The sequence below is a fragment of the Lycium barbarum genome, chromosome 9 (genome assembly GCF_019175385.1).
Source record: "Lycium barbarum isolate Lr01 chromosome 9, ASM1917538v2, whole genome shotgun sequence".
Classification (NCBI taxonomy): Eukaryota; Viridiplantae; Streptophyta; class Magnoliopsida; order Solanales; family Solanaceae; genus Lycium; species Lycium barbarum.
In genome coordinates, this window is record NC_083345.1 from 3431861 (window position 1) to 3503236 (window position 71376).

General features: G+C 34.3%; 8 protein-coding genes across 9 annotated transcripts; 3 read left to right on the plus strand and 5 right to left on the minus strand.

Annotated features, from left to right (window-relative positions):
* Positions 1 to 4822: 4822 nt before the first annotated feature.
* Positions 4823 to 6244, plus strand: LOC132610446 (uncharacterized). Its single transcript, XM_060324739.1, has one exon. It carries the CDS (start codon positions 4823 to 4825, stop codon positions 6242 to 6244), a length of 1422 nt encoding a protein of 473 aa, XP_060180722.1.
* Positions 6245 to 6268: 24 nt separating this feature from the next.
* LOC132610448 (uncharacterized) lies at positions 6269 to 7207 on the plus strand. The gene is made up of 2 exons (XM_060324740.1): positions 6269 to 6548; positions 6603 to 7207. Exons 1-2 carry the CDS (start codon positions 6269 to 6271, stop codon positions 7205 to 7207), a joined length of 885 nt encoding a protein of 294 aa, XP_060180723.1.
* A 4681-nt stretch (positions 7208 to 11888) lies between these two features.
* On the minus strand, positions 11889 to 15315 carry LOC132610205 (disease resistance protein RUN1-like). The gene is made up of 3 exons (XM_060324490.1): positions 14004 to 15315; positions 12861 to 13136; positions 11889 to 12768 (listed from the first exon to the last, which is right to left on the minus strand). Exons 2-3 carry the CDS (start codon positions 13110 to 13112, stop codon positions 12415 to 12417), a joined length of 606 nt encoding a protein of 201 aa, XP_060180473.1. The 5' UTR covers positions 13113 to 13136; positions 14004 to 15315; the 3' UTR covers positions 11889 to 12414.
* On the minus strand, positions 14070 to 14952 carry LOC132610449 (disease resistance protein L6-like). The gene is made up of 2 exons (XM_060324741.1): positions 14643 to 14952; positions 14070 to 14437 (listed from the first exon to the last, which is right to left on the minus strand). The coding sequence occupies exons 1-2, from the start codon at positions 14950 to 14952 to the stop codon at positions 14070 to 14072; spliced, it is 678 nt and encodes a 225-aa protein (XP_060180724.1).
* A 1839-nt stretch (positions 15316 to 17154) lies between the features above and the next one.
* On the minus strand, positions 17155 to 18307 carry LOC132610451 (uncharacterized). Its single transcript, XM_060324742.1, has 3 exons — positions 18111 to 18307; positions 17469 to 17704; positions 17155 to 17312 (listed from the first exon to the last, which is right to left on the minus strand). The coding sequence occupies exons 1-3, from the start codon at positions 18305 to 18307 to the stop codon at positions 17155 to 17157; spliced, it is 591 nt and encodes a 196-aa protein (XP_060180725.1).
* A 1397-nt stretch (positions 18308 to 19704) lies between these two features.
* Positions 19705 to 24174, minus strand: LOC132610522 (adenosylhomocysteinase-like). Of its 2 annotated transcripts, none has more exons than XM_060324844.1 (3): positions 23723 to 24174; positions 21526 to 21891; positions 19705 to 20759 (listed from the first exon to the last, which is right to left on the minus strand). In XM_060324844.1, the coding sequence occupies exons 1-3, from the start codon at positions 24065 to 24067 to the stop codon at positions 20013 to 20015; spliced, it is 1458 nt and encodes a 485-aa protein (XP_060180827.1). In that variant the 5' UTR covers positions 24068 to 24174; the 3' UTR covers positions 19705 to 20012. The 2 variants fall into 2 exon arrangements, with proteins under 2 accessions (XP_060180827.1, XP_060180828.1); XM_060324845.1 differs by lacking the exon at positions 23723 to 24174 and adding an exon at positions 23477 to 23530.
* Positions 24175 to 29050: 4876 nt separating this feature from the next.
* Positions 29051 to 32163, minus strand: LOC132610524 (adenosylhomocysteinase-like). Its single transcript, XM_060324846.1, has 3 exons — positions 31727 to 32163; positions 30827 to 31192; positions 29051 to 30025 (listed from the first exon to the last, which is right to left on the minus strand). The coding sequence occupies exons 1-3, from the start codon at positions 32069 to 32071 to the stop codon at positions 29279 to 29281; spliced, it is 1458 nt and encodes a 485-aa protein (XP_060180829.1). The 5' UTR covers positions 32072 to 32163; the 3' UTR covers positions 29051 to 29278.
* A 29829-nt stretch (positions 32164 to 61992) lies between these two features.
* Positions 61993 to 66456, plus strand: LOC132610496 (protein THYLAKOID ASSEMBLY 8-like, chloroplastic). Its single transcript, XM_060324809.1, has 3 exons — positions 61993 to 62389; positions 64517 to 64907; positions 65835 to 66456. Exons 1-2 carry the CDS (start codon positions 62027 to 62029, stop codon positions 64904 to 64906), a joined length of 753 nt encoding a protein of 250 aa, XP_060180792.1. The 5' UTR covers positions 61993 to 62026; the 3' UTR covers position 64907; positions 65835 to 66456.
* The last annotated feature ends 4920 nt before the right edge of the window (positions 66457 to 71376 follow it).

A 71376-nucleotide genomic window follows, 5' to 3' on the forward strand; every position in this document is an offset into this window, starting at 1 on the left:
AGCCTGTTGAATAGGTCGGGATATGAAGCCTTGATTTCAAAACAAGTTGTGAGAGCACAATAGGAGTTAAAGAATAGATTGGTTGAACAGATTAAGCCGCTCAATCCAAAATGCATGTCATGACCATTGAAGCCAGCGACCACATTCAGATAAGTGTCTTCTTTCCTTTTCTCCTAATAAGGGACATTTCCATTTCTACATCTTTTTACTTCTTTTGTTTTGTTTCATTGAGTTGTCCATGTAGAACGGGTGGAGAGAGGATTTCAAAACTTGCTGCCAACTTTTCCAATTGCGAAGCAAAACATCTAGCTAGCACACGAAGATAGCATGATTCAAAGTGGGTAGAGTACCCAAAGAGTTATCGTTCATTGATAGATTATGGATTCATGAAAATATATGGGATCAGTAGAGTTTGAATTAATAGGCATCATGAAACAGAGGTATTGGTATTGGTTTTGGTTTTTATTTAAAGTCACTGAAAGTCATTCCGGTAGCCAGAATTTGGATCAGTGGTCCAACGAGCCGACAATGAGCACAGACTATTTGAAATCACAGTTAAGTAAAACAAGTGCATGAGCAAGAACCTTCAGAACCAAGGCCACAAAACAACCACCACATTTTAAAACTCACAATTTTTCTTTGTTTGAAACAGGAATGGATATTATCCTCGAATCAAAGGGTCAAAGCTTCAAAAGGTACAATGTCTTATTTTTGCCGATGCAAAAGGCAATGTCACAACATATGTTTGCAAGCAACAAAAATTGATCGACTTTTCAATTATGAATACTGTCGCCCCTAGGAGATGCACTTCCTAGTCTGGGTTGTAGGAGACGCACTTCCTAACCCAAAGCTCTACTCCTAGGAAACACACTTCCTAGTCAAGTCTTTCTGTTTAACCCCTAAGAGACGCACTTCTTAGTCTGGGTCTTCCTGGTTTTTGACTTTAGGAGACTCACTTCCTAATGCAAACCTTTACTCCTAGGAGACGCACTTCCTAGTTAGAATTTTCAGTTTTACCTCTAGGAGATGCACTTCCTAGTTAGAGTGTTTGATTTACTTACATCATTGAATTATCTTACAAAGAGTTTATGATTTTGCTAACACACAAAAAATTTCCTAGTACAAACTGGGGCAGAAAATTTTGTTCGTGTTGTTTGTCTTTGATGTGCAGGAACCGCCTGAAGAATGGGAAGCAAGTCAGGACCCGCCTAAAAATGGGAGCAAGTCAGGACCCGCCTGAAGAATGGGAAGAAAGTCAGGACCCGCCTGAAGAATGGGAAGCAAGTCAGGACCCGCCTGAAGAATGGGAAGCAAGTCAGGACCCGCCTGAAGAATGGGAAGCAAGTCAGGACCCGCCTGAAGAATGGGAGCAAGTCAGATCCCGCCTGAAGAATGGGAAGAAAGTCAGGACCCGCCTGAAGAATGGGAAGAAAGTCAGGACCCGCCTGAAGAATGGGAAGCAAGTCAGGACCCGCCTGAAGAATGGGAAGCAAGTCAGGACCCGCCTGAAGAATGGGAAGAAGTCAGGACCCGCTTGAAGAATGGGAAGCAAGTCAAGACCCGCCTGAAGAATGGGGATCAAGTCAGGACCTGCCTGAAGAATGGGAAGCGAGTCAGGACCCGCCTGAAGAATAGGAAGAAGTCAGGACCCGCCTGAAGAATGGGAAGCAAGTCAGGACCCGCCTGAAAAATGCGAGCAAGTCAGGACCCGCCTGAAGAATGGGAAGCAAGTCAGGACCCGCCTGAAGAATGGGAAGCAAGTCAGGATCCGCATGAAGAATGGGAAGCAAGTCAGGACCCTCCTGGAAAATGGGAAGCAAGTCAGGACCCGTCTGAAGAATGGGAACAAGTCAGGACCCGCCCGAAGAATGGGAAGCAAGTCAGGACCCTCCTGAAGAATGGGAACAAGTCCGGACCCGCCTGAAAAATGGGAGCAAGTCAGGACCCGCCTGAAGAATGGGATGATCAGGAACCAGCCTGGAGAATAGGGCCACCTTTCAATTTCAAGTTCAAGAACCCGCCTGGATAATAGGGACATCTTTCAATTTCAAGTTCAGGAGCCCGCCTGAAGAATAGGGTGTACTTTCAGTTAGAAGTAGCAGGAGCCCGCCTGAATAATAGGGTCAACATTCAACTGCTTTTCAATTTCAAGATCAGGACCCCGCCTGAAGCATGGAGTTTACTTTTAAGTTCAATTCGAGATCGAAGTCTTTATCTCACACTTGGGAAAACATGAAGATTTGGGTCAAGATTCAAGAGAAGCTCCATAGCTAGGATCCTATGCTTGTATTTTCTTTTTCACTTTTGTCTTTCATTTGATGTAATAATAGGACCGAGGAACGGAGCCTCGACATGACCTTGCTCAACTATTCACCTAAATATGTTTCATGTCCCTTCTTACTCTTGAACTACACGTGACCTGATTCCCTTATAACCCAGGATATGTAGGATGCCCAAAACCAGGGTTCGGTTGCATCTTATTTCTTTCCCTTCCTTTTAGAACAACGGTAGGGTCAAACTAGTCTCTTTGTCTACTTGTTTGTTTAAAAACTCTTCGTGTTTCCAATCAAACACGGGCAGCTGTAGACACGTGATTTTTGACCCTCCCCGGGGTGTTTCACCTTGAAGTATCTAAATTTTCCTTTAAATATGGTTTGGACATTTTGTTCGGTTTTATTTTTGTTTAGTAGGTCTTATTTGAATATTCGAAAATCACAAAAATAGAGTCACGGTTTAGGATATATGTTTAGTTGCATTTTTTTTTATTAGTACAAAAAGGAAAAAAATACATTTTTTTAATCTATTTTTAGTTATTTTCCAAGTTAAAGATTGTAATAAAAGAGTATCGAGTAATTGAGTATTTTTAATCTTGCTTTTAAATTAGGAGTAGTATTTTTTAAATTAAACAATAGAACTAATAGTATATTGCCACTTGGCAAAATTTCACTCTTCTACACAAAAAGCACAATCCATTTTGGGAAGGAATATTTCATTCTTCCTTCCCAAGATATTTTTTTACACATGGGCATTTTGGGGAAAAGGAAAAGAATGAGCACACTCAAAACCCTATACCTACACACACTATAAATAGCTAAAGATAGAGACTAAGACCCTAGACTACACCCAGCCGCCACTTCCAATTCCCTAACACCCGCACACACAAATCAGCCGCATGAGCCTTCTCCCTCCTTGGATCAGACTAATTAGCAACATCTCCTTCTTGGTATGAAGCCACACCACAGCTTTATCACCATAGCACCATTCCGAAACCCCCTCTGTTCCGTCGTTTTTCAACGTGAAACCCACCAAACAGCATCAAGGTCCATTGGCTTATCAGCCATGTAAACCCATTTTGTCGTTATCACTACCCTTCAATTCTAAATCACCACCGTCGAAGTTCTTATTCAAGGTCGCAAAGTCGAGGTTCTTGGTCCAAAGCTGTCGGGGAATTTTAATTCCCTTTAGTCGAACATCTCTATTCCTGCTATTCAATATTGGCTTGAAAGCTCGATACATTTTCGGATAAATAAAGGTCCAATTTTAACTTTGTTTGCTCTTCAATTTTTACGATTCTGTTTTCTTGATTACGAATGGAATATTTGTTTGGATTTTCTTTTGATCTTCATTCTTAAATAATAATAATCCGAGAGTAATTTGAGGCTTAGGCCAATTTTAAAGCTCGGTTAATTAATTAATTGTGAGATGAGCGAGATGGGACGCGAATTATTTCAAACCCCGTTGTCAAGATAAAAAGAAAAGAGCCGAAAAACCAATTGTAAGGGAGCGAGATGGGTTGCGAATTTATTCAAAACCCGTTGTCAAAGAGTGAAAAAGGACTAAAACAATATAACCAAATAATAATATTAAGTCTCGAATTTCAAAGACAAATAATTGCATTTAACGCTAGATGAGCTTTAGGCGCGTTTTAAGATGTTTGTTTCGACTAAGAATGCGGCTACGCATCTTATTCCGAGACACCCTAATAACTCAAGGATGCGGTTACGTACCTTGGCCGAACTATTTTTAATAATTAATTTTATTTCGAGTAAGAATGCAGTTATGCAACTTATTTTGAGACGCTTAAAAGATCTGGAATGCGGTTACACATCCGAGTTAAGAAAAAAAAAGTAAAAAGTTCAATAAATAAAGGCTCAGATACATAATATATCCAAAGATTAGTTTAAGCTAAGTATAAGTCGATAAAACGACCGTGCTAGAACCACGGGACTCGGGGAATGCCTAACACCTTCTCCCCGGTCAACAGAATTCCTTACCCGGTCTTTTGTTTTCCCGGACCATAATAAAAGAGTCATTTCCTTTTGATTAGGGATTCATAAGGTGGCTTGGAACACCAAAACTCAATTCCTAGTGGCGACTCTGTAAATAAAATAATCCCTTTTCAAAACCGTCACTTCAAATGGAAAAACCCTTTAATAATAAAAACTTGCGCGTTTATAGCGCGGGGGCGCAAAAAGAGATGTGACAGTCCACAGATAAGGTTTAAACTTTTGATAGTATGATAAGATTATTCTGTAAATCAAATTTAAAAGTGGCATTAAGAGTTTATTAAGATATGTCAGACATGGTCAGTTGAAAAAAGACATCCTTATGCTTAAATTAGGTATGATCCTTTGAATTAATGGGCAAATCAGGCTCATTATTAGTTATTCATCATTATGTCCAAGATCTCATAATAATGCAATGAATTCATGGTGAGATTATTCTTTAGACTCACAGTTGTTAAATGTTAAGTGTCTAATGTTGGATTTGCATTAAGATATTTATGTAATGAATCAACTATCTTATACATATTCAAGAGTCAATGAAGAAGTATTTCACCAAGGTATCAAATTCAAGTTCGGGCTATCATAGTCAACCAAATCGGGAAGAAAACGTGAATCATTTAGTAGCACCATTACAATTTTCTCAGGAGTTCGATTTAAGTTCTTTAGAGGCTGATCTGGGTGAAAGAACTCAGATCTTGGAATTTCATCCAAATCATCGTGATGCTATTAGAAGAGATTATCTTCAAAAACGTCCTTGTCAGCCTCAATTGAAAGTTTTTCCCCAAACGTTGATTTCTGGAGATATGCGTCGTTTCAATCGTGATTGGTATGTTGAATTTCCTGATTGGTTAGAATATAGTCTAAGTAAAGATGCGGCCTATTGTTTGTATTGTTATTTATTTAAGGCCAATAGCAATCGTCAAGGTGGAGGTAATGTATGGTCTGGTTTGGGGTTTAGGAATTGGAACAAAAAGGATAGTTTACCAAAACATATTGGTGGGCCGAATAGCATCCATAGTCAATCAAAAAGAAAATGTGAAGATCTAATGCGGCAACAACAATCTATTCATGCTGCATTTGATAAGCAATTTAATCAAGATAAGCATGGATATGAGATTCGCTTAGCAGCTTCAATTCGTGTAGTGAGACTTCTTGTGAAACAAGGATTGGCATTTCGGGGTCATAATGAATCTAAAGCATCGCTTAACAGAGGTAGTTTTCTTGAAATTCTTTCATTTTATGCTCAAGAGTGTGATAAAATTCGTAGCTTTGTATTGGAAAAGGCTCCTCAAAATGATCAAATGACTTGTCCAATGATTCAAAAAGAAATTGTGCTTGCTTGCAAGATTGAAACAATTAAGGGTATCATAAAGGAATTAAATGGTGACTATTTTTCCTTATTGGTTGATGAATCTTTTGATGTATCACGCAAGGAGCAAACGGCGGCTGTTTTACGATATGTTGATAGAAGGGGATTTGTGATGGAGCGACTTCTTGACATTGTTCATGTTAAAAATACTAGTGCCTTAGCTTTAAAAGGTGCAATTGTCAATTTACTTTCTCAACATTCCTTGAGTCTATCTTGTGTGCGTGGACAATGCTATGATGGAGCAAGTAATATGCAAGGTGATATCAATGGCCTTAAAATGTTGATTAAGAAAGAAAGTAGATCGGCTCATTCCATTCATTGTTTTGCTCATCAACTTCAAGTAACTCTTGTTGGTGTTTCAAAAAAATGTCTTCAAGTGGGAGAACTTGTACATTTGGTTTCGGATATTTTGAATGTGTTGGCGGCTTCTTATAAACGTATGGATGAATATCGAGAATCTCAAAGGAAAAGAATTCAAGAGGCTTTAGAAAAGGGCAAGCTTAAAACTGGTAGGGGCTTGCATCAAGAACTTGGTATTTCTAGAGCTTGTGATACTCGTTGGGGGTCTCACTTCAAATCTTTTAATTGATTTATTCTTCAATTTGGTACAATAATGGATGTACTTGATACTATTGTTGAAACTGCACATAGTTTGGATGAAAGTGCCAGGGCGACAGGATATATCAGAGCTGCTCAAACGTACGAGGTTGCATTCATGTTACATTTGATGAAAGAAATTTTAGGAATTACAAATGACCTTAGTACATGCTTACAAAAAAAAGAGCAAGATATTGCGAATGCCATGCGACTTGTTAATGTGGAAAGGATAAGGTTGCAAGAGCTAAGGGAAGATAAAAGATGGGATTTGTTTGTTGCTGAGGTATCTACGTTTTGTGTCAAGTATAATATTGTGGTACCTAATTTTGATGAGTCGTAAGATAACTCAGGGAGATTTCGGCGTAAACCTGCTGATTATACTTTCTTGCATCATTATCATGTTGATGTATTTTGTAAAATAATTGATTGGCAACTGCAAGAACTTAATGATCGTTTTGATGAGGAGACAACTGAGTTGCTTTATGGAGTTGCTTGTTTGAATCCGATAGACTCATTTTCAAGTTCTGACATTCAAAAAATAATGAGAATGGCTAAATTATATCCTGATGACTTTGATGAATTTAGTATGTGTTCTCTTGAGAATCACCTTGCGAATTACATTATTGATGTTCGTGATATTGATAAAAGGTTCTCCGATTTAAATGGGCTTTGTGATCTTTCAAAAAGACTGGTTCGAACAAAAAAGCATTCATGTTATCCTCTTGTATTTCGTTTAGTGAAATTTGCTTTGCTTCTCCCAGTTGCCACTGCATCCGTTGAAAGAGCTTTTTCGGCAATGAAGTTTATTAAGAATGAGTTGCGGAGTCGAATGAATGATGAATTCTTGAGCGGTTGCATGGTTCCTTTTGTGGAAAAAGATATGTTTAATGATGTTTCAACTGATGATATTATTTTGACTTTTCAAGCAATGAAACCTCGTCGAGTAGTGCTATAAATGTATTCAAGAAGTATTAGTAGAGATCCTTTTTTGTAGTTTGTACTTAGCACCCTTATTCTAGATTGATACATTGTAAAGGGCTAACTTTTTGTGTTATTGTAGTCACTACATTTCTATTCCTGTTACTTTGAGATCCTTTGTAATGGAACTAACTCTTTGTACCTATGTATTATTACATTCTCTGGAATTGTGTCTTTTTGGGCTTGTTCGCACGTTTACATTTTATTTTCCGAACCCCCTAAAAGAAAATCCTGGATCCGCCACTGACTAAAAGTAAACAGAATATGGTTTCAAACAAGATTTTCTTTCACTTGGTTGCAGCAACAGTATGCATGAAAGTGTACTATTGAGTAACAAATTCAAACTAAATTCTTGGATATCATTCTCCTGCATATCTAGAATTACAAGTTTCAGAAGTACGAAGTTTTCTAACTTTGATACTGATGGCGCAGTGTTTGAAGATTCTCAGAGTCATTCAGTTCAAGATCCACAATGATTGTAAATTAGAAAAATCAAAGGTAGACAGCGGAAACTTTTGCCGTTCAAATCTAAATTATAAAATCCCAATATCCCTAGGAATGTCACAATATCTATAAGGTCTATAGATGAAAGAAAAGTCGACAAGGTTTGTTACTTAATTTATAATTTCTTTTGTACTGTTATAGCAACTGAGAGAAAGATAATCTAAACTTGTAAATGTATTTGGTTTACTTTTAGTGTTGTAAAAGTTTGTAGAAGTTGGATCTCTCTGATAGCAAGCCCCTCTGGAGAACTCCAAACTTGTTCACGAAGTCTTGACACTTTGTGGCTTCGTGGTTGCTCAAGTCTGAAGTAGATCCATGAATCAATTGGAAATTTGGACTGACTAATTGATCTAGATTTTTCTGGTTGCAAGAAGCTTACGGGTCTTCCAAGAAGCATATGCAATGTAAAATCCCTTCGATCGTTGGACATTAGTAGATGCTCATATATACAACCGCTGCCGGTTAACCTTGGAAGTATGCAAAGTCTAACAGCTTTTTTGACACTTGATATGGGTAACGGGAATTAAACAATTGCCTGGGTCTCTTTAAATTCTAAGAGATCCTCTTATTTTGGAAGTGGTAGGTCGAAATTTAGAGGGCAAAAAGAGTTTTTTCCTGGAAGAAGAGTCCATCGCATACAATCCCCACCCTGAACTTCTTCAGCTAGCACTATGATTCTCAAAGTGTGACGACGCTCCCTATAAACATTAGATTAAACATAGGGCCAATCCCCCTTTACCCCCCCTAAGGGTCGGAAAGGATACCCTTCAAATATTGAATGAGAATGATAACTTCCTTATACAATATTTTTTGATAAAAAATTTCTTTTTTTGAATTAAGATTTTTTTTCCTTTTCTAGAATTAAAACATGAAAATATATAACTCTTATTATTATCACATTCACCTATTCCGTTGAAAATAATGTACTCCATTTAGGATATAACAATTAACTACTTGGAATAATCTGTTAATAATTTCAAGCTCTGTGACATTCATTTTATCTGCATGAGCATTAAATTTTTGAGTTCTAATTGTACATCTATAGTCTACTTAATTTCCCACTCTAACATTACCTTTGGGTAATCTGTGAATTCTTTCATTCATCCCTTCCATTATTCTATTGAACACAAAAAGCCAAAAAAAAAAAACTTTTCAAGTACTTTTCTTGATTAGCTTAAGCTTGTATTTTCCTCCTTTTTGACGAGTCTAAGCTAAAGTCAATTTTACTTTTCCCCTTAATATTTAAGCATTGGAAAAAATAATATGGCCTCCACATGTTGAATGAGAATAGTAATCCGGCCCCTTATACAATATTTTCTGGCGAGAATTTTCATTTTTAAATAAAAATATTTTTTCAAGAAAAATACAAAGATATATAGTAACTCTTATTTATTAGATTTAAGCTGCACATACATTTGCATAAACATAAGCACTCAAATAAGGTGCCGATTGATTTCATGTAACAAAGGCATTTCGTCCATAACCCTCAAATTAGACTTGCTTGTATAAATATAATTAGAAAAATATCATACAGGATAAAAATTAGATTGATTTTTCAGAGAGGAAAATAAAAAGAAGAAATTATTCGCTTAGCTCATGTGAGTGGTTTTGAAAATTTAAAAAATATGCTTGAATATTCGATTTATGTGGAAATTGTTGTGAAATATATCTTACCGGATAAAATTAATTACTAGTATACAAAATATTCATAGATGACCCAAAGTAATTAGAGGGTGAAATTAGATAGACTGTTGATGTGCCATTAGAACCCAAAAGTTTAATGCGCATGCATGTAAAACGAATGTCACGTAGCTTGAAATTTATTAACAGACTATTCGAAGTAGTTATTATCTTAAAAGAAGTACATTATTTTCAACGGAATAAGTGAATGAGACAATATATTTTTGCATTTTAGTTCTGGAATGAAAAAGAAAAAAGATCTTTATTCGAGAAAAAGAAAAAATTTACTGAAAAATGTTGCATAATGGAGTTATCATTCCCTTTCAATATTTGGAAGGGGTATCGTTTCTCAACTCTTAAATGTTAGGGGGGTAAAGTGGGATTGAATCTTAAACATAGCGTAGAAAAATAATTTAAAAAATCATGAAACAGACAGAATTCAAAGGTTCTTAACAATAATAAATCCTAATCTTATCTAAAAGGATAAAATAAAAGGATCTTGGTAAATATTATATTTGACTCATATAATTTTAGCAGGTCGGATCAAGTGGATCAATAAAGTGGTTAAAATTGGTTCCTTTTTATTTTTTATAACATTAGCTTAAAATAAAAATTTCATGTCAGCAAAATTTAATAAAAAAATAATTTAAAGTGATTGGGCGACTTCTAGGTGAATTACCAATAGTTGAGTGACTTTTTAAGAGAATTATCAATAGTTGAGTGACTTTCTAAAAAAATTACCTATAGTTGAGTGACCATATTAGATATTAACTCTAAAAGGGAACTTTCCAACAAAAGTATACAATAATTTTACAGTGTCCCAAGAGCTTGAGCCATTACAAAATTCTCCAATTTAATCGGAAAAAAAATAACAAGAGCTTTCTGAAAATCAACAGTATATAATGATAATACAGTTCATGGTTCATGATTCCTTCTAAAATGGCTTAAAGCATATGCAGCCCCTAAACTTGTTTTTTTTTTTCATTTTGACACCTCAACCAAGTGTTGTTCTTATTGAACTCCTGAACCCATCCTCAAGTGTGTCTATCAAATCCTCTAAATCTGATTTTTATTAGAAGCAAAAATTAAATTATGGTAATGAAGGTGAAGTAATATTTTAGACGTATGGTAAGCTATTCTTTAGGTCATGGATGTGTCCGTTTTTGTTAGTTCTGCTCTTCCACTGCCAGCTTAATTAAGAGCTTACTATTTTTTCCCTCTCAATTGCTACTAATCTTAGCTAAAAGATGACATAATTAAATTAGAATATATATATATATATATATTAGTATGTTGCTACATTAAAAATAAAATACTATGTAAGTCAGATTGTGTTTGATAGACACATTACGAAAAAAGACAAGTTCAGGGCTCCATGCGCATTAAGCCTTCTAAAATTGATTGTTTTCTTTAACTTTCTATGATTGCCCCCTTATTCCGCCTTTTTCGTTTAGCTAAATGACAACTTAAAGCAATGTATATTGTAACCAAGTGAACTAATACGATTGGTCATAGTTCACTAGTAAATACGGAGTATGTTGCTTTACATTCCATCCGTAAAGTGTCCCAGCAAGATTATTTGCAACTGTTGGATCTTACTACCACTAATTCAAAAATTACTATCAACAAAATGTCAGTAACTAAAAATATATAACAAATATTTGAAAAACCATAGTCAATTAATTATTTGACAAACTAAAAAGGACTAATGTTGTCATATAAAATATAAGACAGTTCTATTAAGAAAACTATCTTGACTATAGCATTCAGAACTTTGCTTTTTCATCAAGGATCGAGTAGAATATGACCTTAAAAAACAAAACAAAACAAAACAAAACAAAACAAAAAAAAGGAAAGAAAAGAAAGAAAAAAAAAAGAAAAAGTAGAATATGCCCTATTGAAACTCTTTTTGGGTTCTCTTCCACTGAGACTTCATTAATTTATCACCCGGCTTCTCTTCGTCTGAGAATGATCTACGAGTGCTGGCAATGATGTAACTTTACCTTGTTTGCCTAAATACAACAGATGGATCCCTATCTTTTTTGTGAACTCTTCTGTATCAAACTCGACGACTTCAATCTTTTCTCCCCCTTTCATCTTGCCATTAATAGGTGGCTGTAAGTAAGATATATAAGCTACAGTGGGATAGGAACAGCAGCAGAAACTATAAGACCTTTTTCTGGCAATACGAAATACCAAGCCTTGCATAAGTCTAGTATAGGGTACGTTGTTACGAAATATCAAGCTTTTCCTAGAATAGGGTATGTTGACAGACTTGTGAACACAACAGACAATCATTCCTAAAAACTGATATACCTTATTATGTGTGGGCGTAGTGACGAAGATAGACGAAGCTGTTACTTTATTGCTGCACCAGTCTGGAATCTCATTATTTGGGAGAATGACCATTAACTTCTGCGTCATTGGAAGAAGATTATCAATATGATAGGAAGGAGAAGGACGAGGGGGTGGGTTTGTTTTGGGGGCGGGGGGGAGGGAGGGAGGGAGTAACCGGAAATGAATTTTCTCTGGATTGCAATGCTAGAGCAGGTGCGCTAAAGAAGCCTTCATCCAATGGATTCTGCAGTGAAGTGCAATTAAGCATGTCGACCCGCTCAATAGAAGGGAGGTTATCCAACTCTGCAATCTTGAAGGGAGGTTATCCAACTCTGCAATCTTGAACAATCTTTTGCAATTTGCAACGTTAAAACACTTTGAGATATTTTAAATTTGAAGGGAGATTACGATCGCTCGCAAGGATCGCAATTTAGAAAACCCAAAGGGTAGACAGTAGAAACTATTGCCACTCAAACATAAAGATTTTAAGCAGTATAAACTCCCAAATATCCTAGGGAATATCAGCCGCAGACAAACCACAATATTGAATGCTTAAATGCTGAAGAGAAGTCGACAAGGATTGTATGGAGTGGACTCTTCTTCTAGAAAAACTCCTTTTAGCCTCAAAATCTAGGCCTCCCACTTCAAAAATTTCAAGATTTCTTAGCATTTCAACAGATCCAGCAATTGATCCATAGCAGTTACATAAAATCGTCGTAGACTTTGCATATCTCCAATGTCAACTAGCTGTATATGTATAGATGGGCAGCGACTAATTACCAAGGCTGGAAGGGATTTTAGATAGCATATGCTGCTCGGAAGATCCGTAAGCTTTTTGCAACCATCCAAATCTAGATTAATCAGTCTGACCAAATTTCCTATTGATGGATGGATCTTCATCAGACTTGAGCAATCTCGAAACCAGAGAGTTTCCAAACTTCGTGAACCACCAAAATTTGGAGTTCTTATGAGGTGCTTGCAACCAGAGAGATCCAGCCTCTTCAAACTTTTACAACACTAAAAGTAAACCAAATATAGTTTTAAGTAAGATATTCTTTCACTCGGTTGCAATAACAGTAGACATGAAACTATAAAATTGAGTGACAAACCTGCAACTTCAAACCAAACTCTTGGATATTGCTCTCTTGCATATTTAATACTACAAGTTTCGCTGCTGGAAAATTTGATGGTATACATTTTAAAGGACATCTTTTCCTAGACAACCACCTGAGCTCCTTTGATAGCAACTCAAAATCTCCACTAATATGTACATAGTCAATTTTAAGAACCCTTAGATTTTTCATTTTCTTAAATGCTTTGGTCCACAACTTCACACCCTTTAAAGCCCAGGGATCTACCATCAGTACTTCTACCTCTTTGGAACCCTGTAGTTAAGAGAGAACAATGCTTTATACAAATTGAAGGTCGAAGAATATGAATACATATTGACCAAAAAGAAAAAAAAATCAAAGAATTTAAAATTGCTCAAAAAGCTACGATGAGAGTCTTTCAAATTTATAAATAATATAAAAAGATTTTTTTAAAAAAAAGGGGACAAAATAGCTTCCAGAAACTTGATAATAGTACCAATAAAAGACAGAATATGTATTAGACTATATTTAAAAGAATATTCCATATATATAGTTCTTGAAATAACAATGTAAATGTTCCATAAATGTCTGGGCACTTTTATCAAGTTCTCATGCCTGTTTCTGCAATCAGTTATAAGCATAGAAATTTAATAAGAACGTCATTAAACAAAATATCCAAGATAAAATGATGAACTGAAAAAAAAAAGATTAAAAAAGAAAAAGGAAAAACAAGAGTCAAACATCTTTGAGTAACTCCTCTTGGAAATAATAGAGTGTATGACCATAAGTCTTATTTAGAATTGAATAAGAAATGTGTTTAGAATTGACTAAGAAATATGTATCACAGTATCAGCAAACGGGTCGATTTAGATAATTGTTTAAGAAATATGTGTCACAGTATCAGCAAACCGATCAATTTACATAATTGTTAAACAAGTGAACTTTTATTTGATTATGTTGCCTTAGATAATTTGAGTTTATACTTTACGAAATGCTCATTTTCAAATACAGTGGTTTGCAAACAACTGGAGATAATTTACTATGCAGAGAAGAAGCACCAATGCATTGAATTCTTGTGTTGACAACAGAATTTATAAGCAAATATTTATCAAATTAAAATGAAAAAAAAGTATAACCATAATAAAGAAAGAATTTACTGACCTTATTTCCTTGTAGAACATCACAGACTTCTTGAGGGTTGAACAATCTACTTCGTTTTCCAGGATCTCAAGGTGACTCCATGCGAACGATTTCTCTTCCCATATCCCGCACTAAACCATGCATCACAACATGATCCATACCACTAATTTGGAGCAAGCATTTTTGGACCAAAGTTGCAATTGCACTTTTAGAATAAACACCACATGCATTTAATGTTTCGGTAACTTCAACCTCAGAAAATCCATGGAAGGCGCACGCGATATCAAGGAAAACACTCTGAGTATCACAATCAAGTCCATCAAAGCTTATCTTGAGAATTTTTTGGATATCACTATGAGGAATTGCTCTTAGTTTTTGGATTTCGTATCTCCACTCTTCTACAGATCTCCCTCGCAGATGTGCCCCTAATGTCACAAGAGCTAATGGTAGCCCACCTGAATATTTGATTACATCTTGTGCCAGCTCATCATATTCTTGTGGTGGAGAAAGACTTTTAAAAGCATGACAAGAAAAAAGTTGAGAGACTCATATGAATATAATAGTTTGGCCTCGTATCTCTCATTTTCTCTGAGCCGAGCCCACATAGCAAATGCTTGTCTCGGGTTGTAATAATAATTAAACTATCCAAACCAGACCAACCTCTTTCTCTTGTTAAAGATTCTAATTGGCTTATATGGTCCACGTCATCAAGAATAATTAGAACTTTTTTTGATCCGAGTCTTGATTTGATTAAATTGGTGCCTTCAGCAACACTGCTAACTTTAAACTCCTTAGTTTTGAGAATTTGACGAAGGAGTTCCTCTTGCAGCTTGGCCAGACCAAATGCTTCAGTTTCTGATCTAACATTTGAAAGGAAGTAACTACTACCAAAATGTTGAAATATTCGATTGTAGATAGCTTTTGCCAAAGTTGTTTTTCCAATTCCACCAACACCATATATACCAACCATGTGTACTTCATGTTCACATCCACTTTGCAATAACAACTCTATATCTTGGACACGAGAATCTACTCCAACTGGGTACCAAGCAACATCAAGAGGTGCCTGGTTGACCTCTTGTTGGACTTGTTCTATAATTTTTTCAATAAATTTCTATTCATGCCTACAAATTTTTAGCATAAACAACAGTTAGGAGAAAAAACAAGTAAATAAAACTTTGATATTTGAAAAAAATTCAATAGACAAATCAAAATCAATAGCCAACCATAACAAAGTGGGACAAGCTAAGCAGTATCACAATTTTGACCCATTAGGTACTTGACTGGGAAACCAAGAAATAGATGAATTACCTCTTCATACAGGACAATTATGTAACGGGTGTTAGGTAGATTTTGTCCCTAACTAAATGTGTGTTTTCTGGCAGTGTGATATTCTTGCACTCAACCGTCCACACAGGCATCTTTTGAATGTTTACACTTAAACAAATTTTCCTTTGAGAAAATTAATGTGCGAATAGGTTAAAAATCTCTTAAACTATTATTGTATGGTTACAGAACCTCTTTGAACTATCATAATAAACTCATATTAAAATATATATCTCCAGAGCAATGAGATTCCAGATTGCTGCAGCAATCAAGTTACAGCTTCATCTGTCTGTTTCACTATGCCCACACATGCATAAGGAATAGAATACAAGTTTTTGCGAATGGTTAACTGGATTATCTTCGAAGCAGTCTACGATCCCTCAGATATCCATCCATACGGCTTATTCATTAGGCTTGGTGAAAGAACGACTGTAACTCACAACTGGCCTCATGATGGCACACCCGCTGGAGACGTAGAACAATCATGTGTACATTACAGCTCTTACTTAGAAGCACCTTTCCGTAATTTGGACCATTTACTTCATTGCCACCGGTCATGGATCATTCTGATTCTCAGATGAATAAGTTTGGTACGAAGGAAAATGCTTCCCATGAAAAATGTTCTCTTACGAAATGTTTTCTTCTATACCAAACACACCCCAAGAGTGGCCACTTATTGTAATATGTTTGTTGGGTAAGCGATAATTAACACTTTTCTGTTTAAAATGTCTGTACCTAGAAAATTGAGTTTTCGTCATCTTTACCTTTTTATTGATTCTCAGTGAAGATAAAATCTTTTGACCGAAGTAAGTCATTCTTTAAGCCAATTCACCAAAATAACACATAATTAGAATAAACGTATTTCACAATAACGAATTAGATATTATTTTATTTAAAAATTCCAACGAACAAAAAAACGAATGGTTTAACAGCGTTAAAGGGTAATTCGTTACTGTGAGTAACGTTTTATGGTTAATATGTAACTGATAGTAACAACTCTAAAAAAAATATTGCTTAGCCTTAAAAAAAAAAAAGTACTGATTAGCCTTTAAAAAAAGTACTTTCTCCAGATAAAAAAGAGTGTCCACTTTAATTCTTTAATGTATGAAAGGGTAGTCCAAACCGCCGCTAATGCACCTAAACCAATTACTGAGTTGCTGATTAAAAATTTGTTATTCAAAAGATAGATAATTGGAAATTCACGAGAATGTTCGGTAAAAAAAAAGACTTTATATTTGTTGACTTATGTGATGTTTTGATGATTGACAAATGCAATATGCTTGTTAATTTAATTTGAGTAACTTGTTTGTGAATGATTTATGAGCAACATAGGGTATTGATTTGGGAAGAAAATAAATTTGGAGAAACAATCTTACTTGTGGACCAAGCAAGCAATTAGAGTCCTAAAAAGTTTTGGTTTATTACATGGAAATTTCTTAACCATAGCAATTTAGGAAAAGTAAGTGTGTTTGATGGAAATTATTTCTGGGAAGCTGTCTTCCTATGGTATACAAGGTGAAGAAGGTGCCACCGTTCTAGTTTTTTTTTTTTTTTCTCCAAATGATTTTGAGTAGTATGAAGATGATTTTACTAAATTTCATTCTGGTGTGAAGCGTGAAGATATATTGTCGGAATTATTGAACGTTACATGAATTTTAGGGAAAGTTATAGAGATTTCCCTTCAAATTTGACTTAGTAACACTAACGGTGATTTACGATATTACGCTTACATCATAAACAAGAATAGCTAATTCGGGAATCAATTAAAAAGATTGTAAAAAAGAATAGCTAATTACTTGAATTAATGAAAAATGAAAAAATTAAACTTGTAAACAGAGTTCTAATCCTATAGAGCATTAGGAGAGATTAATGTCTCCACACATGCTAGTGCAACATATTCTTGACCAAAATAAGGTTGTGATGATTCAAGCACATCAGCTTTAACTTGTTCAAGCACCTCAATTCTAGCTTTTTCCAACTTTTGTCTTTTTGAATCATAAACCTCTAACACCAAAGTTTCATTCATCATAATCAACAACAAATCTCGATCCTTACTAAAGGCCACGGTGTCGATCCAATATATGGCATTCCAGGGATCATCAACCTTTGTAATTGCTAATATTTTACTTCATGAGCTCCTCATTCCATTCTTTTCCATACTGTACAAAACTAGCGAATCAATCGTCTCATTCATAAGCAAGAGATTTTCTCCCGCGATAAATAGAACTGGATTTTTCACCCCTGCATCTGGAAACGATATTTCTTCAAAATTTTCATTTTTCAAACACATACATTGAATAATGCTCTTGTTGCTGGCATACTCATACGTGCTCATATAAACAAATCCGTCATCATCTACTACCATTTTCCCCTCAAAGTCATCGCATCGAGGTAACCTGCCAATCAGTTTCCACAAGTCAGTTTTAGTCGAAAATATTTGTACATAACAGCCATCTGTCTTAGTTCTTACAACTTAACTATTTTGTAATCCGAAACATGGCCAAAACCATAGGAAGGATTGGAATCCTCCTCCTCAATAGAGATTGGAGGAGGGATTATTCTTGATTCTTTGAAGGTCGGGTTCCACAAAACAAGTATGTCAGAAGAGAAGCGTAGAAGAAATAAACCATCGCAAGAGTTCACAAATACGCAATCATACGCGTATGTGACACCATCTAGTGTAAGATTTATTTGTGGATCAAGCTGTGGTAGTACTGGAAGCTCAAGAAGAGAGACATATCAGAATGTCGTTCGTGTTGAAATTGTGGGGTGTCTATGGAGTAGCAGTCGCAAGAAAAATACCGCTTCCAGCTAGCCAAAAGGATTTTGTGACAATTTACATCATGTTGGCATCGATCACGGTGTTGTTTGATGAACTGGCGATCTTCAATTAGAGAACGCCATGATTTGCAGACAAGTTTGAACTTTACAAGAGGTTTGACAGGAAGGTTTAGCAATATTTTGATGACCATATCATGGAGAAAGTACTTATTAGACATTGTAAAATATTTTGGGTTTGAGCTACTACTGTTTGATTTAATTAATGTCCTAGGTATTTAACGCTGCTTTTTAATTCTTTTTTGGGTGGGAGAGAAGGCTTCTTTTTTGTCATGTCGCTGGTTTTTGCCTTTTCCTAGTGGGAGTAGGATTTTGATTTTTTAAAAAATTTTATTTTGAGCCATTATTTCTTCTGTCATACCTGAAGTTTTTTGCTGATTCCTGGTCAATTTGCTTAAATTGTTTCCAACATGTTCAACTTGATGTTACATAGACAACTTTAACGTTGTTGAATCTTTTAGTACTATAAAGTATCCATGTATAATCAACCCATTTTAAGTAGGTCGAATTAAAAACTGATCAGATTTAGAATGAGTTGAGTCCTAAATAAATCTAAATATTGATTTTGATTTTCAAATATGTTTCTAAAGTTTTTATAACTATCACATCATTAAATAGGTAGTGAAAATTGTATTTCTGACTAAATCACCATGAAAACTAACTATACAAAGCTGCACAACTTTTGAAAACTAACTATACAAATTTGAACGACATTTTGAAAAATAAAATAAAATTGAGCGACTGTAACGAAGAGCTCCGATGAGCTCACTAAGAGAGAAATTAGAGAAAGAAGGAAAGAAGAGAGGGAGATAGGGAAAAAGCGAGAGGAGATAGAGAGAAAAAGATATTTTTCATTCCAACATACCTACAAAATAGCAACAATGGAACATTTAAAGGAAACCTAGCACTAACAAACAGGACGCGTGGCTTCGGGTGATAAGGCCACCTTTAGGAACTAACTAGCAATTATGAAAAGACTGAAATGAAGATACTAAAATATACAGGAGGGGACACCTCATAAAACTTAAAGCTAATTTTGGATAATCCAAACATCTCCCAAAATTCCCAATTCGTGACAGCGACTTTGGTGGTCAATTACTATAATTTTGAATTGACCATTCAGGCCTTCACCTCCATTTAATTACTCGTTGAGGCAAAAGGCGAGAAATATGAAAAAAAATATCTCAAGTGATACAATTTTCTATTAAACAAATCTTATCTCTATGGATTTTGGCAGGTGAAGTGAAGCTTAAAGCGACAAGAAAGAAAATTTGGTGGAGGTTGGTGGCCATGGATTTCCTTTCCCATCAAGTATTCCAACATCACCCAAAATACAAACAAAGCTTTTGAGTCCCACTGAGATAGTATACAATTATTTCAAAGCTATACACATATAGTAAAATGCTTGTGATATTATTCAAGAAATAACTGTTAACACAAATCAAAAAGCTGCACATAAGGATTAAAAAAAAAATCAAAAGTAGAAAAGTTTAAACAAAATCGCGCAGCTTCGACGATCGAAGGAAGAAAGAACAATAGAAAAGAGAACACAACAAAATTGGCATAGTCTGTGCCTTCACTGATCTTTTCTTTGGCAATAACATCAGTAAATTTCAAATAGGCAAAGATCAACGCGAAAAACGAAAACATGTTGCTTTGAATTCTTGAAACAAAAATCATAGCAAACAGCAAATGGATCTAAACTTGCTGCAATATCATATCACACCACCAACCATAATCTAAACTTATTCGAAACATTTGTCTTCTTTCAAAGGAGACCCACTCTTCCCAGCAAATCATGCCAACTTCATCCCCAACAATAATCAAAGCAAAACAATCATGCCGACAATGTCAAATTGTCTTCCCTCAGTACCTGTAGTGAGCAGGCTTGTAAGGACCCTCAACTGGTACGCTAATGTAATCAGCTTGGTCCTTGGAGAGTTTAGTGAGCTTGGCTCCGAGCTTTCCGAGATGAAGGGCAGCGACCTTCTCATCGAGGTGCTTTGGCAAGACATACACCTTCTTCTCATACTTGCCACTGCTCTTCTCCTTCCACAACTCCAGCTGGGCAATGACCTGGTTAGTGAAAGAGCATGACATGACGAAACTAGGGTGTCCAGTGGCACATCCCAAGTTCATGAGACGACCCTCAGCCAAGACAATGATGCCACTCTTGCTGTCTGGGAAGACCCATCTGTCGGTTTGAGGCTTAATTGTGATCCTCTGCACACCAGGGAAGGTCTCAAGACCATGCATGTCGATTTCGTTGTCGAAGTGACCGATGTTGCAGACAATAGCATTGTTCTTCATCTTCCTCATGTGGTCAACCATGATGATGTCCTTGTTACCGGTTGTGGTGACAAAGATATCAACATCAGAAACAACATCCTCGAGAGGAAGAACCTGGAGGCCTTCCATGGTAGCCTGGAGAGCACAGATAGGGTCAATCTCAGACACAATAACACGGGCACCTGCTTGTTTCATGGCAGCAGCACAACCCTTGCCGACATCTCCATAACCAGCAATAAAGGCAACCTTTCCGGCAATCATAACATCAGTAGCCCTCATGAGACCATCGGGCAGCGAGTGGCGGCATCCATACAAGTTATCAAACTGCAAGACCAAAAGGATCAATGTTATTGTCAGTCTATGAGCTAACACTATCTTGGTTTATAGCTAAACAAGATCTAATACTATATGCATCTTCAACAACTAAGGAAAAGATCAGTACTTTGCAACAAGTCAAAAGTCAGAGTAGCTTTTGCAAAATGGATCAGACGTCCATTAGCCAAATATGGTACTTATAAGTCAACATATCTAACCTAATCAAAGTTGCAATTCTTCAGCATAGTAGTATGTGGAACACTATACACAAGCATTTAACAAACCATCTACTCTCAGCTTAACAAGAATGATCTGATGAAACATGTATCTATTAGTACATAAGTATGTCACTAAATCAAGTCACAATTTTATCAATCAGTGGATATGAAAACAAGAACAGACTACTCTAATTGGAAAAGATGTGAACTTTAAGCTTCTAAGTCCAGAAGGCAAATAATCCCTTCCCTTAAGCAGAACCCCACATGAGAAATGAAGCAAAATCAAAACTTCCCTACTAAACACAAAGCATTCATTTCTTCCACTTACCAAAAGAGTTGAGATCATTTAAAAGATTCAAATAATCATTGATCCTATTCTTAATAATACAGATAAACCCGACATTAAGTTTCAACTATAGTTCCTCTGTATTACATCCAAGAAATTATCAACTATTCATATCAGATATATATCACAACAACCATTTAAACACAAATAAAACACAGATCCAAGCTCACACAACAAATCTACACTGATCTGAAACAACATTAAAGTATACCTTGCTCTTGGTAACAGAGTCATTAACGTTGATAGCAGGGAAAAGCAAAGTTCCATTAGCCTGCATCTGGTAAAGCCTCTTAACACCAGTGGTAGTTTCCTCAGAAACACCAACAAGTCTCTCCTTCATCTTGGTGTATTTTAAAGGATCAGTCTTTAAGCTTTCCTTGATAATAGTAAGGACAAGCTGAAACTCGGGGTTATCAGTAGAGGTAGGATCTGGGACTGTCCCATTCTTAGCAAACTCTTCTTCAGCTTTAACACCTTCATGAATCAAGAGAGTAGCATCACCACCATCATCGACAATCAGATCGGGTCCACCACCTGGACCCCAGTCAAGAGCCCTCTCGGTACACCACCAGTACTCCTGTAAAGTCAGTTAAGCTTGATGAACTATAACTGTGAAATTGTTGAATTATTTTCTACCAAGTTTAAAGTAACTGAGATTGATTCCCTCTATCCCAATTATGTGGCACTTTGAGATTCAAACTATATAAAACTTGACCAACATTTTAAAATATACACATGAAAAGAATCCCAACTTAAGTAATTACTTCCCCCGGTTTAGAATAAGTGTCCCGTTAGCCTTAAGCACAGTCTTTAAGAAACTCCAAGACAAAAAATAGGTACTTTTGACTAAACTACCCTTAATTGAAATTAGCATATTACTATGAACTTGACACATTGGATCCAGTCATTTAGCACTTAATAAGGGCAAATCTCGAATAATAATGTTAATTCCTTCTTGATTATATAGGTCGACACTTATTTTGGTACTTTGAGATTCAAAGTATATAAATTTTGACCAACATTTTAAAATATATAACTTGACACGTTGGGATCTGATCAATTATTACTTAATAAGGACAAATCTGAAATAATAAAGTTAATTAAAAAATATTATGTAAGTTGAGACTTATTTTGGACCAAAATAATTGGGCTAAGTGGACACTCATGATAAAGTAAGTGCATGGAGTATTGTATAGTTTTTGAATATCTAAATTCTAAATTTTAAAAATTGACTTCATCTAATTCAATTTGGATTAAAAAATTATTCAAATTGACTCTGGCGAAGCGAAAAGTAGTACTTTTATAACTTCACACGCAAAGTCTCACCCTTAGTCTTGAATATCTACATTTTAATTTTAAAATATTGACTCGATCTAATACCAGATCACACTAGTGAGATTACACTTGGTATGTTATTGTTGAGTTCATCTAATCAAATTTAGCTTCAAAGATTCGTTAAATTGACTCTCGAGAACCAAAAAGTAACCTCGGATAAGGGGTCATTTGGTTGGTGGGATAAAATGTGGGATTATTTTATCCTGTTTGGTAATAGATATTAATTAGTCCCAGAATTATTTTTATTTTTATTCCACCATTTATACTAAAATGATGGGATTAGATATCCTCGTCTTTTCCATCCCACCAACCAAACAACCCCTTATTGTACAAGTCTTGAATATCTACAACAACAACAACCAAGTGAAATCCCACAACGTGGGGTCTGGGGAGGGTAGAGTGTACGCAGACCTTACTCCTACCAAGGTAGGACGGCTATTTCCGAGAGACCCTCGGCTCAATAAAAACATAAAAAGAGGTCAAATAAGGCTAAGAGATTCAAAGCGATATGAAAATGAAGTAACGCAAGCGAAACAGATAACATAGAATAATCAAAGCACAGGAAATAACAGATAATAGCATAAATCAGAGCACAAGTCTTGAATATCTACCTTTTAATTAAAAAATATTGGGTCCATCTAATAACAAAAAAGTCATTTAACACTAATAACATTGAGTTGATCTAATATCAGATCCCACTTGTGGAATTACACTGGATATCTTATCGTTTAGTCGATCTAATCCAATTTTAGTCAAATCAACCCTCAAAAGACACAAAAAGTGCCACATAAGCAGTACCATCTAATAACAACAAAAAGTGGCTATACCTGCAAAGTCTCAAAATATCCTTGTCCATCCCATCCCATCCCACCAACCAAACCAACCCCTTATTGTATAGGTCTTGAATAGTTTTTTCCTTTTTTAGTTAGATCTAATACCAGACCAACTCACTGAGTCTATTATTATTGAGTCGATCTAATCCAATTTAACTTCAAAGATTAATCAAATCAACACTCAAGAAACACAAAAATGACAATAAGACTACCATTTAACAACAAATAAAGTGGCTATACCTGCAAAGTCTCACCCTTCCAGGCGAAAACAGCAGCGCTATCACGTGCAATAGCAGCAGCAGCATGGTCCTGAGTAGAAAAGATGTTACAAGAACACCATCTAACCTCAGCACCCAAAGCAGTCAAAGTTTCAATCAAAACAGCAGTTTGAATGGTCATGTGTAGAGATCCGGTGATTCTAGCACCTTTGAACGGCTGTGATGGGCCAAATTCAGTACGACAAGACATAAGACCAGGCATTTCTACTTCGGCTAACTCGATTTCGAGCCTGCCGAAGTCGGCCTGGGACATGTCCTTGACCTTGTACTCGCGGCCAGATGTGGTCTTCTCGACGAGTAGAGCCATGGGTAAGGCGAGTATAACAGAAATGAAGGAGTTTGTGTGAGTTGGAGGGAGAGTTAAGAGAGGCGGTTTGCTCTTTTCTTCGGTTTTGAGGAAGAAGAGTGAGGCGAGGAGTATAGGGCGGAGGTGTGTGGTTTATATAAGATTGATTGATGCTAATGGACGGTTGAGATTTGTTTCAGATCTGAAAATTTTGATGGGATATATTTGGGATTTGGTAGATCTAGAAAATTGATGTACTTCCAACTAGGAGTATTTTCTTTCTAAAGTTGAATGAGTATCATTTCCTGTGTTTGTCATTTGCGTGAATTTGTATTATTTTCGTTAAGGGTAATGTTTTAAATCTAATCTTCAAATATTCGATTATAGTAGTGTTTTAAAAGTCGTGGGCTCGGGCGAGGCGGTTTAATTTTTAATATTTATAAATTAAAAAACTAAACATATAAATAAAGAATATATTAAAATTACTTTAAAGAAAATACTAGAAATATATATGTATCTATTATTAACATGCTAACATGTGTACGAACATTAAAAAAATCATGAAAGAATTAATGACGTAAAGATGCATTACACTAATAACATGACTACGATGAAACATACTAAGAGTTGTAAAAATAATACTCTGTCCTAATAATTCAGAGATAAAATGACAATAATATAAAGTTATTGTTTTAAAACCTAAATCTGGATAACAAATTAATACTCATTATAATACAAATAGCCAGAATAGATTCCTCAAAACATTATCTAAACTAGAGTAATATCAAAAGAAATTCTAAAACTAAAAACTATTTTGAAAAAGATAAATTGAAGAATGCTAAAATGATTTTGTAGAAAATAAAGCGTAAAGAAGGAAAATGCAAGCATAGTAAGAATTGAAGGACAAAACTCTTTATTTTATACTTTGCACTTTGCATACAAAGGTCTAACGTGTATTTGTTACTTTATAAACAATAAATAGAAAATATTATGCAATTAGGATAAACAATTAGAATTTTTTTTTTGACTTTTTGAGATTGTTAATTTGCGAATTTATTATGAGTTGACTTTTGGATATTTAACTTTTAAAAGAAGATTTATTAGGCAATTTTAGCTCAAATTTGAAAATATTCTCGGGGCTTACGCCTAGGCGAACGTCGGGAAGATTGGGGCATACGCCTCGCATGTACGCCTCAGGGCGATTTTGGTATGCCTCACCAGGGAGGTCGTCCCAAAAACGCCTTTTAAAACGTTGTTTTATAGTATTTGTATTTAATTTATGTATCATTTCCACAAAGGTTTTCATCATTATCTTTCGTCTTAAATAAGTACATTCTTCCGATAGTTGTTCTGATTTTGTTATGATATTTGCTATGGTGGAGCTAGTGAAAAAAATAGAAGTTCCAAATTTTACTTCTATATAATCGAATTGGTTTAGCTTGTATCGTATTGTCAAATCAGACTACTTTTTTTCCCGATGGAAAATTGTTAATAGAGGGACATATTTGAGACAAAAAGATAATGATAGAGTTTTAATGGACGGATAAGTAAATAGAAAGCAAACGTAAAACAAATCGAAAATTTATGAGTATATACTAGAAGCTTTTTCTCTTTTCATTATTAATAACACCACCAATCTTAAATATAGACAAAAACAAACTTCTAAAGAAAGTAGTAGCAAAATTAAAGTTGAGCACAAACGGATAAATCGACATGATATTTTTATGGATGAATGCAATGAATTTCTTTTTCTACCAAATGTAACAATTTTAAAAAAGAAAATATTACCTCAAAAGAAAACAATTTAACAAAAGAAAAACTACTTTTCGCCAATCACTATAAGCATAATTAAGAAAAAGTATTTTGAAAAAATAATAGATAGTGATGAACATAATCAAGACGAGCCTCGAAGGACTTTCCAAGACCCCCTACCCATTGCTGAAAAGTCTAGGTTTCAAAATTGTACATAGAGCTTCTGCCTTATACGACTCTGGTGATGGAAGAAAATGAACTATTCTCACAAAAAAAAAAACTTATTCTTTACGTCATGAGCTAATATCTATCTTTTATAGCGGGTTTCTTCTCTTTTCAAAAGATGTGTCATGGAGCCTACCTTCCCGTCGTCTCCTTTGTCGCACATATTTAGAAACCTTTACTTGTTTACTTCGACATGTCGCTGTCCTTGCTTCAAGTGTGTGATCCACCGATTCATGAAGTGACTTTTTTTTGTCGTTATGCTGGAGAGACAGTGCATCAGGTTTAAAGTAAAAGCCGCGAAAAATGGGCAGCATAAATAGCGTAACGACTGCCCATCTTTCTTCTATATGGACATGGTGAAATTAGATCTTCTACTACAAGCATTGTGAAGATCTTAGTATTTTATGTTGCTTATTTTACTTTTTCTAAATTGAAATTTTTCATTTTTTTTTTTTTTACTTCTGCACTTTAGTATCCCAATCTTTCTTCTGCACTTTCTCTTGTTTCTTGCTATTCCTTTCTTTTTCTGTGGTGCAATTATTAATTGTCTCAATTGGATACTTTTTCAAATTGCGGTGCGGCGAAAGGACCATGTCAACTACTAGTCTTGAATTACAATTGACCAACATGTCACAATTTTTTGCTACAAGGGATAAAGGTTAGTTCCAAACTCTACAACTCTAGATTCGGATTAATTATGATTTTCGCCAATTCAAAAGGGGAGCGTTCAATATATATATATATTAGATTTCGAACCCAAAATCTTCCGTGAAGGACGAAGGGAACCTATCCTTTCTATCACAACCCTTACATCAGGTGGAAAACAGAAACGAAGGGATCCTATCCTCCCGAAAAATGTTGTGTATAGTAAGAAGTATCTTAACCCAAACGTGGAATTTTCTAGCGCGAAGTCGAATTAATGAGGCCCCAAAACGAGCAACTTACACCGGGTGGAAAACGAAAAATGAAAGATTAACTTTTCATAAATGCTCAACATTTCCGCTCTGGCAGCTCAAACGTAATTTTCCCTTCAAATTGTATAGGTGTTCACTCATTTTATCATGCATAAACCCAAACACACAAGGACAAAAGAAATGATAAAATATCAAGAGAGATTGGACTTTTCATCACACAAAAGATATTCATGGCCGAAAAGAAAATTTTGGTGGTGGTCGTCTGGTGGGAGGTGAATATGGAAATGAGTTTATACTTTCCTTTATGCTGGACCCGGCATACTTGTGCCTTATGGGCAGACTTGGCATAAGTATGCCGGGTCCGGCATAACTTTGATTATTCCTTCACAAGTTTATGCCGGATCCGGCATAAAAGTTTGCCCATTAAAAGTATGCCCCCAACGGCATAAACTTGTTAACGAATTACCAAACTCATGCCGGTCTCGGCATGGTTATGCCTTACGGGCAGACATGACATAAGTATGTCGGGTCCGACATAACTTTGTTACTTCCTTCACAAGTTTATGCCTGATCCGGCATAAAAGTTTGCCCATTAAAAGTATACCCCCACCGGATGAGGGTACCTAGGAAGAATTTCATTGTCCTCCTTCCAATATTATTATAGAACTAAAAGACTTCATGGTAAAAACTTTGTGCGTGACCTCTTCCACTCATCGCCGTCATGCAAATGTTGTCAACAATTATCATAGTGTTAATACTCATGAAAAACCAGACTAGATATAATGGGAAAAAACCACGACAACTACTCTTTTCTAACACTACCTCATAATATATTAACAAGAGCAGTTATAATATATCCAATACAGAAAATGTAGCAAAGAAAGTCTTTAGGCCACATTGACACAAAAACCACTTGAATTTTAATAGAGCATTTTGATGTCACTAAAAATCTGTAAAAAGTTGGCATGAGATCTCAAAGTTATGCCAGACCCGGCATAAACTTATGAAGGAATTACCAAAGTTATGCTAGACCCGACATACTTATGCCAAGTCTGCCCATAAGGCATAAGTATGCCGGATCCGGCATAACTTTAATAATTCCTTCATAAGTTTATGTCGGGTCCGGCATACACGCGACTCAAACCTTGCCTTGCGGTTTTCTTTTTTAATTTGTGCTTGAGCGGGGGGTTCAAACTCAGAACCTCATGATTTCTGCGTGAACGCTCAGTGTTGCAATGCGAAGGGCAAAAATTAAAGACCAACAATATGAGGGGCATAATTTAAAGACCACAAATATGAGGGGCAAAATTTAAAGACCACCCCAAAAGAAGGGCAATCCGCGCAAAAAAATGAAATTGTATAGGTCGTGTTCACTCATTTTATCATGCATCTTAAACCCAAACACACAAGGACAAAAGAAATGATAAAATATCAAGAGAGATTGGACTTTTCATCACACAAAAGATATTCATGGCCGAAAAGAAAATTTTGGTGGTGGTCGTCTTGTTGGTGGAGGTGAATATGGAAATGAGTTTAATACTTTCCTTTAAGATGGTCCATTTCTTTTCCACCAAACATTCAACCTCCACTCAAAATATCATTGATGATATGTAAATACAAGGTAGAGGTAAGATATAGCATACTCTACCCTCCTAGACCAAGCTCTGGAAATACACTAGGTATGTAGTTGTTGATGATCAAGTATATCATTCATTACTAATTCTCAATCACCAGCGAATTGGGAATCAACTATATGAATCTTCACTAACCAAATCTCCACATTTTAGTAAAATCATGCAATATCAAAGATAAATGTGCCTTTACTGATCATCCCCTCTCAGCTACTGAGAAGTGAACTATCAAATGGATGGTTAAAACAGATGCCTCACTTTTTCTATAGTTTAGTTAGATATAAAAGACAAGAAATAGGCTAATATAGAAAGAGAATGGGTCTTCACTCTTCTGTTAAACAGTCCTGTCATTTTGGTTGGTGAAGTGAAGCTAAAATGCCCAAAGAGAAAATATGGTAATAGGAGATTTTGGCAAGAATTAACTGAAAAGGAAAACATGTTGCTCTGATTCCTTGAAGCAACTATATAGAGCAAAAGGCAAATGAATCTAACTTAGTACAATATCATACCACACCACCAACCATAATTCGAATATTATTCAAACACATTTTGGTCTTCTTTCAAATGAGACCATTTCTTTCCAGCAAAACATGCCCAACTTCCTTCCAGTATATCCCCAACAATAATAAAAAACACTACTATCCTAGACAAAATCAAAGTATTAAAAACAAAACAATCATGCCGCAATAATGCCATCAGTTTCTCTTCGTTCAGTACCTGTAGTGAGCAGGCTTGTAAGGACCCTCAACTGGTACGCTAATGTAGTCAGCTTGATCCTTGGAAAGCTTAGTGAGCTTGGCTCCGAGCTTTCCGAGATGAAGGGCAGCAACCTTCTCGTCCAGGTGCTTTGGCAAGACGTAAACCTTCTTCTCATACTTGCCGCTGCTCTTCTCATTCCACAACTCGAGCTGGGCAATGACCTGGTTAGTGAAAGAGCATGACATGACGAAACTGGGGTGTCCAGTGGCGCATCCCAAGTTCATGAGACGACCCTCGGCCAAGACAATGATGCCACTTTTGGTGTCTGGAAAGACCCATCTGTCAGTTTGAGGTTTGATTGTGATCCTCTTCACACCAGGGAAGGTCTCGAGACCATGCATGTCGATTTCGTTGTCGAAGTGACCGATGTTGCAGACAATAGCATTGTTCTTCATCTTCCTCATGTGGTCAACCATGATGATGTCCTTGTTACCGGTTGTGGTGACAAAGATATCAACATCAGAAACAACATCCTCGAGAGGAAGAACCTGGAGGCCTTCCATGGTAGCCTGGAGAGCACAGATTGGGTCAATCTCAGACACAATAACACGGGCACCTGCTTGTTTCATGGCAGCAGCACAACCCTTGCCAACATCTCCATAACCAGCAATAAAGGCAACCTTTCCGGCAATCATAACATCAGTAGCCCTCATGAGACCATCGGGCAGTGAGTGGCGGCATCCGTACAAGTTGTCAAACTGGAAATCAAAAGGATCAATATAATTGTCAGCCTATAAGCTAAATAACAAACATTACCAAGGCATAAAGCTAATGAAGATCTACTACTTTATGCATCTCCAACAAGTCAACAACTAAGGACAACATCATACTGAATTCCTCAAACAATATTGCTACCAAGCCAAAAGAGACAGTCGCTTTTCCAAATGAATTAGACTTCTATTAGCCAACCATGAAGCTATAAGTAAACATATCTAACCTAATCAAGTTGCCATTCTTCAGCAGAGTATGTGAATAATTGTACACTACAAGCATTAAATATTTAAATCCAGAAGATTAATCATTGTTTCCCCCTAAGCAAACAACGAGAAAGTTCATGAACTTTTGAAATAAATTAGTTTCATTTTTCTTCATGTACCAAGATAATAAGAAACCATCTACTCGATCTAGTGAAATATGCATATATCACATAAATATCTCCCCAAATCAAGTTGTGTTTTCTAATCAATGCATACTCGAATTGGAGAAGATGTCAACTTTTAGCTTTTAAAGTATAGAAGGCAAATTTAAAACCTACTAAATAAAAATCATTTATTTCCTCCACTTACCAAAACAGTTAAAGAGTCATTTACTTACACTTAAACAATACAAATCGACCAACATTAAGTTAAAAGTATAGTTCATCTGTATCAGATCAACCAATTATCAACCATTCATATCAGATCTAAAAGTACAACAAGCACATAAAACAAAAATAGAACAATTCAAACAACCAATCCACATAGATCTGAAACACAAAAAATGTGAAAACAATTATATACCTTGCTCTTGGTAACAGAGTCGTTAACATTGATGGCAGGGAACAACAAGGTTCCATTAGCTTGCATCTGGTAAAGTCTCTTAACACCAGTGGTAGTTTCCTCAGAAACACCAACAAGTCTTTCCTTCATCTTGGTGTATTTTAAAGGATCAGTCTTTAAGCTTTCCTTAATAATAGTAAGGACAAGTTGAAACTCAGGGTTGTCAGTAGAGGTGGGATCTGGGATTGTTCCATTCTTAGCAAACTCCTCCTCTGCCTTAACTCCCTCATGAATCAAGAGAGTAGCATCACCACCATCATCAACAATCAGGTCAGGTCCACCACCTGGACCCCAGTCAAGAGCCCTCTCAGTACACCACCAGTACTCCTGTATAGTCAACAAACTTCATTAATTAAACTTGAATTTCACTTATACGACACTTTCTGCTCATTGAGATTCAAACTATGTAAATTTTGACCAACATTTTATAATATATACATGAGAATCAGAATTGCAACTTGTATTACGTTTAGGTAGTACTCTCTACTATTCAAAATAAGTGTACACTTAACCTTTAGCCCTAAAGAAAATAGTAACTCCTAGCCTTTAACTAAAACTTGCATATTACAATTAACTTGACACAATGGTATGTATTACTATTAACTTTGACACACCGGGATCTGATCACTTAGCACTATATTACTGCTCTCTCCGTCTCAAATTATCTATCGTGCTTACTAAATATAGTTGTCTCACATTATTGTCGTTTTAGAAGTTCAATGCACCATTAATTATTTTTTTCTCATTTTACCCTTACTAGAATTTTGTCATTAATCGAGCCGATGCATAAATAGGACTAAACATTTAATGGGGATCTGATTCTTAGCAAAAAAGGCTAAGTAGACAATAAAGTGGCTATACCTGCAAAGTCTCACCCTTCCAGGCGAAAACAGCAGCACTATCACGTGCAATAGCAGCAGCAGCATGGTCCTGAGTAGAAAAGATGTTACAAGAACACCATCTAACCTCAGCACCCAAAGCTGTTAAGGTTTCAATCAAAACAGCAGTTTGAATGGTCATGTGTAGAGATCCGGTTATTCTAGCACCTTTGAACGGCTGTGATGGGCCAAATTCAGCACGAGAAGCCATGAGACCAGGCATTTCTACTTCGGCTAACTCGATTTCGAGCCTGCCGAAGTCAGCCTGGGACATGTCCTTGACCTTGTACTCACGGCCAGATGTGGTTTTCTCGACAAGGAGAGCCATGGTTAAAGAAATGAGATTTGAGAAGCGGTTTACTCTTTTTCTTCCTCTTAGGGGGTTTTTAGGGAAGAATGAGAGTGAGGCAAGGAGTATAGGGCGGAGGTGTGTGGTTTATATAAGGTTTGATAGATGGTAATGGACGGTCCAGATTTGTTTCAGATCTGAAAATTTGGTTGGGGAATTTGGGGTTTGGTAGATCTTGATGTGAAAAAATTGTGCTTTAGTTTATGTAATGTGGATAAATTCTCATTTCAATCCTTTATCATTTTTATGAAGTATAAATAGTAGGCGTTGGGCCATAAGAATTATTCATTTTATTCCGAAATTTTTTTCACTTTTCAGCGTTTGGTCATAAGAATTCTAAATACAACTTGAAGTTGTATTCCGAAATACCAAAAACTCCAAAAATTTGTTTTTCAAAATTTTTTACTTTTTTACAACTACATTTCACCAAAAACTACAATTTTAAAAACTACGGCCAAACACAACTCCAACTCCAACTCCCAAATTCCACAAAAAAAAATTTTGTTTCTATGGACAAACGGGGCCTTAATATATAATTTATTGATAGGAGGGTATGGAGGACTTAGATCAGGGTAGAAGGCTAGTAGGTAGTCGCGTTTATCCTTTCTTGCGAGTAGTTGCATTGATCTTTGGTTTCTTGTCCCTTGATTTCTGCGAGTATCTGTTTGCACAGAATGGTTTGTCATGACTTATTTACTTTTATTGTTTTCATTTTCATAATTGCTTTGAATTGTTTGCCCGTATCTGACCTTTTCTATGCTTTTCTTGAGTCAAGAGTCTTCCGGAAACAACCTCCTTATCTAAGGTAGGGACAAGGTCTGCGTACACTCTACTCTCCCCAGATCTCACATCGTGGGATTCACTAGGTATATTGTTGTTGTTCTTGTTGTGTTACGTTAAAATAATTTAAAAATATTCTTAACATTATGTGATATTTTATTTTACGCTTAAACTGCATGGTTTTCCTCAAAAAATCTCGTATCATTAAGAGTATTTATTCACACATCAACAATCTCTTCCTCCAACGAAGGTCTACATGTCCATCACCAAGATTATGGACAAATTTGAAGATTCGCTATGCATCAACATATCGTTCGCGTTCACGACTATCAAAATTTACTTGCTTTCTTTTTGTGTATGTATCTCTAAAGCAACAAGTAAAAGTAGCACATCAGCCCGTAGTGAGGCAAAGGTATTATGATCGCTTTGTAATTTTTATATTTGTCTTTCAAACATTTTCTCTAATATTCATTAGTTTATTGAGCTAAAACAACTGAAAAATACTCTGAACATGTGTGTTATTATCTGCTTTAAGTAAATAGATGGTTTTGCTCAAAAGACATCACACCGGATATGTAGCTTACCTTTCTTTTCAAATGCTAATGCGTTTAGTTCTCACACCCAACAATATTAAGATAATATAGTTCTAAAAATCGTCTTGTCCTTCTTACATAAAAGATTAACAATATATATTTAACCAGTTGAAGATTAATTAAATATTATAAAAATTAAATTAAATTTAATCCATAATTAAAGGACCAAAAAGCAACTTTTCCCTTTTAAAATTGGGTAACCAAAAGGATGGAAGTTTGTCTGATTTTATTGAGGTGATCAATGAATTTCTTTTGATGAAACTAATATGCTTTTATATATATACAAAAAAAAAAAAAAAAACTATTCTGCTTGGATTTCTTTAGTTTCTTTTCAAAATTGAAAGTCCTTTTTTCATTATTAGTACCAACTGCAATCTAAACTCACCAACGACAAGCTTGAAGAGGACGTACTAAACACGAAAATTAAAATTTAGTCCAAATCGATAGTCCACGTCAAACTATTCTATAAGTATATATCATGATACATTATCTTTCATGGATGAATGCGATGAGTTTTCCTTTCTTTTTAGCAAATGTAACAAGGATATGACCTATTAAACATTTAATGTACACACAAAATGTGTTCATTGAACACAAAACGCTGACATAACATATTGTATGATCTGCATCTTAAGCGCATGAACTTAATTACTAACTATAAATACCTGCTTGACCTGGCTAAAATAACAAGGAACATATTCATTTCTCAAATCGTCTTCTTCCGTCTCAATAGACATATTTTACATACGAAGTATTCAATAAATCATACCTTTAATTTATGCGTTTAAATAAACGGAAAATGGCCTAAAATACCCTTGAACTATTAAATTTGGTGTAAAAATAACTTTCATCCATCTTTGGGGCCTAAAATAGCTAGGAGGTTAACCTTTGGGGCCTAAAATACCCCTGTTGTTAACCTTTGACGCCTAAAATATCCTTATTTTTAACGGACCCATTTCAAAACCCAATTAACAACTTCATTTATTACGTGGCAGCTTCTCATTGGTTAATAAAATAATTAACTTAAACTAATTAATCTCTCATTTAACCCGATCCAACTAATAAGCCCTACCCCCCCCCCCCCCCAATTGAATCCCCTTTTATCCATATCAAAAGAAACCCTCGAACCCATTCAACTAGTAAGCCCGACCCTTGAACGGTACAGACATTTGGGTGGTGATTCAACCAATATATGAAACACTGAAAGAAACCGTGTGTTCCTATTTCATGGTTTGTTTCTTATAGTGTTTCATGGTCGTAATTTCAGCTGAAAATGACATATTTAATTTCCTTTAACAAGAAATCTCCTGTAGTCAAATTCTAGTTAGTCTTCAAGTGTTTCAACGTAAAAGTTTATCAATTTAACTGGTCCTTTTTATGTTGAGTTATTTATTGGTAAATCATGAATGTATGAAGCAACATATATAGCAATGCAAGAAAGAAAATAGAAAAGAATATTACTTTTACACGGTGGAGTTTGACTAATTTTACTTTGAAAGTTTGAACTAAAATAAAATAGAAATAGTGTATTTCTGTTTCATGGTTCATTTCTTTCAGTGTTTCATGTATTGGTTGAATCACCATCCAAATGTCAGTACCTTTCAAGGGTCGGCTTTATTAGTTGAATGGGCTCGAGGTTTCTTTTGATATGGATAAAAGGGGATTTAATTGGACAGGTAGGACTTATTAGTTGGATCGGGTTAAATGAGAGATTAATTAGTTTAAGTAAATTATTTTATTAACTAATGAGAAGCTGTCACGTAATAAATGAAATTGTTAATTGAGTCTTGAAATAGGTCCGTTAAAAATAAGGGTATTTTAGGCCCCAAAAGTTAACGCCGGGGGTATTTTAGGCCTCAAAGGTTAACGTCTGGGATATTTTAGGCCCCAAAGGTTAACGCCTGGGGTATTTTAGGCCACAAAGATAGATAAACGGTATTTTTACACCAAATCTAATAGTTCAATGGTGTTTTAGGCCATTTTCCGTTAATTAAAAAAACCTTTAACAAGTTTAAAGGGTCGAAAATATCTTCAGCCATTCTTTTTCTTTTGAATTACCAGCTTTTGTCTGTTACTGTAATAAAGGAATTTTGGAATCTTAAAGTCCAGAAACGGCTAGTTTTTTATTATTATATTATTATTATTATTGGATAGGAAAAGGAAAAATGGAAGAGGTGATTATAAGCAGAGGCGAGGGAAAATTTGGAGTTTATGAGTTGGGATTCTAATTGTTTAAATTAATAATTTGTATATATATTCAATAAATTTCTTAATAAAAATATAGAGTTTGAATCAAAGCTACTGAATTCTGCCTAACTCACAATCAATGAGCTAACTCCGCCCCTGATTATAAGGTGCAACTCTCACCAACAAGATAAAATGACATGTGCCAACATATTGAGCTACTAAGATTCTCCTAAAATTAACGAAACAATATTATTATCTAATTTAGAAAAAAGAGAAAAAGAATTGTTTTGGGGCCAAACATTATTTAATGAAGCAGCGCGTAGACAGATCGTAGATCTCCGCCGACAAAATGCGGTGGGGGTATTGGACCCACAGGCACAGCTAAGCTGCACTTTGTAAATCTCAATGTAACGGCCATGTCGTCGGTGGTCACGCACCCACCATAGGAAATAGGAGTACTATTTGATGGCAAAAAATATCTGGTACATGTACAAGGAAAATATCAGATACAAGTACAAGGAGGAACATACATTCACGTGGCTTTCTCCTTATAATGTACTAGTTTGGATGGTTATTTCCGGTGGTTCATTAATGTACATTATGGTATGGTATGATATGATATATATGGTGTTTTATTGTATTATATTATATTAATGAACACAATATTTAAATAGATTGTATATTTTGTTGTGGCTTAATAATATTTTTATTGTTTGATTTGAACTGTATAATAACATGTAATTTTACTAAAATGTCGTTAACTCTTAATTAGAAATTAGTTTACATATATTAATAAAATCAGGTAAAGGATAAAATAGAAATTTTAAAAAATAAGTAGGTGGTGGGTGGGGTGGTGGAGGGGTGGGTGGTGTGAGATAAGGGTGGGGTAGTGGGTGGTAGGGTGGAGGTGAAGTAGTTGTGGGGGTGGGGTTGCGTGGGGGTGAGGTGTAGTGAGTGGTGTTTGGGGTGTTGTGGGTGGTAAAGTGGGGTGGGTGGAAGAGGGGTGGGGTATAATGGAGAAATGAAATACGTAACAACGCAAAAATCACCAAATCTGTGATTATAAAAATTGAACTTTTTCATGGTTATATAACTACAGAATTACAATGGGTTTACCATACAATATATTTTTATGAACAATGGATACAAACATGATTTCATGGAAAACCATACATTAATGATCCACGGGAAACAACCATCCAAACAGGGGTAAGTCTCAAATTATTTATCATGTTTCTCTTTTATACTATGACCCTTAAAAAAGCATTAATTAGGAGAGTTTTAAAATATTTTACTCTTATTTATATTTTAAAATATAATCTCTATTAGTTGAATATTTACTTTATTTATGTGTTATCTCTCATATTAAGGTGTTTGTACTTCAGAAACAATTGCAACTAAGAGTAAATTTTGAAACCATTAATTAAGTTTGTCTTGAACTTTTGATATGAAAAATAATTAGATACAAATATTTTAAAAAATCGAGACAGATAATTTGAGACAAAAGGAGAATATAATTAGGAAAGGATTCACGTTACGTAAAGCGGTATCACCCGATTCCGCTTAATTGAAAATTTAATAAATATTTTTTAATATGTATAAAATAATATTAAGAACAGTGTTTAATGAAATAAATATAAAGGATATATTGATATGCATGTTAGAAAGAGTTCAATAATTTGTAGGCGAAGCGCTTGAATTTTTTAAGAGGGGTAGGGTTTGAATCTTTGTAAGTGAATTTGATGTGTGTTTTTAAGTTTCTTTACATTTAAGCTATCAAAAATAATCAATTTCAACGAGGGTTGAATCGACAACGTTTACCTAGTAAGACTCAAACTAACTAGTTCATCCAGAAGCCATTTTTGTATTCTCTTTTCATCTCAATTTATGTTAATATTTCAATTGAATTTCAATTGAATACCTACCTTAATAAAGAAAGAAATACTCCTTCTAAGCTTGTCGACCCAAAAAGTCATAAATATTTATATAGTTATAAATAATCGATAGAAAAATTAAAGTTATATTTTTTTAAATATAAAGTAGGATCATCTTTTTAATATACTTCTAAAAAGAATAATATATTTCAAAGGCGGAGCCAGGATCCGAAGCTTGTGGGTTCGGAGTTCTAATTCTTTAAATTTATTGGGTTCTTAATTAATAATGTGTACATATTTGACAAAATTTTTACTACAAATATATGATCCAGACAAAAGTTATTGGGTTCGGCCGAACTCACATCCGAAGGGCCGGCTCCGCCCCTGATATATTCTAATAAACTGGGACTTCTAACAAAAAATACTAAATCCTATGTCGAAATAATGTCCAAGGAGTGACCACGTTTTATAGAGTGTGTAGGCGTTTGTGTGACGGTGTCCTGCCTCGCAAATCTCTATCTCGTTCATACTATATTAAGATACTTCATATATTTTAATTATATCCCATTGTATTATATGCTTAATGTCCCACTAATTCAAAGCCAAATAATTGTACATAGTGTATCACAGGAAACAAAGGGAATAGTGGACAAAAAAGTAGGAGAATATAGTATTATATATATTAAAGAACAACTTAACCCCACCACACCCACCCATATTTTTTTCTTTTCTCAAGCAGGGAGCGTGAAGATAATTTAATTAAAAATTATTTTGGAACGACATATAGAAAACAAGAAGGTCAGTCTAAAGAAATGAATGAAAATGTGCTGTTTAGTAATACAAGAATTTTTGAAGTGGTTCCTGCATAAGCATATTACATCGCCTTCTTTACTAATAATATTATTTCTAACTCTCTTTTAAGCCGGTTAATAATGTTATCGATGAGGAATTTTTTTCTTTTTTCAGTTGAGACTTGTCCATGCCCATTCCCGACTGGCCTTCGACTTGCCTCTACCTAGCCAGTGGTGGAGCCACGTGCATCTAAGGGGTGTCAACCCGACACCACTCCGTTGGAAAATAACGTTGTATAGATATGTAAAAAAGGTTTTTTTATGTATGTATACTATGTGGTGAATCCCCTTTATTTCTTCATATCTTTACTTTTTTATATTTTGATACCCCTTAATAAAAATCTTAATTCCGCCATTGACCCTAACTCTATAATTTAGCCGTCGATCTTTCTCAGTCCCTGAAGTCCTCGGGGGCCCTATCTTTCATTTCCTACTCGAGCCTGAAGTTCAGCGGCTTTCATTGTTGGATGAATTCCTGCGTTAATAAACCAAATAAAATAGAGAATTTATATCTTGGATGAATCAGTAACAGTGAATTAGTGGAAGGAGGGATCAATAATTTTAACGATTCATATTTCAGTTACTAGTCTAAATGCCCTAACAGAATAAAGCTTAAACAAAATTATAGTCAAAAATAAGTAAATAACATAACGAATGGTGAGTGATTTGACATATATACAAACAAAAGGGAAGAAACGACTTTTTCAACCTAAATTCCTATTCATAGGGGGACCAAACCACCTACCATCCGGTATACAAAATTCATATTTCAGGTTAATTATTTCAAATTTTCATTGAGGAAAAAAACATTTGTTATCAGAAAACTTTCTTCGTTCACGTGCCTCGAATTCAAATTCTCTAATTAATGATAAAGAAGACTCAGACATCTCGCCACCCCGTTCATGATACATTTGGAGGATGTTGGACTAGGGAGATCAAATTGACCTCAACAAACACCATAGGCATACCTTTCAAATGTTAGCTACTCTAACAAGGATATACTATATGGACCCCATCATTACGAAGTGTATTTGAAAGGTATGTATATGTGGATTGAGCTATCTTTTTTAAAATTAATAATAATAATTTGTGTGTTGTGAAATTTAGATTTGTGTATTAATTATTTTTGGACTAAAGATTTGGACAATAAACAACCTCGGAGGAAATTTGTTTACATATAACCTTTTGGGAGAAAAAATTTGGAGAATATTTATCTTAATTTTCACAAAACCTAAATTAGAGTCCTTGTTGTTTTAGAAAGTTTTTAACCCAACAAAATCAAATCCCAACCGAGGCCTGATAAATTCAAGTAACGTAATTTTCTCCTTGTTCATATACTAATATATTAATTTTGTAAAAACATTCACTTAAAAAAAAAAAAAAAAAAAACGTAAAAGTTGGTCCACTAGTCATGCTCAACTAGTGGACTAGAGGAGACAGCTGATTTCAACTCTCGTTTTAGCTGGTTCTGCACACGATAATTGACAAATAAGGGCTCGACTTGGTCTGCACGTATAAGAGTAAGACTAGTGATATAAGATAATTTTGTAAACTTTGAATTTTTAAATGAGAATTATATAACAATTTACTCACCATAATAAGTTGTTGTAAGTAAGCCCTTAGAAGTTCCGGATTCAAATTTTGAAAATACAGTCCTCCTTAGCATAGAACGTTAAAATCTCATAGTAGATTTTTCACGATACGAATTCAAATTAGATGAGCTATAAATTTTCGATACCAAGTGATTAGAAAAATAGAAGACACTTATGGTCGTGCGAAGGGTAATTTTTTAAACTCATTTCTCTATTTCCCTTTAATGGCGACAAGCCACTCGATGAATTGGAACTTTTTTTTTCCAATTCGGTATCCAATAATCGCATTGGCGCCCCAACTAATTCAGATTCGCGTCGTGTAAGGTTCATTTGAGAAGGAAACGCTCCCTAACATGATTTTTGTCCATATCTAGGGCTCGAACTCAAATTTCTAATTAAGAATGGAGGAATTTTATCCATCTCGCTGCAATAATTGTTGGTGGAACCTTACGTGATAAGAGGTAAGAATCGTGAAGAAATGGAATATTGAATTCCCAGAACTCTAGGATTAAGTTAAACTTTTGGGTTGGTGAAGTGTTTGGTAAAGAGCCACAACATGCTAATATCTACTTTAATTAATGTACAACAACTTCTAACCTTATATATACATTTTAAAATAGCATTTTCTTTCCACGACCAACAATATAAATCTGCCAAATTTGAGGTAAGACTTCTACACTATATGCGTTAAGATTGTTGGTGGGAATTTTGACAATATTGTTCTCAACAAACCCCAAAACCAAACTTTCTCTAGTGGGGTATATTCTTTGATCAGAGATATAAAATGTTACCAACTTCAATAATGACATGTTGACATGATCAAGTCATGAGTACGCTTGAACGATTGTTTTTTCTCTTATGGTTTATCAAGTTAATCGAAAAAAGAGGATTAACTGATTAGTTGTTAGCGAGCAATGAATCCAATGGTGAACTATCTATGAGTGTGGTGCGATGATCCTTTAAAAAATGTTCAATTAACAAATTGTGGTATAATGTAATGGTGCAGATTTTTTTAATCTTTAATCATAATTAATCTTGGAATTATCTTATGAGTTTAAGATATTGTACATTTATTTTAAGTGTAATATCCTTTTGGAGCATTTTAGTCATATAATACATTTATGTGTCAGTAGTAAATTTGGAAAAATTTAGGGTTAAAATCAAGCACAGCCCTTTTTCAAACTTATAATTGAAAAATAGTCATAGATCCAAAAGTTACTGAAGAAAAATAGTCAGTTTTTGAAATTAGTGTCATGAATTCAAATCAGGAAATTTCTAGATTTTTCACTTGTATAAATTCGAAATCCATGACACTATCATAGTGTTTCCGTATTAAAACTGACTACTTTCCGACGAATCCTTAAACACTGACTATTTTAAAAATAATCTGAAAAAATTGCTGTCCCATATACTTTTTGTGAATTTTTAGTACTTCTTATTTATATATTTATATTTTATTTTATAATATTTGAATAAGATGAACTTAAATGCGATGATATAAACAATGATTATTTATATAATCGTTCCCAACTTGCCTGTGATGTAAATTATTGTTGTAACATTACTTAAAACAAACTTGAAAGAGGTCAATATAATATAATGATCTATTTTGGAAAACACTTTTTGGTTAGCATGCTAATTTCTATTCATTTTTTTTTCCTGAATCGAAGAACTTTTATAAAGCAGTAAAAAACGGAAAATAAATTATCTTTACAGGGTTGAGGCACATCTAAACTATACTATCTCTAAAAGATTATTGTTTAGACATTCCAAAGAAAAAACGGGAGGAACATTTCAAAAATTAGCTTCTCCTGTAGCAATGCTTGCTTCGATGTTGAATTCCCAAAGCTGGCCAATGCATGTGCCACCTTGTTGCCTTCACGATAATCATGCTTAATTTGGGAGGAGGGGGTGGGAGGGTGGGGTGGGGGGAGGGTTCTCCGGTGCTTTCAGTAGGAATCTGCAATCATTAACCAAATTTGTGTAAGAGGAATCCATAGAGGGTGAGGAGATTAGGTTGATCAATACATGAGAATCAATCTCTACTATGAGAAGGTATAGATTCTTAGTGAATGACAGTTCAAATAACCATTTGAATCTCTGATGACTCCTTCAATATCACCTTTTTTGGTAGTGTAGCTAAAGGATCCATCGTTATTAAGTTTGAAGAGGTTGGGGGCAGTTTTTCCCATTTAACTGTGATTTGTTGTGGGAGTATATAGCTAATTTCTTTCCAAACGTCAACGAACTCAACTACCAAGCTACCACTTTATGTCCTTTTCTTCGTCCCTTAATTTCACGGCCTAATTTCACCAACTCACTTAATTTCACGGCCTAATTTCACCAACTCACAAACTCCACCTAAAGAATATACTAATATATAATAACATTAAACAAACCAAACACTTTAGAATGCAAAAAGTTAGAACTCGTTTATCAAAAGAAATAATAATAATAAAAACATATTGCATTATCAAAAGAGAAAAGGGTCAAATATACCCCTCTATTTTAGTTTATTAGTCAACATTGTCCTCCGTTAGCTAAAGTGGCCAAATATAGCCCTTCCGTTAATAAAGTGTACATTTATACCCTTAAGCGTACATAAATCCCCAATTCAACTAAAATTAACCATTTAATTAAAAATATCTATGCCCAAAAGTTGAACAGCCCCGAACCATCACCAAATAATTTCACCCCCACCCAAATATATCCCTCCACGACCTAAAAACCTCAGTCCGACACAAGTCTTTCCCCCTCTTCAATTTTTCTCTTCCATTGCTCAAGTGGTTGAAGGAGTCAAATGCCATTTGAAGTTGCTTGAAATTAGGAGGTGATTGGGCTGGCCATGCTTCTCTTGATTTCAATCTTAGTGGGCTTGACCAAAATAGCTAGAGAACAATTTTTTTTAACAGATGTTATTTTTTTCTGCTTGAATGACGAGCGTACTCATTTGCGGAAAGATCACGGATGCCTCCCTCAGATTAAAAACATTACCGGCCCATACCCCCATTACTTTTATACCCTTAAAAAAAATTAAAAGTATTTATCCGAGATGTCCCAGTTACCCTCAGTTATGATACCAAAATGGTATACAAATATACTAAGATGATATCATGGAATATGCTTCAGTCCTTCTCTTAGTCCTCCATGATACCATCATGGTATATAAATATACTGAGATGATATTATGGATGATCATGTTCGTATACCGTGATGGTATCATAAAGAACTGCTTCAGTCCTTCAATGAAACACTCCTTTATGATAACATTATCTTATATACATATACCGTGATGGTATCATGAAGGACTGCTTCAGTTCTTCAACGAGACACTCCTCAGGATCATGGTACCATCATGGTATATTAATATACTGAGATGGTATCATGAAGGACTGATTCATTTCTTCTCTTTGTCCTCCATGATACCATCGTGATATATAAATATATTGCGATGGTAACACGAAGAGGAAGGGTTTGGCCGAGGGGTAATGCCGGGTAAATACTTTCAGGTGGGGGTAGAAGCGAAGATAGTTTGGGAGAAGGCATGGGCGGGTAAATGCTTTGTATTTTGGGGACAATTATTGATGTTTTCCCTACTCTTTTCCCCCTTCAATTGAAGAATTATTTCAATTGAGGATTAATCATGCCCTTAGGAATACATATAGGGGTGAACACCCAAGTTTCAAACCTTAAAGCCCTTCAGGAGTTGGAATTTGTCTAATCTCGATCCTTTTGCTTCCGATGATAACACACTCATTCAGATTCTTGATTTGACGATGAGTTGATATAGTATATATAATCCTTAAAGGGACTGCTAAAAATAATATACTCCATGAAAGATGTCAACGTTAACAGTCGGAAATCGGAATCAAATGTTTTTCCGCTGCTACAAATTTGCATAACTCAAACAAACCTTTGATTCAACATATAAGAAAATGAAAGTGAACGTTTCGCAGAGAGAGTTTCTATAACGCGTAGATGAGTATATGTGGGCGGGGCTGATTATATTTTTTGGGTCGGGCAGGTCAATTTTTGGGCATGAGTATTTTTAATTAAATGATGATTAATTTAGCTAACTTGGGATTTCCATCAGCTTAAGGCTACGAATGTACACTTTATTACTGGGGGGGGGGAGGGGGGGGGGGGGAGTGGGGGTATATATTTGACTACTTTAGTTAAGTGAGGACAAAATTGATTAATAAACTAAAGTAGATGGGTATATTTGACCCTTTTCCCTTATCAAAAAGATAAACAAGAAAGAACTACTAACTTTTCAAAATTGGCTAGACAAATTAAATAGGTTAGGAAGCCTAAATTTAAGAAGCGCAAAACAAAACTGAGTTGCTAAAATAGTAGGACCATCAAACTAAAAACTAAACTAATTTTGTTTGTTTGTTGTTTCTTATAAATTGCTTATTAATCAACTCTAAGAAATTCCTTTTCTTCATAGAGATAGATAGTTTGTGAAAGTGTAGAGAGAAACACTTAAAACAAATTATTAAACATTTAATTTTTTGAATTTCCACTAAATTTTATTGTAAGTCAATTTAACCCAGGTCTTATATATATGTGTGTGTATGTATGCATGCATGCATGCATATGTATCATTGCTAGTCGATGTGAGAGTTCTGCGGTGGATTCGATATCCCGGTTTTCAACGTTTTAACTCTGGAAGAATTTATGTAGATACTCTACTTTTGCAAGTTTAATTTGTTTATTAACAATTCACACTTGCAGGTTGCAGCATTCTAATTTTAGTAAATTAAAGCACTTAAAGGTTGATGTGATATAGGTGAATTTTGTTGATACTGTTGATGTCTAAACGTAATGTGTGAAAATAAATGTTGTATACCTCATAAACTGTGACGATAAAGATATTCTTGAAAAGCTTTTACCAAAAGAGTCAAACCCGTTCATTACATATTAAATGAATTTCTAAAATTATAAGATTTGGAAGCTTTTGGACTTGGTTGAACTCATACTCTAAACACTAGCTTCCGCCCCTAGACACACAAGAGAGGCAAAAAAAACAAATAATAAGAAAAATAGCAGCCGTTCCAATGAACTTTGGGTTAATTCATGTATGCTTATTGAACTTTAGCGGCTATCCACAGTAAAATACATAATTGATTTGTTCATGCACATTGAAGCAATTAAACATTCTTCTACGATAACAGTATTATTAGTTTTTATCACATTAAAATATCTGAAATATGTTTGAATTGCTTAGAAATACAATTGATGCGTCATTCACAAGCTTTGTATGTGTAACCATTATTCACAAGTCACATTGCAACAATATTCAAATTGTTGGAGGAAATTAATTAAAGTTTCAAAGATTGATGTAATTTTTTTTTTCTGGTGTATATTGTTTTGGTAAAAAAATTTCTTTAAAGAAAATTCTAACTGCTACAATCTTATTTCTGTAAAAGTTAAATATTTCAATCTCAATTTCGAAAAAAGAGATTGAAATCATTGAATACATAGACAGTCAACTAAAGTTGGGATTAAATTTCATTTTGGCCCCTTAACTTACTCTTATTCTTATTAAGCACTTCAACACCCACAAAAATGTGTCTATTAAACATTTTCCAGCTTATTATCACCAGCGAAGTGTCGAAGAGGTTATATGCTAAGTTCTTCATCTTTGTTAATTACATCGATGATGGATTGGATGCATAACTACCCACTATTTGTTAATAGAATAATTTTGAAATGAAGCTTGATTGTACATGCGGCATGCCTATGTTTCTTTACCCCTCTTAACATTTCTTTACCTTTGCCCTGAATGAACAAGTTGACAATTTTGGTGAAAACACAACCTGGCCCCTGCGGCAATAACGCCTTGCCTCCGAACCTCATCAAAATCAAACCTACACCGAAACTCCTTTGAAAATTAAAGGGGCATCCAAAATCGGAGAAGGTAAAAACAACAACAACATACGTAGTGTTATCTCATAAGTGTGGTTTGGGGAGGGTAGAGTGTACGCAGACCTTAACTCTACCTTGAAAGGTCAAGAAGTTGTTTCCAATATAGCTCAGCTCAAGAAAAAACATTTCAAAAAAGGTCCGAGAAGAATATACATAAGTAAATGAGTCGTCGCAATATATAATAGAAAGCATGACAAAGCATTATGAAGAAAATAAATAGTAACTACAACAAAACTAATAATCGAAGCACAAGTGGGGCCAAGGAAATGATTTGAGAAGGTAGAAACAACACCAGAAAATTCTTCGTAGGCCGGAAAAGCAAATACTCACAAGAAAAACTCAATCAATCTTCCCACTTTCATACTATCTCATTCTTTTCCAGAGCTCTTCTATAAGAACCAATCAACTCTAGATATGAAAATAACGGTAGCCTTCCAAGTCGTGGCCGAAAAATACTTTGTCTACACCCATTCGACTTCCGGACAGACTAGTGATGCTACTATTCTGACTTTCCTTTTGGTTAAGCTGCAAATAATTGTCTAATTAATGACATGACTAATGTTATCAATCCATGAACACCCCAATTTCATACTGCTCTTGAATGGTGGGAGAGTGATAGAGAAGTAAAAGGTGTCTGTGAAATCAAACATCTTAAATTCTAGCGATTGATACATGGTAGAGTTACGACAACTAAATTATAAATCTAACGTCAGTACACTAATAATTCAATACGCTTAAAAATCAGCGATTCAACAAAGAAGTACTCTAATTTAATTTATTAATAAGGTTTTCAACAAAGAAGTTATACGAGATCATTAAATCTTATCCATCACCATTTAACATATCTGTAAGCATGACCATTACCGTCACTCAAGTAAATACCATCCTCTTGCACAATCCACATACAAAAATTTGTCGGACCAATAGGCGACTCATAAATGCAGTGATTGAAATCATTGAATACTGCAAAAGCTTTGTTCTTCTTACCCCACCAAAAATTACAATGGAACTTAGTTCTGGCCCAAAGCCACCGATTAAATTTAAATGACCAATCGAAATGACCAAGGGAAGGAAGATCATGGAATCCTAAATCATCATCTGCAGATGCACAATGAATCCTTACAGTGGTGGGATTATATTGATCATGTGGGATGCCATTATATATATAAACAGTATATTTATCGAACTTGTGATTTCCTTTTGCTTGTGGAAAGCAAAAGAAGAAGAAAGTGCATAACAACAATACAATCTTGATTTGTGAATAATCCATGATAAGAAGAAACTATTCAGCTTTAATTTGCTAGAGTTTATGACTTCATATATATGATCATTCCTCCTTTTGTAAAAGGAAAAAATATTTATTTTTATGAGCTGAGATTATGAGAATTTCAATCAATTACAATCTAATCTATAGATACCATAACATTAATTGGTAATTACTTCGTTCTTTTCCAGTTTTAAAGTGTTGAATGAAGATATCATTACTAGTTTGACTGCATTGGTGACTAAGTATTATGTCATTTCAACAAATGATGACCCACCCAGGATAATATGAGCGATTTCGAAATATAATATTTTTATTATAGTGTACTTTACATAACTAAATAATGTTAAAAAAGACATCACATTTTTTTAGCATAAAAATTGATATATCAAAAATAGCCATAAAACACTTAGTTTCCACATCTGAAAATGGTAACTCTCCCCTTTTTTCTCAACCAATCCCTAAACTAATGCAGGGAAATAGCTAGAAAATCCTTTCGTTTTCCAATATCTTTCTTTCTTATTTTCTACTTATCTTGGCAAAATTTCCTTTCTATTTTTATTTTTTTTAAATTCAAATTTTGATATTATATATATATATATATAGTATTAAAATGTGAGATGAGGGAATTGATATAAATTATAGGAGAGAGAAATTGGGACACAAAAAAGGTATAAATATGAGTCCTTAATTTAATATATTTATTTGAGTAAATAACGGTACATATTTGTATGATAAGGGAATTGATATTGATATTAATTATATAAGAGAGAAATTTGAAACACAAAAAAGGTAGTATAAATGTGAATCTCTCATTTTTTGGGACCTTATTTAATATATTTATTTGAGTAAATAATGGTATAGATTTAAATGCACATGCTAAAAGTGATATAAAAATTGCTATTTATGTTAAGATGCAAAAATTATGTATTTTATGTTACAAACTATGTAACTAGTGATTTTAAACATAAAAATCTCTTTATTATATTCCTTGTGAGCCACTTTAGTTTGTTGCATGTAAAATCTTAGAATCAACTTAAATTAGAAACAATTTGTACAAATTTGACAGTAAAATTAAACTAGCCGGATTTTAAATCGACATTTGATTAACAATTTACATGTCAAAAACTTGAGATGAATTTTGCTCAAACATTGCTCAGAAAATCAAAATGATCACAAATTAAGCCCCATTAGAGTATAAAATGTATAGATAAACAAATATAGCGTCAGAGTCGTCTGAGATTTGATGTGTATGAATTCAGGATATTACATAATTTTATATAGACATATAAAATTAGAAGCCTAATTACCACTGTTAGAGTCATTTGCACTTAAAAAACTTTTACCGAAAGAGTCAAACTGGTTCACAACCTATTAAATGAATTTCTTAGGACAAATATAAGCGTTTGGATTAAACTACTGAATTTGATTGAATCCGTACTCTAAGCACCAGCTTTCGCTCCTAGACACACAGGAGAGGCAGAAAATAGCAGTCATTTCTACCAATGGACTTTGGGTTAATTCATATACAGTTACTGAACTTTAGCGACTATACACAGTAAAAACACAAAATTGATTTGTCATGCACATTAAAGCAATTGAACATTCTTCTACGATAATAGTAATGTTACAAACTACTTTTATCACATTAAAATAGCTTACATATGCGCGAATTGCTTAGAAAACACGTCACTCACTTGCTTTGTAGTTTATAATTTCGTTATGTGTAAGTGTAACCCTTATTCACAAGTCACATTAAAACATTTAAATTGTTGGAGGAAATTAACTAAAGGTTCAAAGATTGATGTAATTTTTGTTTGTGGTGTATATTGTGTTAGGTAAAATCCTTTCTTTAAAGAAAACTGTAACTGATATACTTATATTTCACTAAAAGTTAAATATTTCAAGCTCAACTTCGAAAAAAAGAGAGAAGATAGAACAGTGACTCACGTATGATTTCATATAGTCTTTTTCAAACAATCACGTTGTGTGTATAATCAACTTATGACTCTAAAATAAATATTATCTTACTATTTCATGATCTCTTATAAGTTGTACCGACTAAATTTTCTTTGATCGTAATGAAAAGAGATTTTCTTTGTCTTCTTTCTTTAATCGTAATGAAAAAGGATACCAAGAGATGTATGTTGTTTCATTTTTTATATGCGAGTTAAATGCAAGCAATGCTCTTTCTTCTTTTCAATAAGACGATTAGTATACTCTTTAGTTTAAATGGACCAACATATATGAGTTAAAATTTCTTGATCCTGACTGATTTCAAATGACTCAGATAACTTTAATTTCCTTTTGGGTAAGTTACAAATGTTTGTCTGATGACACATATAACTAATTATGTTGAGGCATGAACCCCATGTATAATTTCATAATTTTCTTTTTGAATCTTTCAGGGAGTCCGGAGCCTAAAGGGTATAAAAATATATGGTATTTACCAAAAGGGGATGACCAAAAATTTATATACCAAAAGGGGTATATCATGGATCAGCCCACAATATACCCCAAAAAATTTTTGCGGCTGTCAACAAAAATAAAATAAAATAAAAAATTAAACGTATAACGTGGACTGATCCACGTTATACAATATATTTTGTATAACGTGGATCAGTCCACGTTTTACCTCTAAAGTTTTTTTTTTTTTTTCGAGCACTAAAAAAAAAAATTTGGTAAACTTTTTTTTTTTTTTTTTGCAACACTTAGTGTGTTTTTTTATACTTTGACCAATGATTAGTCGTGTGTGAAGACTCCGAAACGTCAATATTTTATATAGAACCTGATATTTTTTTCTGCGTACAATAATGTAGGCTCAATACATCAAGGATACGTAGACGTTCGGATCGTCATTTTAGGGGTTGAAAAGGTGTCCGAAGTAAGTTTTGTTTGAAAATTTCAAACTTAGTGTTTTTCATACTTTGACCAATGATTAGTCGTGTGTGAAGACTCCAAAACGTCAATATTTTATATAGAACTTGATATTTTTTCTGCGTACAATAATGTAGGCTCAATACATCAAGGATACGTAGACGTTCGGATGGTCATTTTAGGGGTTGAAAAGGTACCCGAAGTAAGTTTTGTTTAAGGTTTAAGTGTTTTATTTTTTAAAGTTTTGATTTACGCGTGTTATTTTTTAATCACGACATAACTTTATTTTGAATATAAATATAATTCTAAAAAATATAGGGAGAAAAACTAGTTGTAAAGTGGTCAAACTTTAGATGGTCATAACTTTGCGCTCGGACGTCCGTTTTACGCGTTTTTTTTTTAACTTGCGTATTTTTTCGAGATCTATGCGGCCACGGCGGTTTGGCCGAGCCGATTTTTAAAAAAACGCCTTTTATCCCATTCAATTTCGATTTTCCCCCAAATTGGCGTAAAATTTTCAGTTTTGTTTACTTATAAGATGATGATACGCAATAGATTTCAACGTAAAACTCCCGGGGTAATGTAGCTGCGAATGTCAATTTCACTTCTGCGGTTTCAATTTTTGAAAATAAAGCTGACTAATTTTCTCGATATATAAAGTTGACTAAAATAACCTTACAGTCAAACACTAAGTTTTTTCAAACAAAACTTATTTCAGGCACTTTTTCAACCCCTAAAATGACTATCCAAACGTCTACGTATCCTTGATGTATTGAGCCTACATTATTGTACGCAAAAAAAAATATCAGGTTCTATATAAAATATTGACGTTTCGGAGTCTTCACACACGACTAATCATTGGTCAAAGTATGAAAAAACACACTAAGTGTTGCAAAAAAATAAAAAAAAGTTTACCAAATTTTTTTTTTTTTTAGTGCTCGGAAAAAAAAAAAAAAAACTTTAGAGGTAAAACGTGGATCAGTCCACGTTATACGTTTAAATTTTTTTTTTTTTAAAATTTTTGTTGACAGCCGCAAAAATTTTTTGGGGCATATCGTGGGCTGATCCACGATATACCCCTTTTGGTATATAATTTTTTGGTCATCCCCTTTTGGTAAATACCGTGTATTTTTATACCCTTTAGGCTCCGGACTCTCTTTCAGGTTTAGCGGCTCTTGAATGGTGGGGAGAGGGAAATGTAGAAAAAGAAAAGATGTTTGGGAAATCGAAATCCTAAATTATAGAGATCGATACAGGGTAGAGATGCAACCATCACATTACAATTATATTCTAATTTCACTATACTAATAATTCAATATACTTAAAAATAAGAGATTCAACAAAGAAGTATTGTGAGATCATAAACTCTTATAACTCACCATTGAGCATATCTGTAACCATGACCATGACCGTTAGTCAAATAAAAACCATCCTCCTGAACATTCCATTGACAAAAAGTTGTCTTAGTAATAGGCGCTTTATAAATACAGTGATCGACACTATTGAATACCTCGAAAGCTTTGTTTTTCTCCCCCCACCAAAAATGACAAAAGAACATAGTTTGGGCAATAATCCCTATATTTAGTTTAAATGACCATGAGAAATGATCAAAGGGAGCAAGTTCATGGAATCCTAAATCATCATCTGCAGATGCACAATGAATCCTTAGATTTGGGGTGTTATCTGGGAGGGCACTGTATACAACAACAGTATATCTTGGAAACCCTTTTGCTTGTGGAAAGCAAAAGAAGAAGAAAATGCATAACAACAATACAACCTTGCTTTGTGAATAATCCATGATAAGAAGAAACTATTCAGCTTTAATTTGCTAGCTAGAGTTTATGGCTTCTTATTTATAGTCAATTCTCCTTGTATAAAAATACTTCTGTGCAGAAATTATGAGAATTTCAATTAATTACAATCTAATCTATAGATGCCATCAACATTAATTGGTAATTAATTCATTCTTTTCTAGTTTTGGTGCCTTGAAAGAAAATATTTGAGAGTATTCATTGCTAGTTTGACTACACGGTGATAACAAGATTGTGTGGAATATGAATTAATATTCTGTCATTCTAGCAAATGATAGCATACCTATATTGCTATGTGCATATTTTATTTCTATTTTTCGTGAGCTTTTTTGTTTCCTGTAAAATATTAGAAGAGTCAACTTAAAATAAAAACAATTTGTAAAAATTTGACAGAAAAATTAAACCAGCAAGATTTTAAATCGATAATGATGATTATAATTTACATGTCAAGAAGTTGAGATCAACGTGAAATTGAAAACTCGGTCAAACACGAAATAACATAATCTCGCATTTTATTTCGAGATTATTATCCGTTATCACACAAATTAAACAATTTCTTAAGTTTATGACCTTAACTTGCTTAAATTAAGATGTAGTTATTTTTGTTGACTCATTATGATTTGTGTAGATTTGAATTTCTTTATTAAAAGTTAAATTTATAAATTTAGGCATTACATAAAAAGGTATTATAATCTTAACTTTTTACGATAAAAATATATTACTTCATATGAAATGATTCAAAACTTTACATTAAGTTCTGTTTGGAAAGCCGCCTAGTAATTGGAATTGGTGTAGTTACTAGGGTGTTAATTACACCCTCTCAATTGCATCAAATTTTCACCTAACTGTGTAATTATTTCATCAAACAAACAGGTCAAAATGTGTAATTATACCCATTTTCAATTACCTAGTGGCTTTCCAAACGGCCCCTAAAAGAAAATACTCTTACATTTTGTTATAAGGAGAATTGACTTATAGTCCTTGCGTTTCAATTTATGTGACCCCATATTATATGACTCTCTTAAAAAAGAAAGAGTCTTTTTAAATTTGGAAATAAATTAACTTAAACTTTTTATTTTATTCTCATTCACAAGCTTTTGTAGTCATATAACTATTCTAACATATTTATGACAACAAATTTTAAAAATACTATAACTAAGGTGGTTCGAAACCGAACGGTAATCGATAACTCAACCGCAAAAGTGACTTATTTAGCTTATTGATATTGGATTATCGAATTAACAATTGATGAATAGATTAAAATTTATAGTTAATAACTTATTGGTGTGGGGGACGAATTACTCACTAACCATTAACCCACTAATAATTAGGTGGCTTAACTTGATATATTACATTTCTATGTTGTTTGGTTGAATTTTGAGATTCTTAATGTCTTCTTTACTATAGTATGGCTCATTTGTGCATTGGTAAATCATATCCAAGGTTAAGTAATTCTTACTTTTGGTTAATCCCTGTTCTCAAAGTTATGCTAGTATGTATGTGCTCAAGGCCGGCTCACGGGGGAAGCAACTAAAGCAGTTGCTTTAGGCCCCCCAAATTAAGGACCCCAATTTTTTATATTATTTATGTATATTATAGAATAATTATTATTAAAAAGATACTAGTTTATGCTTGTTTTTTAAAATATATTATATATACTATGATATTTGTTGCAAAAATAGTCTTGAAATCTTGGTGAATAGAGTTACTAAATAGCTTAGATGGCGGGAGCTAGCAAGTGATTATGATCAAGATTAGAGATGGATTCAAAATTTAAATTTTATGAATTCAATCTTTAAGATTTTTTGTATTGAACTCATTTTATTTGTAAAACTATGAGGTAGAGTGACTATTTCTTGCATTTTAGTGATTTTTTATTTATAAATTTATGCTCCGCGTTAAAAGTATCGGATTAAGATAAACCCGATAGCTATATGTTGCATCCGCCACGGGTGAAGATATGTAAAAGATAGTCCGTACACGATCATAACAAAGAAATCAAATAAACATATATAAATTTTATTAATTAATTACGGTCTTTTTTTAACATTGGATTTAGGCCACCAAATTCGCTAAGCCGCCCTCATATGTGTTGGTTTAAGATTTGTTTACTTTAAGATCGGTGATTGTTCGGTCCCGCTTATACTGCAATTGCTCATAAATTGCTACTATGTGGGGTGCACACCTTTGTCATTGTTTACATCTTGTCTATATTTTTTAACCTTTTTGTTGTTGTTGCCATTTATAAAAGGAAAAAAGATTCAAAACATATTTTAATTTTGACCGAAATTATTATAACACATTTTAACTTTGCAGGGGTCTTATGACTCTCATGGATTATTTTTTGTGTATTATTGACGGTATTATCGGGTGACGTGGACAAGCAAGTGAGCACATGTTGGTTGAGAGCGCAAGAGTGGACTTAAAACTAAATAGATCCGTCCCTATTTGCCATGTTGAATTCCAAATAATCCTTCTTTATGAGCTCACTTTTTTGTCCATATCACCCGATAATACCCTCAATAATACATAAAAAAAATAGTCCAGAGGGGGTCATAGGACCCCGCAAAGTTGTAATGTAACCTTTTCCCTTTATAAAACTTCGCAACTGTGTCTTATAACCGAAAGAGAGTGGTGCAAAAGGACTTGGCCCAAGCAGTTGTGTTAGTTATTAAGATTCTGCTGGTTGCTTTTTCTATACAACATACAAACATTTCTTTGTTATATCTTTGCAAAAGTAATTGTGCAAAAGAACTGGAGGCAGTGATTTTAATTTCGTCGGCGGAAGCTGAACTACGTGTTGTGATTTTAATTGTTATTGTCTCTTAGATTTAATTGAGACACTATCATATAACCACCTGATAACTATTAACACTATACCGAACAAATCGATATTTTATCGATTGACTAGCGAATTAGTATATTAAAAGCCGATAACTGACAAGACGAATCATTAACATAATTATCCGCCGGTAAGCAGTCCTAATTATAACCATACATATATTATGAAATGTCTAAAATTACTATTCTGAAGTATTCCTTTTTTTCTTAGATTGAATCCGCCGTCAAAGCATATGATCAATTGAAAGGTAGGCAGCAGTGTCTTTTGTGTAATTTATAAATACTTCAAAATTTATCTTTGGGATAAGGCATAAGTACACTCTGAACTGTACCTAAGTTCTAGGGATATACCTTTCCTTTTCAGGGATTTTGTTACCCCCTTCACTTTTATAAAATAAAATAAATACCACCCTAATGTTGATGTGACAAGAAAAACTAATTTTTTGATGGTCGGTGAAATACACGCTGCCACATGTAATTTTGTTTTTCTTCTAAATTTTTTTAGATTCATCATTTTCTGTTTATTATTTATTTTTTCAATAGTCTGACCTTTTAAATATTAAATTATCAAAAATTAAAAACTTAAAAGGCTTGAATCAATCTCTTATTAACATGTGTTCAAGAATTTGAAGAAAAGAACTGGAGAAAAAGAACAGTGGGAGCGAAAAAGTAGAGGGCCATATAAAGGAGGAAGAACATCACCCACAGTTTTAGTACTGCATCCTCTATAGATCTTTTTGATTTTTATTTTTCAAACGAACCAATAGAAATCTCAAAGAGATGGTGGAGCTACGGAGGAAAACAGAGAAAGTGGCAATGGTGGTCTAACGGGTGGTTCATGGCGGAACTGGTGGTTGAAATACACTCTCCTTATCACGTCAGCGCTTAAGGTGATATTTATTCCTTTTTAAAAATATTTATGAGGTAATAGGACTCTCGAAAAGGAAAGATGTGTCCTTGAACTTTGGGTATAGTTCAGGCGATACTTACGCCTTGTCCTTTTATCTTTTGCACAAATGGACTAATCTAGTTGATATAGCTTTAAAAATTAGTTAAGTAGGATCAACAAGTGAAGTCCCAAATAATTTGGGACGTATTAAGTATTTTGAAAAGCAAAACGGGCTAAATGTTATTCGCTAAAACGCAAGGCGTCTAAGTAAAAAATTAGAGAAAATGACAAAAACAGTCCCTTGTGTTTGGGCTTATGTTTAAGATAGTCCTTTATATATGTATTGAACGGTTTTTATCTTTCAAGTTTGCCGAAAATAGACACTTGTAGTCTTCTTCACATATTTATGTTTGTTAAATTTGATGAAAACAGTGTAAAAAAAGATTTAACCAACACCAAGAAAGTCCCATCAAACAATCATCAAAAGGTTGCACCAGACTTTAGAAATAAACAAAAAATAGCAAAAATTACAAAGATTATACTTCTAAATGTGAGTTCTCGCTATTTTTTTTTCCATAGTTCCCACCAAATTTAATAGACAAAGTTCGGTAAATAATTGAAATAAACTACAATATTAACTTTTGGCAAATTTAAAAAACCAAAACCGTTCGATGTATACTTAAGACACTATTTTGAACCTACCCAGAGACCATTTCTGTCATTTTTCTTATTTTTTTTAACTATTACTACTATCTCTTTTCCAATTAAAAGTTCGTAATTGGAAGTTCTCAACCCTAGTACCCAACTCCCTCACCTCATTAATTACTACTTACACACTTTTCAGTTTCTCCAATACCATCACTTTCTACCAATTTTACATCATCTTCTTCTTGTTCTACATTAAGGGGCCTAAAGTTTTTGAGAATTCCACTGAGGTTTTACCATGATGGAAAACGAAGAGGACCACTTTGGAGAGGAAAGAAATTGATTGGAAAAAAAAGACACTTTTTGTGATTCTTGGGTTAAAGAGATTTAAAGATGATCAAGAGAAGCTTGACAAGTTTGTTAAAACATATGTACTTAGGCTTAGCGCTGTTCAAAACCGAACCGCTATCGATAATCCAACCGAAAAATTGGCTTATTGGCTTAATGGTATTGGGTTATCGGATTAGCGGTTGGGGAGTGGATTAAAATTTTATAGTTCACGGCTTATCGGTGCGGGGGCGGATTATTCAATTTTCTTATTGGGTAAACCGTTAACCCGTTAAGAATTTGTCATATTTATATTCTTACCCCTAACATATAAAATATGTATTGTGATTGTAATTTGTAAACATAAAGCTAAAGCCTCAACCTAAAATATTCTGTTAATTGTGAATGCTGGTTGTTTTCTATCAAATAGTTCATTCCCTGTTTCTTGTTTGCCTATATTGTAGTTTGCTAATTTTCTTGGAAAAATGTTGCTACTTGCTACGTTACTGTTACTAGTATTGAATCCATCAATCTTCTTGTTTATATTCCTATCCATTTTTTGGGGGATATATCAGTATCTTCTTTATCACCTGGACAGTGTAAGGTAAAAATATTACATTTTGAGTCACTTTAAAGGCTGGTAATTTCCTTGACTACATGTGATTTTATCATTCATTTTTCTCTTAGATTTAACCGATACACCGCACTACAAGAAAGTATAGAAATCGCAACAAATTTTTTTATATTTGGCAACAACTTAGTTTTATTGTTAGCAAATGATTTTTTTGTTGTCAAAGAATTTAATTTTGTTGCCTAGGATTGATTATTGTTGCAAAAAGTACTTTTGGCAACAAAATAAATAAATTGTTGCACGTTGTTGCAATAACAGCCGTTGAGAAAAGTTCATGTAACAAAATATTTTTTTTTGTTGCCAAAAATACTTTTTGCAACAATAATCAATCTATGGCAACAAAAAAAAAATTTGTTGCCAAATATAGTTTTTTTTGTAGTGTCGCCTGATAACCGTCCGATAATTGCCAATCCGATATTGAACCAACCGATATCTTATTGGTTGGCTAGCGGATTAGCACTTTTAAAAGCCGGTAACCGTTAAGTCAAACCGTAAAGCGTAATTATCCATCCGATCCGCCCGATAAGCTGCCCTGCTTAGGCTTCTCAAAATGGACCTGATCATTGCTGTCCTCAATGAACTTGAATGCCAAATTTGTGGCGGCCTTTGATTTTTGCTCTTCAAGTATCTTTGGCGTGACATAAACTAAATTTCGGCCGGTATAGTTAGCGTTTAGTTTCGACATATGTATCATATTATCCCACAAGTTATGACGGATAAGAAAAAACTTTAACCATTCATCATAATCTGGAAAAAGACATAAGTTTAGATTCTGATCGGCATAGTTAGCGTTTAGCTTAGGCATATGTATCATCACATTCAAGTTATGTCGAAAAAGGCAAAATTATTAACACTCAACATAATATGAAAAGTACTACATAACTTATACCGCATAACTTATGAACATTTTCATTAAATAAGCAGCAAAGGCAAAAATTAAAGAGCATGGATATGAAGGGCAAAAATTAAAGACCAGTGCATTTGACAGGAAATCCGTGCAAAAATATTATCATAAATCTAAGAGTCCAGAGCCTAAAGGGCACTAAAATGCACAAAATAAACCAAAAGGGGTGCTCCATTCCACAATATACCAAAAGGGATATAACGTGAAGGGGCCAACGTTATACCCCCCAATTTTTTTTCCCCTATCAGACAAAACAAATAAATAAATTAAAAGTATAACGTGGACTGATCCATGTTATACCATTTCATTCTAATCTTCCCATTTCATTTCTAATATACACGAAGTCATACCATTTCATTCTAATCTTCCCATTTCATTTCTAATATACACGAAGTCATATATATATATATATTTTTTACACCCCCCTCCCACGTTTTACAAAAATAGTTTCTAAGACGTTGGCCAGATTTAAATCATATCCGTTTTTTTTTTAATAAAATTTTTTTTAGTGATTTTTTAATTTTTAACTCAAACACACATGTAGCTCCTGCTCGCATGGCTAGGAAATGTAGTACGTGCAAGCAAACAGGCCATAACAAGAATCGATGTCTCGACAGAAATCAGTAGTTGTTGTTGCTTGTTGGTTCTTATGTTTTTTCCTAAGTTGTACGATCGTTGTTTCCTTATGTAATCTTCAAGAATATATAATATGTCTTGTGCCGTTTAATAATGTATGTAATTTAATATTTACTTCTCAGTTAATGTGTGACATTTATTTAACTTATATTTTAGTATTTTTTTATGTTCGCATATATAACACATATTTAATTATTGTATGAGTTAAAATATTTGTTTGAGTTAATTATTATATGACTTGTGGCGTATGACTCATAAAACTAATTTCAGTATGCTTAAAATCAGTGATTCAACAAAGAAGTATTATTTTATTGATAAGGTAAGGTTTCAACAAAGAAGTATTACGAGATCATAAACACTTGTCCCTTACCATTTAACATATCTGAAACCAGGACCTTGACCGTCAGTCAAGTAAGTACCATCCTCTTGCACAGTCCACATACAAAAATTTGTCGGACCAATAGTAGAAGCATCATAAATGCAGTGATCATAATCATTGAATACCGAGAAAGCTTTGTCCTTCTTACCCCACCAAAAATGACAATAGAACTCAGTTCTAGCCCAAAGCCACTGATTAAATTTAAATGACCAATTGAAATGACCAAGGGAAGGAAGATCATGAAATCCTAAATCATCGTCTGCAGATGCACAATGAATTCTTATAGTGGTGGCTTTATAGTCATCATGTGGGATGCCATTATATATATAAACAGTATATTTTTTGAACTTATGATTCGCTTTTGCTTGTGGAAAGCAAAAGGAGAAGAAAATGCATAACAACAATACAGTCTTGATTTGTGAATAATCCATGATATGAAAAAGCCATTCGACTCTAATTTACTAGAATTTATGGCTTCTTATATAGAATCATTCCTCCTTGCATAAAGATTTAAAAAAAAAAAAAAAATTATGAGAAGAGATTATGAAATTTCAGTCAATTACAATCTAATCAGACACCATCAACATTAATTGGTAATTATCTTATTCTTCTCTAGTTTTGGTGTCTTGAAAGAAAATATATGACAGTATTCATTACTAGTTTGACTACATGGTGACAATAAGATTGCGTGGAATATGAATTAGTATTGTCAAATGATTTATAAATTTTGGCATTACATAAAAAAATTTATAAATCCGAACTTTTTACGATAAAAATATACTACTTCATGTCAAATGATTTAAAAATTTACATTAAAAGAAAATAGTCTTTACCATTTTGTTATAAGGAGAATTGACTTATATTTCTTGCATTTCAATTTATGCGACCCTATATTTTATGACTCCTGAAAAAAAAAATAAGTCTTTTTGAATTTGAAAATAAATTAACTTAAAGTTTTGATTTATAGGTATTGCAACATATTTATGATCGTAAAATTTAAATACTTTATTCATATAAATATTGTAACATATTTATGATCACAAAATTTAAGAATATTATAACTAGGGCTTGTTCTAAATCAAACTATAACAAATAATCTAATCGCAAAAATGGCTTATTAGATTAACAATTGGTCAACAGATTAAAATTTTATAGTTAACGAATTATAAGTGAGAGGGCAGATTACTCAATTTCCTTTCTGTGTAAATTATTAACCAGTTAAGAATTAGGTGGCATAACTTGACATATATATATATATATATATATATATATATATATATATATATATATATATATATATATATATATATATATATATTCTTTTAATGTTGTTTGGCTGAATATTGAGATTCTTAATGTCTTCTTTACTGTAGTATGACTTATTTATGCATTGGTAAATCCATGGTTATGTAATCTTATTTTTGGTTAATCCCTGTTATCAGGTTCTAATATTATAAGGTTATGCTAGTATGAGCTGGTTTAAGATTTGTTTACTAAGATATGTGATTGGTCGGTCCCGTTTATACTGCAATTGCTACTATGTGGGGTGCACACCTTTGTCATTGTTTACATCTTGCTAATCTTTTAGTTTTTCATTGTTGCCGTTTATAAATATCACAAAGATTGAGGGGTGTTTGGTTCAAAAACAAATTACGTTGAGATAAGTTATGATGAGATTAATTACGTTGGGATAAGTTATGCTGAGATTAGTTATTCTGAAATTATTTTTTATTTACTGTTTGGTATGTTGGACTAAAAATATTATATATTGATTAATTTCTAAAAAGAAGAGGTTTCTTCTTTATCCTAGAATAACTTATCCTGAGATAACTTATTCCACCCTATGACAGGTATAAGTTATCCCAACACTATTTTTAGTGGTGAAATAAGAAATTGCTAAATGACTCTTGGCACAAGCAATTGTGCCAGTTAGTCCTACTAAGATACTGCTGGTTGCAAAAGCAATTGTGCAAAAGAACTGGAAGCTGTGATTTTAATTTCATTGTTGAAAGCTAGATTATATGTTGTGAATTTAATTTTTATTGTCTCATAGATTTGGCCGATACACTCACCAATAACCACCTCATAATTATTAAAATGATACCGAATCAACATATATCTGATCGGTTGATTACCGAATTAGTACATTTAAAAGCCGATAATCACTGAGCCGAACCATTAACCGTTATTATCAACCGATACATAGCCCTAACTATAACCATACAAATATTATAACATATCTAACTCTTCGGAAGTATTCCTTTCTTCTCTAGATTGAATGCACAGCCATTTAAATCTACTTTTTTTTTCCACCCGATATCCGATACCAGCATAGGAGCCCGACTATATTCGGATTCACACCGTTTAGGGCCCTATTTGGGCGGAAAGCGCTCCCTACCAAGGATTTTTTCATACCTAGGACTCAAACCTAAGACATCCGATTAAGGGAGGAACAACCTCATCCGTTGCACCACATTTTTTGGCGGTGCCATTTAAATCTAGTTGATATAGCATTAAATATTACTCCATGTGTCCTAATTTATATGACACACTTTCCTTGTTAGTCTGTCTAAAAAATAACATCGTCTTTTTATATTTAGAAACAATTTAATTTTTTGAGATGATTTATAGACACGAAATATTTAAGATTTGTTTTTTTTTTGTTCACAAATTTTTAAAATCTTGCTTTCTTTCTTAAACTTCGTGCCTGATCAAATGATGCCACATAAATTAAATTTAGGATGGAGGGGTCGTAGTTAAATTGGACGAATTAAGTATTTTTGCAAAGCTAGATGGGCTAATTGTTACTTTTCGAAAATGCAAGGTGTCTAAGTAAAACAAATCACTATTACTATTTCTTTTCCAAATTTAAAGTTCATACATAATCTTAAAGTTCTCAACCCTAGTACCCATTTTTCAAGAATGGCCATTTCAAGACTAAAAATTCCTTTACACTCTTCATTATTACTCCTTAAACACCTTTCAGTTTCACCAATACCACCAATTTCTTCAAATTTTACATTAAGGGGTCCAGAGTTTTCAAGAATTCCATTAAAGGATGTGAAGTTTTACCATGATGGAAGACCAAGAGGACCACTTTGGAGAGGGAAAAAATTGATTGGAAAAGAAGCACTTTTTGTGATACTTGGATTAAAAAGATTTAAAGATGATGAAGAGAAACTTGATAAGTTTGTTAAAACACATGTACTTAGGCTTCTTAAAATGGATATGATTGCTGTACTTAATGAGCTTGAACGCCAAGAAGAAGTCTCTGTTGCTGTTAAGGTTAGCTTTATACTGCAATTTTTTTTTTAATATCACTGTTCATTTGGGAAGTTAGTGAAACTAGAAAACAAGAATTTGTCAAATACTTTCTAAATATTTTGAATTGTTAATTATCTGAGTTAGTAGTACTTTTTATGTAGTTTCTAAATATTTAAAATTTTATTTCAAAAAAATTGAAGATTTTATGTCCTAATTCAAGCCGAACATTTTAGTTTGACCCTCGTACTCTGAATTAAGAGCCCACTTGGATTTGCTGAAGAAAATTGGCTTTTAAGCATAAGTGCTTAAAGTACTAATGTGGAAAGTTATTTTATAAATAAGCAGTTACACTTACGTGTTTGGATAAAAGAGTAAAGTTGTTGGTCAAACTAAAATGGCTTTTAAGCCAAAAAATATTAGTTGGGATTGAGCAACTTTTTGGTTTTGGTTTATTTTAAGCATTTTTTAACTTAATTTAAGCTGTTTTTGATTTTTGCCAAACACCCAATAAGTTAAAAATGACTTATAAGCTGGTTTGACACTTTGACCAACTTATAAGCCAATCCAAACGGGCTATAAGACAAACAAATTGAAATAGAGGGAGTAATATTTTTTTCATTTCTGTTTGAGAAGTTTTATTATTGCAATTAGTAATAGAGGAAGTTTTAGCTATTGAAATTATCATAATAATACAAAGCTGCAATCTTTCTTTGTTCCCATTTAGCGTGTGGGTGCCTAAGTTTAGTTGGATGTGATAAAACTTGTATAGTTTCACTTACAAGACAGTAAAGTGCGTTTGGTGCTTTAGGATCGTCGAGTTTATAGTCGATGCTATGGTGATGAGACATACGAGAAGTTTTTTTTTTTTTTTTATTTGATAAGGTTAGGAGAACTTGCTTATATCGGATAGAAATAATAGAATTGGTCATTAGTATTTAGGGGTATTATAATAAATTTTCTTGTGAAGTTGATGGTCTATTTTAATTTGGAATTGAAGCCTCTGAGATGTGACTTAAGAAGCTATTAGATGAAGTGATACGCTGTTTTAATTCTTGTAATGTTCTGCGATACAATGGACATATGTAAATATAACCTCTATGTAAAAGAAAAGAGATGAGAACAATCTTCAGTTGGTGCTTTATGTGGCTACTCCTATTTTGTCTGGTGGCAACTCACTTGCGATGGGAGATGTTGGGGAGATATTGAGTTGGTCCGACCTATAATAAGCTATGTTGCTTCGAACTCTTCAAAAATATCGTGGGGTGTGTATCTGATCCTCCAAAAGCTATGAACTTTTGGAGGATTAGACACCGGTGCGGCAACATTTTTGGAGCGTCCATGTAACATAGATAATGAGTAATGCCGGGCAAAGTGAAGGAGACACTTTCAGTTGGACCTTTAGAGAATGAGATGTTGCCCCACTAGCATTCGTGGATCCTATGGAAGGAGAGAAATAGGAGCACTTTCCAAGGGGATAAACAAAAACTAAGTAAGGCTCTAGTTTGTATAGAAAATTGGGTTTCGTTCATAGAGAAAACATGTTTTTTGAAGGTTCTCTACTTTTTGTTGGAATACGGAGATCTCTCCATCATTAATAATTCTTTTACTTTATAAAAAAAAAAAGATAGGCAGGGAGGAGATAATCGTTGTTCTGCAAAATCTTTCTTCGTGTTGATAATTGTTTGGTTTTGTACTTGAGCTGATCACCACAGAGAGTGGTCAAATGGGGCAAAACATCGTTAAAAATTCTGCTGTTGCTGTCAGATATCTGTTTGAGCCTATTCTATTTCTTCCTTTTTGGTTGAGATTATTCATTCTGAATTTTGAATCTTGATAGGCATGCTATTGTCATTTTAATTTTTTTTTTTATCGAAGTATATTTGTTTTTTATTTTTATTTTTATTTTTGATAACCGTTGTGTTCGAGCCAACTTGCACGCACCTCGGGTAACTCTGTCCACCAAGGCTTGGACAAATGGGAAGAAATCACCTAATGTTTTTGTCTCCGCTGTTATTTGAACCTGAAACCTTATGGTTGTCAACCCATCTCATAAAAATAAGTGTATTTATATAAGCTATGCACTTGCCATTTCTACTTTGGGGCATATGGAATGTCATTATTACACACAGCTAATTGTTTGTATATCAGGTGTTTTGGGTAATTCAGAAACAAGCTTGGTACCAACCTGATGTCTATCTTTACAAGGACCTGATCATTGCATTGGCTAGACGGAGAAAGATGGATGATGCAATGAAGTTATGGGAGAGTATGAGAAAGGAAGATTTATTTCCTGATTGTCAGACATTCACAGAAGTTATTAGGGGCTTCTTGAGAGACGGATCTCCTGCAGATGCTATGAACATATTTGAGGAGATGAAAAAGTCTCCATACCCACCTGAGGAGCTGCCTTTCAGGGTTTTATTGAAGGGACTCTTGCCACATCCCCTATTAAGAAACAGGGTTAAGCAAGACTTTGAGGAGATTTTTCCTGAACGGCATATATATGATCCTCCAGAAGAGATTTTTGGATTACGTTGAGGTTTGTATGTTTTGTATTTTGCATTAACTTACTTCCCGTTAGCTCTTGCATCAACTGCTTGTAAAAGCTGTAGCTTATTTTTCTTATCTCAATGGAAAAAATTACTTCTCATAATATTTGTCAAAAGATAACTATTCTCTGAATGGATAGCTTGTTATTTAAGTGGTTAAAATTTATAATATTAAGCATGAATATCAATGTCCTGCTTACTGGCATAGTTTGGCCTTGTAAGTTCACAAAAATCAGCATTCATAAACTACAACTTTGAACTATATTCGTCTTTTTTTCCCTTTTTTTTTGCATAAATACAACACTCGACCAAATGTAAAATAGTATAAAAACCATAACCAACTGAATAATTGACTTTAAGAAGGATTATCCACCATGTTTTTATTTCAACCTACTGAGACTAGATTATTCTAGGAATTGAAAAGCTTGCTGGACAAAGGACACTTAGGATGAAACTAAATGGACTTGTTTTTGTTACCTTCCCATTACTTTCTCCATAAGCCTTTGCTTTAGTCTTATTGTATTCTGGATTTGTCGCTTGAGACTCTAGGATTACCCTTCGTGTAGATTAAGTTGTATCATGTATGATGTTTTGCTCAGAGTGAAGTGCTTCTTTCATAGATAGGATTTCTTTATGCCAAGTGGCAAATATAACCAGAAACTAGGTGAACATTCTTAGCTGTATCTTGTTTTTAACTTACTATAAAAATTCTTCTCAGCATCCCCCTCGTTCATTCTTCTACTCTTCTAATAAATTGCTTGTGTATTAGCATTCAGAAGCACCCCTTTGGAAATGGGAAAAGAAAATACTCTTCTATTATGTCATGTTATATTGTCCATTTTTTTTTCTTTTATGCTATTATGTTATGTTTGCTTGTTTTGATTGATTTACTATGAAACTGTCTTTTTTGGTCTCAGGCTGTCATAAAATCGAGCCATACAGCTATCTTTGTTGCTGTGGAAATATTATATTAGTGGAGACAAGCATATATCCTCTTGTAGGAAGCTTATTCCACCTTGATATCTTATAGTATCCAAATGGGTGAGAACGGGTTCAGTGTTTCTTGCTATCCTTGGTCCCCCGAGTACTACAGAGGTTGTCAATGAGTGGTTGTTCTTATGATTTTGTTGGACCAGACTTGTTGATACTAGTTTGAAGTTCAAGACATTTATCTTAGGCTCTTAGCTATGGGATTAATGTTTGCTGCTCCATTCACATGACAAAGTTCCAATTTGGCTGCTACTAGGTACTGGTGTGCACTTGGGAAGTGAATTAATTTCTCATCAATCTCCGGAGTTCCACATTTTCCTCTTGGGAACTTGTTAAGTTAGTATTGTTTAGGTAGCTCAATAGTATGTCTTGGTACCTTTTCTGAGATTTTGGTGGTGGTCATTATAGCTCAAACTGTAAAGGTGCTTATGATATTTGGAGGGGAAAAGTGTAGAATGATGTTAACATTTGGTTGCAAAACTAAAGACACATAAATTAGTCAACTACCTATAATTTGGTTTGATGCGTTTTGCATCTCGATTCTCAAAATCTAGTTTCTTAGAGGCTTAGGGATTACGGTTTAAATGCTTAGCAGTTAATAAAGTGGGTGAAAATTATTGCGAGACCAACGTTTGATTTCAAAGCAGCTTTCTTTTTATCTGCTTAAGTCTTGGTGAAAAAAAGTCAGTCGGGACTCGGTACTTATACCGGAAAAGGTGGTGCGCAAGTTGGCTCATATATCAAAAGGTGTAACATGCTCACTGTGGAGGATTCATGCTAATCCATTTTGTCATTACCCCATAGATAACACCAAGAACCGCAAAAAAATAATTGAAAAGGAAAGATCAGGCATTACAACACAACAATATCCTGTACTTTCGTGAATCTATAACTAAGCTAGCGTTTGGCCATACATTCCCAATTTTTAATTTTGAAAATTTTGATTTGGGTGAAGTTTTTCAAATTTTGAGAATGTGTTTTGTTGCTCCCAAACGCATACGCAAGTATACGCGATCGTGCAAGTAATATAGGATTTAAAGTCCAGATATCGTACCCACGGAGACTAATGGTTAACCGTCAATTAAATTAAACTAATGTTAATTATCTACACAAATAGTAAAATCTCAAGATATAATTATTAACTAACTAAAAATAAAATAAAACAAATAATGAACTTCAACAAAGAAAGAGCGGATTTTTATCAGAGAAGAGATAGATCTAGGGCTATGACCACTAACAATCCAGTTGAGTCTTCAAATCGTTCTACCTATGGGTTACTAGTTGACGGGTTAATTGTAACTTTATGATATTTTCTCGAACTACTCACAAGCCTGTAAATGCTACTATAACGCCTATACAAGAACGCCTTTCTTTTTCCGTATTCAACTAAGTAGGGCTAAAGGGTATATCTCTATCCTCAGTAGTGAAACGATAATATCCAACAAACTATATTTATTCTTATTACGTACGTGAATTCCCTCTCTCAAGTCCAATTCATGCACCACAAATAGTGTTCAATTAGTGATCAAGTATTAAACAATTAAGCACACGAATAAATTAGAAACCCAAAAATATGAAAATTTAATAGATAAAAACTATAATCAAACGTCAACTTTCATGTTTGAGCCAAAACCCCTAGAACTTAAGAGTTTAGCTCCACATAGACATGGAGGAAAAATAACAAATCATCCGAATAAAAATGTCAAAATAAGTATTACAGAGGAGAGAAAATAAAACCCTGTAACTCCAGCCTCCACGGCGGCTCCATGCTCTCTCTAGATCCAAAGCTCTGAACTAAGGGTTTCAAGTTATCTAAAGTTATGTAAAAATTACTCCGTATGTCTTATGAACTATTCATAGGTGTAGAAAAAAGTCCAAATAAAATAACCGAGTCCAAGAAAGAGTTGGAAATAATTTGGATCTGGATGAGGCAGTGACCACGTCAGTCACGAGCATCCCTTCTGCCAGGTACGTATCTCCTCTTTTCAATTATAATTTGAGATAAGGATCAAAAACACACCTCAACTATCACTGTTTTTTGAGTTTCATACCTAAACTATTACTATCTATTTTGTAATACACACCTCAAATTATTTTTGAATGGCATGTGAGCTACACTCTCCATTTAAAATAAAAATGTTGCTAAGTGTTGTCCATGTGGATAAATAATGTCACAATGGCACCTACGTGGAAGTTAAAAAAAATTATTTGTTTTAAAAAACAAACTGAAAAATAATAATTTTTTGTTAAAAAATATCAAAAATAAAAGAAAATACAAAAAATAGTTTAAAAAATGGAAAATTTATCTTTTTTTTTTAAAAAGAAAATTTTATTTAGTTTTCACAAAAAAAAAAAAAAATCAAATTTTCCATTTTTTAAATCATTTTTTTTTTCTGATTTTCTAAATTTTTTGATACTTTTTTACAAAAAATATTATTTTTTCATATATTTTTTAAAAATTCATATTTTATTTTTTAAAAAAATGTTGTTTCTCTGCCACCACCTCTGTTTTGAGGTTCACGGATGGCAAAAGGAAAGGGGAATGGACCTGGCCGACCTCGGAAAGAGACGATAGCAACATACGGAAGTACTGTAAGCACTCGTGGTGGATATCAGGGCAAAAAAGGGAGAGACACCAACGTGACTGCTCCTCTGAAGGTGGCTACTCCGGTGGCAACCCCAATTAGGGAATTGATTCCTCCGATGTCGACATCGCTAGCGCAAGGCGCTACTGCTGCAGCTGTTTCAGCTGCTCGTAATGGACCAGCAGATGTGACTCGAATTGGGTCACAAAGCGCCGATTTGGAATCTGGGAATACAACAATACCACCAGTACAAATTACTAGTGGGATTGAAGGTACACGGGTGGAACCACCGTCTCCATCACCAGATCTGGACCCAAAAACTCCTGGACCAGCACCATGGGCAAATCTCTTCAAAGGAAACCGTGCAGTTGCAAATGGTATGCCGCTTACTTATATCCCTCCTGAAATAGTTGATGGGAAAGTAGTTGTCCAGTTCGATAAAACTGAAGTGGATGCTGAGAATGACATATGGAAGTGTGCGTTGGTGGTCTATGTTCTTGGAGAAACACCGGGATATAATGCAATGGCTAGGTATATTAGCCAGAATTGGGATGATGTTGCTAACCCGGAAATATACTTGCACGATGCGGGATACTATGTGGTTAAATTCCAAGATATGGATGATATGAAAAAGATTCTATATGGAGGGCCATACACAATCAATTACAGGCCAATGGTTTTGAAACCTTAGTCCCCAGAACTTAATTTCAACAAGGAATTCCTCTCAATAATTTCTTTGTGGGTTCTTTTTCCCAACCTGCCTATGTCGTACTGGAGTCCTGATTCGTTGAGTAGAGTAGCAAGTGCCATTGGCACTCCTCTATTTGCAGATGAATGTACCACAAAGAAGAAGCGTATCTCATTTGCTAGAATGCTAATAGAAGTGAATGTCACCAAAACATTACCTACAGAGATTATTGTGAAGGATCCCAATGGGAATGAATTTGCACAGGCTGTCGACTATGATTGGAAACCCCAATATTGTGAACAATGTCTGAAAATTGGCCATGTCTGTACTCAGCAAGTAATGCTTGAGCCACAACAACAAGCTGTCCCACTCAGAAGAAGGAGGAGAAGACGGCCCAGAAAAGTTGTACAAGAATGGCACTCTAAGGGGGTGATAGCTGCTCCTGCTCCCCAAGTTGATACTCATCAACCTGCAGGCGGAATTGACCAGCCCCTGCAGGAAGATCCGCAACCTATGGTGAGCCTTGATGATAACCACAATACTAACTCAGAACAACTTGACAAAGGCAAAGCTAATCAGCCTAGCCCAACACTGAATGATACTGAATTTCCTGTATTGAGCTCAGTCCAACCAAAAAGTAGACTTGGAGCACTGAAACGCTGGGAGAGTACTAGTAGTTTCACCATCAGAGATAGAGGTGGGACCCCCCTTTCATCCCAATGAGCTGGGTGATTTGGAACGTAAGGGGCACAAATAAGTGGCACAAACAGAAGGAGTTGAAGCACTATCTTAAAGTTTAAAATGTCAAAGTTGCTGGCCTTCTGGAAACTAGAGTCAAAGAGACAAAAGGCCAGAGTAATGCAAAATTTGTTGCCTGGATTTATGAGTCTTCACAACTACCAACATGCTGAAAATGGTAAGATATGACTATTTTGGGGCAGCAAACTCTATACGGTGAATCTGATTAAAACAGGAGCACAACTGATCCATTGTTTGCTCACAAATAGACAAGATAGGGCAGAATGGTTGATCACAATAGTTTATGCCTATAACATTATTGAACAAAGGAAGGAACTCTGGGAAACACTGAAAGAAATCTCACAAACTTGTAATAAACCTTGGCTAGTTTGTGGAGATTTTAACAATGTTTTGTACACCCAAGATAGAATATATGGAAACCTTGTGACTGATGCTGAGATTAGAGACTTCACCGATTGCATTCAGGATGTGGGCATAACAGAACTCCCTTGGAAGGGGAATTATTATACTTGGACAAATAATCAACAGGGGATAGACAGAATTTATAGTAGGATTGATAGGGCATTTGGTAATGATGATTGGATGCATCACTGGGGCCGAATCACCACTGAGTATGATGTGCCTAATGTCTTTGATCACTGCCCGATGATACTAAATGTCAAGGCTCATCAACTAAATGTCAGGAGTCCATTCAGATTCTTTAACGTATGGGCTGATCACCAAGATTTTTATGCTATTGTTGAAGAAGTGTGGCGACACAGACTGGACCAGTGGACAATGAAGAATATTTGGCTGAAGTTGAAAAACCTTAGACCTAAACTCAAGAGATTAAATCATGAGGAATAGAAGGGTGACTCAGAATATTGAGCAGGCTAGAATTGATCTCAGACATGCTCAGACTCAACTTGCAAGACAGTATAGTGATCCTCTATTTGCTATGGAGAAAGACGCACAACTGAGACTCGAAAAATGGTCTACCATTGAGGAAAGTATCCTTAAGCAAAAAGCCCGTGATACATGGATCAAGTTAGGTGATTCTAATACTAAGTACTTCTCTGCAGTACTTACAGAGAAGCAATATAGGAAACAGATCACTACCCTCACTTCTCTATCTGGGCCTCAACTAGTAGACAATGACGATATCAAAACTGAAATTGTACAATTCTATCAAGGGCTGATGGGCACGGCTGCTGCTTCCCTCCCTGCAGTTAACAAACTTATTATGAGGAATGGTCCAGTCCTAACTCCTGCTCAACAGCAAGACCTCTGCGCTGATGTTACAGAAGTAGAGATATGGGAGGGATTAAAGGATATAGGAGATGACAAAGCACCGGGGGTGGATGGCTATAATGCATTATTTTTTAAAAAGACCTGGCATATAATAAAAAATGATAGTATTTCAGCGGTCAAGGAGTTCTTTATCACTGGAAGACTATA

What these genes read in the sequence shown, in the direction of transcription:
- LOC132610496 (XM_060324809.1), top strand. Translation starts at nt 62,027, where the DNA reads ATGGCCATTTCAAGACTAAAAATTCCTTTACACTCTTCATTATTACTC. An exon ending in AAGTCTCTGTTGCTGTTAAG is followed by an intron (nt 62,390 to 64,516) that starts GTTAGCTTTATA and finishes TTTGTATATCAG; the next exon opens with GTGTTTTGGGTAATTCAGAA.
- LOC132610448 (XM_060324740.1), top strand. Translation starts at nt 6,269, where the DNA reads ATGGATGTACTTGATACTATTGTTGAAACTGCACATAGTTTGGATGAA. An exon ending in TGCTGAGGTATCTACGTTTT is followed by an intron (nt 6,549 to 6,602) that starts GTGTCAAGTATA and finishes AAGATAACTCAG; the next exon opens with GGAGATTTCGGCGTAAACCT.
- LOC132610451 (XM_060324742.1), bottom strand. Translation starts at nt 18,307, where the DNA reads ATGTCTAATAAGTACTTTCTCCATGATATGGTCATCAAAATATTGCTA. An exon ending in CTTTTGGCTAGCTGGAAGCG is followed by an intron (nt 17,705 to 18,110) that starts GTATTTTTCTTG and finishes ACTGATTGGCAG; the next exon opens with GTTACCTCGATGCGATGACT. An exon ending in TGATTCGCTAGTTTTGTACA is followed by an intron (nt 17,313 to 17,468) that starts GTATGGAAAAGA and finishes CTTTGGTGTTAG; the next exon opens with AGGTTTATGATTCAAAAAGA.
- LOC132610446 (XM_060324739.1), top strand. Translation starts at nt 4,823, where the DNA reads ATGAAGAAGTATTTCACCAAGGTATCAAATTCAAGTTCGGGCTATCAT.
- LOC132610522 (XM_060324844.1), bottom strand. Translation starts at nt 24,067, where the DNA reads ATGGCTCTACTCGTCGAGAAGACCACATCTGGCCGCGAGTACAAGGTC. An exon ending in GGAAGGGTGAGACTTTGCAG is followed by an intron (nt 21,892 to 23,722) that starts GTATAGCCACTT and finishes CTGACTTTACAG; the next exon opens with GAGTACTGGTGGTGTACCGA. An exon ending in ACTCTGTTACCAAGAGCAAG is followed by an intron (nt 20,760 to 21,525) that starts GTATACTTTAAT and finishes TTGGTCTTGCAG; the next exon opens with TTTGATAACTTGTATGGATG.
- LOC132610449 (XM_060324741.1), bottom strand. Translation starts at nt 14,952, where the DNA reads ATGGTTGGTATATATGGTGTTGGTGGAATTGGAAAAACAACTTTGGCA. An exon ending in ATCTTTAACAAGAGAAAGAG is followed by an intron (nt 14,438 to 14,642) that starts GTTGGTCTGGTT and finishes TCAAATATTCAG; the next exon opens with GTGGGCTACCATTAGCTCTT.
- LOC132610205 (XM_060324490.1), bottom strand. Translation starts at nt 13,112, where the DNA reads ATGGTAGATCCCTGGGCTTTAAAGGGTGTGAAGTTGTGGACCAAAGCA. An exon ending in AGTTTGGTTTGAAGTTGCAG is followed by an intron (nt 12,769 to 12,860) that starts GTTTGTCACTCA and finishes GTTTACTTTTAG; the next exon opens with TGTTGTAAAAGTTTGAAGAG.
- LOC132610524 (XM_060324846.1), bottom strand. Translation starts at nt 32,071, where the DNA reads ATGGCTCTCCTTGTCGAGAAAACCACATCTGGCCGTGAGTACAAGGTC. An exon ending in GGAAGGGTGAGACTTTGCAG is followed by an intron (nt 31,193 to 31,726) that starts GTATAGCCACTT and finishes TTGACTATACAG; the next exon opens with GAGTACTGGTGGTGTACTGA. An exon ending in ACTCTGTTACCAAGAGCAAG is followed by an intron (nt 30,026 to 30,826) that starts GTATATAATTGT and finishes TTTGATTTCCAG; the next exon opens with TTTGACAACTTGTACGGATG.